At 36.7% G+C, this 72,089-nt stretch overlaps 1 protein-coding gene and 1 pseudogene across 1 annotated transcript; one reads left to right on the forward strand and one right to left on the reverse strand.

Moving 5' to 3' along the window:
* Positions 1-8,796: 8,796 nt before the first annotated feature.
* LOC107810711 (cytochrome P450 CYP82D47-like) lies at positions 8,797-12,884 on the forward strand. Its single transcript, NM_001325862.1, is given in 2 exon segments — positions 8,797-9,791; positions 12,202-12,884. Coding segments are annotated over 2 exon segments (1,566 nt in total). The 5' UTR covers positions 8,797-8,852; the 3' UTR covers positions 12,829-12,884.
* Positions 12,885-15,583: 2,699 nt separating this feature from the next.
* Positions 15,584-25,936, reverse strand: LOC107810707 (beta-galactosidase 15-like; annotated as a pseudogene).
* Between the last annotated feature and the right edge of the window lie 46,153 nt (positions 25,937-72,089).

The raw sequence follows: 72,089 nt of genomic DNA on the forward strand, positions 1-72,089 counted from the left end.
AATCGTGGCCCAAGCAAATTATCCAATTCATTATCCCATATTCTGTACATTACTTAAACAAAACTAATGACACCACAATCTCATGAACAAAATTAGTAAACAAGCCAAATTACAGTGATTCAATAGACCCTTTATCCGGCTAAATCAACTCAAAATAAAATTTTGCAACTCTAAAATTAACATCATGGTCCAATAAACATATGAACAAGGAAACAATCAGATTCAAATGATCCAAATATCAATAGAATGAACTACTACTTCATGCTACCCAATAATCACACCAATAGACAAAAAGGTAAATGGACAATTATAATCAGTGAAGAAAGGGATATAACGGACCTTTGTTATAAATTAACAGAGATGAAATTACAAGAGCGCTAAATAATTCGACGAGTGTTGATTGGAGCTTTCACCGGTCACGAAACCTCGAACAATAAATCGCGACTTGCAACCCCGATCGACCTTGCAAGACCGGTGATTTAGTGGCTTGTTTTTGCTGGGTTTAAAGCTATTATTTTGGGAGGTGATTTTGCTGGATTTTTCGAAAGAAAAACGAAGAAAGAATGACACAAGTAGAAAATTCCTTATCCTAGAAGAAGAAAATAAATTTCTCTCAATTCCTTCCTCCCTATTTGTTTTCTCTCTCCCTCTCCTTTTTTCCCTCACATTTCTCATCTATTTATAGAAATATTTTCGGAATTTTCAGATTTTTTGTCATTATTTAATTTTATTTTTTATTTTTAATTTTAATTAAAAATAATTTTCACTTCCCATTTTTCTTATTTTGTTTTAAAAAATAATTCCCCACTTTTCTTCACTTTTATTTTTTAATTTTTTACTTTTTTTTTACTTTTATTATATTTAAATTCCCACTTTTATACTTTTCTTTTTTTATTTTCCACTTATTTTACTTTTTTTTTTTTAATTTCCACTTAATTTTATTTTAATTTTTTAAAATTTTCAGCTACCCTTACTTTTATATTTTAATTCCAACTTTCTTTTACTTTTTATTTTTTAAATTTTCACATTCTTTTACTTTTTTTTTTTTTTTAATTTTCCACTTTCTTTTACTTTTTTTATTAAACTTTTACTTTTTTTATTGAATAATTTCTACCTACTTTTACATTTACTTTTTAATTTTATATTTCTACTTTTACTAAAAAAAATAATTCCATCCGATTTTTTTTTAAATTGTTTTTAATTATTTTAGGGTTTTTAATTCATTTTATTTAAAAATAAAGATAAAGATAAAAATAAAAATAATACTAATAGTAATAATTGAACTTTTAATTATTATTAATTTTTACCCTATATAGTCAAAAATTAGGTGCTCACAAATAATACCCAATGGTCTCTTCATAGTACGATTTGCCATGTCATATAAAAGGGGTCCTAAACCTATTTTGGAGGGTAGAGGACGTTTGTGAGAGAAAAACATAAGCACAGAGCCGTCGTGGAGGCCAAAATTCATCAAATTCCATCTTTCTTCCGCCAAACTTAGTAATTTTTATGTTTCTTTGTATGATTTGTTATTTTGCTACCATGTCTATGTGGAGCTAGATTTCATGTTCTAGGGTTGTGGTTCTTTCATGACTATTGTTATTCGGATATTGATTTTGCTTTCTTGATTTAACATATTGGTCTATTTATTTAATCCTGCACTAAATTATTTAATTATTTGATCACCAATTGAATACTATCTATGAATCTAGAGTTGAACTCGAAAGTGGAAATTTTAGATTGCACATAGGATTTAGTAGAGCAAGTTCATGACCCTGGGCATCGAGGAACGGATCCGCGATTAAGATAGACATATACATAATTGCCTTGTTTGATTGATGTATAGGAATTATAAATGAGTTCTTGTTAGTTCTAATTCCATAGACATATAAGCATTAGGTTAGCTTGAATAGGTGAGCAAGAACTCGACAGATTCTTACGAGCAATATTAACTCTGTCAACCAATGAACTAGATGAATTAGTTAGTCAATTCAATTGAAGAATATAATAGGATTGTTAAATATCCCATAACCCTAGATCGTTTTCATCGCATTGATAACATAAAAATCTGGTATTCTTTTGTTTAAAGTTCACTATTTATTTTAATTAGTTAGAATCAAATGCTTCGGGTTCAATTCTTGTTTAGATAATTGGGATAGTTTATTTTAGTTAATAGTTGATAACAAGTCCTCGTGGGTTCAACACTCTATTTTATCACTTTATTACTTGACGACCGCGTATACTTCCGTGTGTGTTTGGCTGCAACAAGGTTTTGGCGCCATTGTCGGGGACTTAGAATTAGCTTATTTTCTAGATTAGACTTTTACTTTCATCTTTACAAGTTTTTTTTTCCTTTTTATAAATATTTTTATTTTTATAACAATTTGATCTTTCTCTTAGTGTGTTTCTAGTTCTCTCAACATGACATCTAGGGATGAAATATCCGGAGGTAAGGTTATTGATGAAGACGTTTGGTTGACGAAAGACTTTTATGGCCCGTCTTTTTACCCAATAATTTAATGATGAGTTGTATGAAGTTGAAAAAAAAATCTTCTAGACCAAATTGAGGAGCTAAAACAAGAATACCAGTCATTAGACCATATTTTTCTTGATGATGCCAATATTGAGAAGTGTGCTCTAGAGTCATATGAGAGAGTAAATTACATTACTTTTGGAGAATTGAGTGTGTGTGTATACGGGGATGTAAATAGTAGTACAATTCATTAGTTAAGGCGCATTAGACCTCATTCCAATCATTTTTCCACATTGTGTTTAGATAGTAAGATAGTAATCGAGCCATCTGAGCCTATGGGGGAATCAAAGAGTAAGGATGTGAGTGCCTATATTCTTGAATTTGTCATGCCAAAAAAGTAAAAATTACATTCCTCATCTAAAGGCCGAGAAGTGCAGAGTGAAAAATTTATTACTTGGCCTGGTTATCTTTTTAGCCCCACCACTGGAGCATAGCAGACTGGATGCCATATTAGGGATACAATTTATAAGTTTAAGGTGGAGGAAAAATGGATTTACATCGTGCCGCGACGTTAAATTAGGCGCTTGTTGGGAGGCAACCCAGCTTTACTGCTTTCTTTTATTTTTGTTGATTTTGTTTTTATTATATTATTTTTGTAGTATTTATTTTTATTTTGTAGGATTATGAGCATAGGAACAAAAGCCACTGGAAGTATGCAAAAGCGAGCCAGATGGTTGGACCTAGTGTGAGATACCCGCACAAAGGACCACCCTTGAGAGAAGTCTGAGTACCCCGTGAGCTGCTAGTGCTTCGGCCTTTGGCCTTTCAGGGAGTTTTTTATCCACCCTCGTTATTTTTTGTTTTATTTGTGCATTGGGGATACAACACTCTTTTAAGTGTGGGGTGGAAGAATTCCTTTAGATCATTAGAAGTATTATATTAGTATGTTAATTTCTTTTCTTTTTTTCAGTTTTGTATTTTTATTTTTTAGTGTAGTGTAGTATTTTAAGTAATTAATTAAAAAACAAAATTGAAAAATATTGGACTTTTCCTGACGATGAATCTCCTAGACAATTTTCTTGAGGGATTAAAGTCTAGCAAAAAAAATTAAAAAATAAAAAAAATATAAAAGTATGTCTTTTTGTTTTTTAGGTAGTAATATTTTTCCGTGGTTTTTCTTTGTGCCTCGGTTCTTTTCAATGGGATATAGTTTGAACCGGGTAGTAGTTTTTTAATTTTTAGAGAAGATTAGAATTTAGGAAATAAATGGAGGAAGAAATATGAGATTCCTAGGAGCTCTTGACTTGTTTGATAGTAGCATATTTAGACTTTGGCATGTGTAGTACCTTTCCTATATTTTTAAATTGATCATGATGCCTTTATAAATTGGATAGCATGTTTTGTGGCGCATATGTCTCGTTTACTTTACTTATGTTCACTTTGTGCTTAATGCTTAATATCCTGTGGCTTTGTGAATATTTGCATTAGCTGAGAGTCGGAATGAGACCGTCCTTAGTGAGTCATGTGCCATGTATATATGATGAGGTTTTTGTATAGTCTATGTATTGTACTTGTATCTAGAACTTGCCCGATATGTGAGTTGAAGAATGCTCGGTTTGAAAAATAATTTTAGGTTTTCTTTGATATTTTTGAGCTCAAATACTTATCACAAATAAAATTTATCCCCAATTAATCCTTTTAGCCTAAATACTTTTATTTGGCACCCATGTTATAAGTCTATACCTTTTTTAGTCTTAATTAACATTGTTTTGATCCTTTTACCTCTTAAAGCACTTTAAATGTGAAATAAGCGCTAGAAGAAGTAAGAAGGGACTAAGTGTCGGGTGGCTTTTGAGTGGAACCAATGAAAGGAAGAAATGTGCATTTATTTTGTAAAAGAATACGCCACTAGTAGAAAGTACAAAAGAGAAAAAAAATTAGTTGAAAAAAAGAGAGAAAAAGTAAAAAAAAATACAGTTGAATAAATTTCTTATTTTTGCTAGTGGAGTGTAAATGACGATAACGCTTACAGAAAAAGAAAATATTTTTGGGAGGTGATCTTGTTTGTGAAATTGAAGTTGGGATTGAAGAATTTGCGCTTAAAGTAATTTTGTGATGTGTTAAAGTGGTTAGGAGGGTGAGTTACTATTACTAAAATATATCCTACATGTCCCTTAGCCCACATTACAACAATAAAAAGTTTTAATTGATTTTAGATCGAGTGATCCTACATTAGTAGAAATTCACATTAAGGGCAAGCCTATGGTACCAATTGCATGCCTGTGACTTCTTTGTGAGAGTGAGCGATTTCTTTGATACATGTGAGTGTTTAAATTTTATTTGATCATGAGATTCAAATGTATGGATTCAACTTACTCTCTAGTTCTTGTTGTGAGGGCACATGGTTTTACGAGGAATAGATAATATTATTAGACTTCTCTGCGATGTGGGTGTTCGAGCCATGAGTGCATTGTGATATTGAGTCGATTTTTGATGCTAGGGTTGTTATGGGCATGTCGCTATGAATGTTTCTTTTGAAGAATGGCAAAAACAAAAGGGAAAATATTTGTGATTCCATATACTCTAGCTTAATTGTTGCTATCAACCATATTCATAGGTGTAGTGTGTTTAGTTGCTATATGTTCCCTCATGATGTGGTATCTTGAGTTGTTCTTAAGGTAGAAAAGTCTAGGTTGCTCGAGGACGAGCAAGAGTTTAAGTGTGGGGTATTGATGTTAGGTCAAAAATATGTATTTTTGTATATGAATTGCCTTACATCTTACTCTATCATTGTTGGTTCTAATGTGTAATTGCAATGAATTAAACTAAATTTTAGTATTGTTATGTGTAGGAGCCAATCCGAAGTGATGAGATGGAAAAAAATAAACTAAGTCAGTGCAGAAAATATATTTACTGAAGTAGTGAGAGCTCATTGTGAATTGCTTACGGAATATATCTAACTCGACCAAAATGGTATGACTATATAGTGGGCCTAATGATTGTATCATTATGATGCAATGATGGAGACATGCAAATATGTAAAGGAACAAGAAATTATGTGGAAGGTTACTGGAACTAGCGGCAGTCCGGCGCCTAGTGCTGGCCTGGATCCTGCACTGCAGAATTTTTCCTATTTCATCCGGGACTTGATTTTTTCGGCCTTACACACTCCCAACTCATATAAAAGGGGTCCTAAATCTGTATTGGAGAGCAGAGGGCGTTTTTGAGAGAAAACATAAGCACAGAGCCGTCGTGGAGATCGGAATTCATCAAATTCCATCTTTCTTAAGCCAAACTTAGTAATTTTTATGTTTCTTTGTATGATTTGTTATTTTGCTACCATGTCTATATGAAGCTAGACTTCACGTTCTAGGATTGTGGTTCTTTCATGACTATTGTTGTTCGGATATTGATTTTGCTTTCTTAATTTAACATATTTGTTTACTTATTCAATCTTGCACTTAATTATTTAATTGCCTGATCACCAATTGAATACTATCTACAAATCTAGAGTTGAACTCAAAAGTGAGAATTTTAGATTGCACATAGGATAGAGTAGAGCAAGTTCTTGACCCTGGGCACCGGGGAACGAATTTGCGGTTAGGATAGACATATACCTAATTGCCTTGCTTGGTTGATGTACAGGAATTATAAATGCATTCTTGTTAGTTCTAATTCCAGAGACATATAGGCATTAGATTAGCTTGAATAGGCGAGTAAGAACTCGACAGTTAACCATGTCAACTAATGAACTAGATGAATTAGTTAGTCAATTCAATTGAAGAATACAATAGGATTGTTAGATATCACGTAACCCTAGATTGTTTTCATCGCATTGACAACATAAAAATATGCTATTCTTTGTTCAAAGTTTATTATTTATTTTTCTTTATTTTAATTAGTTAGAATCAAATGCTTCGGGTTCAATTCTTGTTTAGATAATTGGGATTGTTTAATTTAGTTAATAGTTGATAACAAGTCCTCGTGGGTTCGACACTCTATCTTATCACTTTATTACTTGACGACCGCGCATACTTGCGTGTGCGTTTGGCCGCAACAGTAAGCCCCACAAATTTTTACTTTCTTAAGTTTATGAATTAATAATATAGTATTATTACACAACAAAATATAAAAGATACATTAAAATTTTAAGAAAACAGAAAAGAATTAAAGAAACTCATATAAAATAATTTATCTAGCATATTTTATAAGTATAAATAATGTAATACTATTAAAGTTACTATAAAATATAAATCAACTACAACATCTTAACTTTAAAATAATTAAAAATCATATTTTTTAAAAAATATTATCAAATTGCATATTTACCTCCTTAAAAGTAAATACTCAATAAATTTTATCAACACTACAATTTAAAATATTACTCCTTCATGAGTAAATATAAAATAATTTTAGATAGCAGAATGATAAATGTATGAGAATTTTGAGAGACATAGAACTAAGACATGAAGATCTATCAAGTAAAAATATAAATTTTGGTTATATATTTTCTTGAGAAATATTCAAATGATATTCATGCTCACGATATTCTCAATTAGTAAATATGCAATACTATGGTTCGTTATTTGAGTTACTCACAATTTTCATATTCCAATAAATAAAAAAAAATTTAATCATTTATCTGTTAAAGAATTTTAAGAGTCAACGATAGTAATTAGTAAATTCAACCATGTTGTGCGAGTGACGAGTGTTAAGTATTAAGCGTGTTTAGGACACACATTCGAATGCTTGGGAGCATAAGCCTCAAAGAACTAAGCCCCCACGCATGAACTCTTCGAGGCCTTTAGATAACGCTCTCGAACCACCCAGGAAAACCCTTTTAAAACACTGATGCTAGTACAAGTAAAACACTTATTAATAAAGGATAATTGAGTCCAAATTGAGTGATTGATTGTGTAATGATTGACTCATATCAATCATTGTACAAAACCTCAACCCACTATCACTATAGATGTGGCATGACCCATTGAAGTGGTGTAGTATGTGACGCGTACGACGTCGGCTGATCATATTGTTGATAGCATTCACTCGTAGATTACTTGCTTCCTAGCCAACGGAAATATATTATTCTGACGTGTAAGAACTAAATTGCGCGAAAATTGTAGAACCTTTACAACCTAGCAGAAATTGTAGAACTCTTGGATTAGTACAATAATGTTTTGTTTTGATATAAAATTTTACATGAATTAATATAATCTCCACATAATTAGTACTACAGCTAGTATTTAGCTTTCGATGTTAATTTTGCATAAGTTATGCGGATTTTAGTATTGAAAACCAAACACTTCATTATTAATTTCAGACTCAAAGACCCTTAATTAGACAATTCTATTTACCACATAACAATCTGTGTATTATTATTCTCATTGTATCATTATATTATTATTAACCTACATATTTATTTGAACGCTCTGCCATTGGAGAAAGGTAATGGGATCGGAGGGCCAAAACCTTGTGTATATTTCATAAAATATGCTTATAAGATTCCTGAAGAGTTTAGGGGCAAGATTAAATATCAAATTTCAGTGGCGTCTGGGTTTAGCTTTTCCTGACACTAAGATTATATACTGGTGCATTTTATTAATATTCTCTCCTCATAATTCTAGTTACCCCATCATTTTCAATTTATTTTCGTCACTACATCTGAAGGTCTAATTAAGTTTGCTAGCTTGTTGTCGTATGCAAGATATATATTTGGTTGTTAGCACTTGGCAGGACTATAAAAATAAAGGGAGAAGTAAATATGTGGACGACAAAATGCAAAGATAATGAAAAAGAGATTCCCCCTTACAATGCACTCACGTGATCATATGCTGCAAACATATCCCTTTTGTTCTACAAGTTATGTTGCTTCAATAATTTACTTGCAGCATAAAATTAGTGATACTCGGTGTATTAAATTTAGATGACATATTTTTTTTATTAGTCCATTTTAGAAAAAATAATATATTTCTATAAATAAAAATAATTCAACTTTAAACTTTTTATTTTATCTTTAATAAAAAACTTTTATAATCACATAAAGCTAATAATTCAACTTTAAACTCTTTATTTCAAAATTTAATGAGCTGCTTTTATAACCACATAAATATCATGATCCCATAAAATTTTTACCCCTTAAACTTTAAATTTTTTTTTATATTTTTTATAAAGTTCGTACCGAGTCAAACTAACTTTTCTAAATTGAAACGGATGGAACACAATGTTTCTACACTCAACAAGTGGATACTTCATAAAGTAAAAATCAAATCATCTCCCATAAGTACCTTGGACTTTGTTCTGCACAAACAGAGAAGGCCTCTAACATTTTGCAATATAGTTTTCCTAGTCAGTTCTAGCCTCCTTTTCCTTAGAAATAATGGATTATCATATTTCTTTCCATTTTCAAGCTCTTTTAGGGCTTTTAGCCTTTGTGTTCTTGTCTATTATCTTATGGAGAAGAACACTCACTTCAAGAAAATTAGCCCCTGAAATCCCAGGGGCATGGCCTATTATAGGCCATCTTCGTCAGCTGAGTGGTACTGATAAGAATATCCCATTTCCCCGAATATTGGGCGCTTTGGCAGATAAATATGGACCTGTCTTCACACTGAGAATAGGGATGTACCCCTATTTGATTGTCAACAATTGGGAAGCAGCTAAGGATTGTCTCACAACGCATGATAAGGACTTCGCTGCCCGACCAACTTCTATGGCTGGTGAAAGCATCGGGTACAAGTATGCGAGGTTTACTTATGCTAATTTTGGTCCTTATTATAACCAAGTGCGCAAACTAGCCCTACAACATGTACTCTCGAGTACTAAACTCGAGAAAATGAAACACATACGTGTTTCTGAATTGGAAACTAGCATCAAAGAATTATATTCTTTGACGCTGGGCAAAAACAACATGCAAAAAGTGAATATAAGTAAATGGTTTGAACAATTGACTTTAAACATAATCGTGAAGACAATTTGTGGCAAGAGATATAGCAACATAGAGGAGGATGAAGAGGCACAACGTTTCAGAAAGGCATTTAAGGGCATCATGTTTGTTGTAGGGCAAATTGTTTTATATGACGCAATTCCATTCCCATTGTTCAAATACTTTGATTTCCAAGGTCATATACAATTGATGAACAAAATTTATAAAGACTTAGATTCTATTCTTCAAGGATGGTTGGATGATCATATGATGAACAAGGATGTAAACAATAAGGATCAAGATGCCATAGATGCCATGCTTAAGGTAACACAACTTAATGAATTCAAAGCCTATGGTTTTTCTCAGGCCACTGTGATCAAGTCGACAGTCTTGGTAAGTTTATGTCGCCAATGCTGTTTAATTTTATACTTTCTCCATTTCAATTTATATGCACATATTTTACTTGCACAAGATTTAAGAAAAGAAGGAAGAATTTTAAAACTAGTAACTTTAAGCATGTCATAGCATTTATGTGGCTAAAACTTTGAGGAAGGAACTCCCCATCATTTTCTAATCTTTCCATTTTTCCAAGTTCCTACTTGGATTAGAGACACTTGTTACGGTTAAAAATCAATGGATAAGATTTAATTGAATAAAATAAAACTCTAACCATTGTTAAAGTATTTAATTAATTCCTTTATCCATTCTCAAATAATATCTTTTTGCAATCCCATAATTATAGGTACAGATTATCTAAGATTTCTTCTCTTTTTCTCGTAGTAATTTTCTTTCTGTGAGTTAATTTTTTTTACTTCTACAAAAATAGTAATTTTCTTTCCGCGAGTTAATTTTTTTCACTTTTACAAAATCTTCTTACATTATCATTAAAAATTAAAAAATATTAGAAGTAAGTTCCAATATTTGATAATAATTTAAGAACGGTACAAATGATAGAAGTAAGTTCCAATCTTAGGACCAATTTCAAAGCAACTTTTTTCAACTTAGCCGTGTAAAAGTATCCGCATCAGCGTTCCCAAAGAAGTAAACCGAAAGTATCATGAATTGTTTTTCTTGAGATTTATATAAGGAAAGACTTGAGCAGTTCTTTTAGGACTGGATTTTCATGGTAAAAAACTGAAAGATTTTCTCAACTACCATGATTTTTGGTATTTCCGTGAGAGCAGATGTATTTTGACGCGTAGAGGAAGAAATTATGAAAAGTTCTCGCGCTAAGAGAGACAAAAGATATTATTTGAGAATGGATAAAGAAAGAAATTAAATACGTTTAATCATGGTTAGGATTTATTTTATTCAATTAAATCTCATCCATTAATTTTTAACTATGACAAATGTTCTAATCCAAATAGAAATTTGAAGAAATGGAGAGACTAAAAAATAAATGGGAGTTGAATCCTAACTTTAAAAATTGTGATTTTAAATATCTTACTCGAAATTGCCTCGAGGGGCACTTTCAGTCTCCATTAATAGTTGGTCATTCCCCCTACGTTACAAAAGTCGATCTGCCCTTATTTTTAAATCCAGATAACATAATCATAAAGAAAATAAAAAATCCAAAAGTTCTTATAGAAAAGGGCGAAAGTGTAATATTCATATAGTTTGGGGCCAATTTTGGCTCTTTTCAATTAGCTTATCCTACTCCTTTTTCTTTCTATTTTCTTTTTCTTTTCCTTTCTGTTTCTTCTTTACAGTCTTTCTTTCATCTAAACTCTATCTGTAAGAAGCTCTATTTTGGGGGGTTTTGAGTGTTGAGAATGGTGTAAGGATTAAACGGTTCACATGATGGTTATGTTAATGGAATCAGTAGGGCTTTTAATAGAGAGATACATAGATAGTAAAAATGAAGAAGAATGGTGGTGTCGTGTATTTGTGTATTCTTGAGAAAATTAAAAGTAAAGTTGTGCATGTGAAGAAGATTGATTTGCCTTTGTGTGCTCCGTAAATGTGTTGTGTGTGTTAATGGAGGAGAGCAATCGGTCGGTGGTGGTGTTCTAATCCCTGTGTGAAATGAGAATTGAGTGCTATCAATTCTAGTGGGTTATGTGGGTGTAGGACTGAAAATTAAGGAGGTAGAACAAGATAGTTATGGTGGAGTAATTGTGTGTATTGTTTTCTGAGTGAATAAGTGCCTAGGTCCTCGTGTATCCATTATGACATCTTTCTGAATGAGCGAAAATGTGAGTGAGAATTATTATGAAGAAGAAAACTTCACACTTCACAGGGTCTGAAATTGCCCCTCAACTATACCAAGAGAACACTTTTGCCCTTTTTCCCTAACAATTTTTGGATTTTTCATTCTTTTTCAGATTTCGTTAGCTGGATTTGAAAATAAGGGCAAATACATGACACTTTTGTAACGGCATGAGGCAAAAACAAAAAGGCCCAACTATTAACGAGGGATGAAAGTGCCTCTATAGGCGGATAGTACATGAGCAATTTTGGCTCTTTTCTATATCTTATAACATGTATGGTTATAAAAGATAATTACTAAGGGAAAAATAAAAGTTTTTACATTCAAATTTAGAAAGAGGTCATTCTTTTTATAACAGATTAAAAAAGAAATTTGGCTGTATAAACGGTAAAGGAGTACCTATTTGATGCACATTTAAGAAAATATTCCCAAAGACTACCTGTCGAAATAAGTAGGATTTTTATTATGGTTACGATTTTTGTGTATTCTAAATGCATAAACTGATGACGCATTACCATATTTTCCACCCCATCTTGGGATTCATTGTAATTACATTTGTTTTCGATCTGTAACAAAATTAAATAATGTATGCAGAGTTTGATCTTAGATGGAAATGACACAACCGCTGTTCATTTGATATGGGTAATGTCCTTATTACTGAACAATCCACATGTTATGAAACAAGGCCAAGAAGAGATAGACATGAAAGTGGGTAAAGAGAGGTGGATTGAAGATACTGACATAAAAAATTTAGTGTACCTTCAGGCTATCGTTAAAGAGACATTGCGCTTGTATCCACCTGTTCCTTTTCTTTTACCACACGAAGCAGTGCAAGATTGTAAAGTGACTGGTTACCACATTCCTAAAGGTACTCGTCTATATATCAATGCGTGGAAAGTACATCGCGATCCTGAAATTTGGTCAGAGCCCGAAAAGTTTATGCCCAATAGATTCTTGACTAGCAAAGCAAATATAGATGCTCGCGGTCAAAATTTTGAATTTATACCGTTTGGTTCTGGGAGACGGTCATGTCCAGGGATAGGTTTTGCGACTTTAGTGACACATCTGACTTTTGGTCGCTTGCTTCAAGGTTTTGATTTTAGTAAGCCATCAAACACGCCAATTGACATGACAGAAGGCGTAGGCGTTACTTTGCCTAAGGTTAATCAAGTTGAAGTTCTAATTACCCCTCGTTTACCTTCTAAGCTTTATTTATTTTGAAAGTGCAAATCATCAATCATGGGTTGAGTAATTAGTGATACTTTAATATGTTTCTCATGTAAATGTTATGGGGCCGTATATGGTCACTTGTAGTGGTTGTGCATGAAATGAATAAACTTCATATAAGTGCAAGTCTTATTTTGTTTCTTGTCTTATTATTGAGTTCTAGTCTTTCCATACTACGCATATACCTACTAACCTTTTTGTTTTCTGAAAAACAATTGTTGCCAGGGATAAATATTAGTACTTCTGCTTATGTATAAGGTACAATAAGTATTTATCACGATCGAAAATTGGAGGACTTAGACCTACACTCGACAAGTGTTTTACTTATATGTATAGGATGTGATAAGTACTTGTCACGACAAAAAATTGGTGGACCGCTACCAATACTCGACAAATGTTCAGTGGAGCTGTTCAAGATTTAATATACATGTATAAAAAGTAATTTTTGATTTATATATGCAGTATAATTATTTATATATACAGTATAATTTTTCGATGAATAGTATTCAACTTACCACCTACATTTTATCACTACATTGGCTAAAACAAGCAATCTTGCAACATCTTGAGCATTATAAAACCATTTAGCACAGTTGTTATATGCTCCTTCATTTGCTAATGCATCTCCTAGTCTATTTGCTTCCCTGAAGCAATGGATGATTTGAAAGGTATCAAAGAAGGCGCTCATAATTATATTATGTCATAGGGGTCGTTTTGGAATTGAAAATATTGTTTTATGGCTTTGAGAGTTCAATGAGCGTTTGGACACTAGACAAGTTGAAATAAATTAAAAGATAGAAACATGTATGAATGAGACGAGAGATAATATCAAAATAGTATAACTCTTAATATACAAATATTTTGATAATGACTTTGGAACTAAAATTGACGTTAGCGAAATGAGTCCTTATTAGACTATACAATGTTATGATCATTATAAAGTCGTGTTATGCAAAAATGAACGCATAAAAAAACGCCATAGCACTGGTTTGCACGCTCTAACATCCGGTGGAAGAGAGAAAAAATATTAAAACTGAATACTAGACTCTCTCTGTTTCAATTTAAGTGACGTACTTTTCTTATTAGTCTGTTCCAAAAGAAAATGACACATTTCTATATTTAGAATTAATCTAACTTTAAACTTTTCAGTTTATTCACTTTACCCTTAATGAGAAACTTTTATAGCCACACAAATATCATGGTCCGGAGGCGTATCCAGGATTTTGAAAGGATGAGTGCACTATTAAGAAGAGGTGGATCCAGAATATAAATTTTATGGGTTCAACCTTTAGTTCTTACGATTGCGTACTCATTACTTGGAATTATAAGTTTAATTTTTTTAAAATAGTAATTTTCTTACATCTATATCTATTTTCCATATTGAAAATATTGGGATCAGTTAAACTCATTGACTATATGCTACATCATACACTACTACTAGTTTTAATATTAACATTTTGTTTAATCATATAAGATTTCACAACGACAAAAGAAGAATAGGAATTTCAATGTGTGAAAATTTTGAAGAATAAACCAAACAAAAAAGAAATAAAAAGAAAAAGTACGTAACTAATACGCAAAAAAAATACCAGACACGCCCATCTCCCGCGGGCGTTTAGTTCTAGAGAAAAAAGAGAGGAAAAAATAACAAGATTGACATAAGATTTGAACTCACAACCTCACCTAGAGAGATACACCTAATAACCATCACATTATATAGTAATACTTTGAGCATGGGTGCACACACATATATTTTTAAAAAAATCGAAAAAATAAAACATTACTATACATGATTTAGGAAGGGGAGCATGAGTTCACGTGCCCCATGGAATCCCCTAGATACGCCACTGTCATGGTCCTACAAAGCTTTTTCCCTTAAGCGTTTAGGACCATATATTTCAAAAGTTTTTTTTTTCCTTAAACTTTGTGTCAAGTCAAACTATATCATCTTCATTGAAACGGAGGGAGTAACATTGAGCGGTAGGGGTGTATATAGGTTGGGTTGGTTCGGATTTTCTAATTACCAAACCAAACCAATTGTATCAGGTTATTAAATCTAAATACCAAGCCAAACCAATAAAAGTCAGTTTTTTTTCATAAAGTCTTCATAGCACAAAACGTAAAATTTATGCTCCAAATATTTTTTTAATCCTAGTAAGACAGAACTATATAAGGTATTTTCAATAAAATAACATAAATATGAGATGAGTCATGGTATTGTACTAAATTATTCAACAATAAAGATAATAAAATTGCATAAAATAAATATTATTAATAAGCCATAATGAAAACAAACATAATTTAAAATTACGACTAATAAGTACTATTATTTACATGACTAACCACTAAAATAAAAATAAGTTATACATTTTATCTAAACCATGAAAAAACTAAAAAATAGATATCAACATTATTTTCATTCATAGTACAATTGAATTGAATATTTTATTAGCATTAGCATTAGTATTGATCTTATTTTGGTTTAGGATTTATTTGAGTTACTAACATTTATGGACTATAAAACTTATTGGAGCATCCAAAAATTATAAGCTCAAGCTTGAAATAATACGTTAAAAGATAAAACTATGAAAAAGATTAAGAAATATTTATAAACTACTCTACAATAAATATTTTTATGTAGTAAATACACCAACAAGTTGAAAATCTCAACGAAAACTATTAATTCTCTACTCATAGAATACATCAGATTTATTACTAAATCAACTTTCTAAGGAGAAAAATACCCGATCAAAATCAAAGAATTAACAACTAAATTTATTATGTTGTGAAGGAAAAAAGAAAAAAGATTAAGACTTGCAAAAACTAGCAAATGGCCTCGACCACGAGCCTCTTGGCAATATTGTCACAATTAGTCGATCCAAGAACACTTTGAGATGCAACCACAGAACAATTTTCCTTGCCAACACATTCCTTTTGGATTATAGAAAGTACATCACTGTTGCTTTCACAGCTTCCCTTCTCAAAAGAACCACAAGTCCCTTGTGTATCACCAAAGTTTGCAAATTTTATAGCAGAAATTGGTCGACCTTGGCATGATATGTTCATCATCTTATCTTCATATGCATTTCCACAAGCACTTCCAACTCTAACTGTTTGGAAATTTATAAGTGATGGGTTGCCTCCGAATTCTTCAAGCAAGACTATCTCGTTGTCACCATCGTTGGACATGAACGAACGTGGAACATGGTACCTACAAAACAATTAATTACTGAGATCAGTAATTTGTTAAAATACATTGATAGTGTTAAAATAAATTATGATGTGAAACTAACCATCTTTGAGTCGGCTGACCACAATTAGAGTTGCATTTTTTATCACTATATGGACCACGGTAATCACAAGGGTCAGTAGAACAGCCATCTCCTTCTGCCAAATAACTTGGCCAATAACGACCTATGCTTTCACCATTTACCCACGCTAGCCCCTTGCCCAAACCTTGTAAGTCCACCACCACTGGATCATTACCTAATGGAGCTTTAAAAGTAGCCTGACACAAAACAAAATGAGTTTAAACTCTATACATTATACACGAATAATTAAGTAACTTATATTATAATTACAAATAAATTTGTTTAATAAAACAACAATTGGTAACGTGCAAATAAATGATGAGATATTTATGTTACCTTGTACCATGTCATCATCCTATTAATAGGAACATCATGGGATTGCCATTGAGATTCAAAGCGTGAATTTCCAGCATACAACTTATTTTCAAGTCCATGCAGATCAACCTTGTACGACCATTTGTGTGCAGACAAATCTTTAACCACACGTTCATCACCATTTCTTCCAACTATTTCCACTGGACCAGGGACTCCAGTTTGAATCAAATCAAAACGAGCTCCATAGTTCTGTTAAATATATTCCAAGAATTATATAATTCAGTTGTCAACAAAAACTAAAGATTCTTTTTAAGTTACCAAATTAGAAAGAAATATACAATTATCTGTTGTTATAGGCCGTCTTCACATGATATAGTGTTAAGAACATAGAAAGTGTACAAAATAAAGTTACCTGAAGACCAATAGTAGCACTAAGCAGTGCAATCTGATTCTTTCCAGGTTTCAATTTAATCTTATTCTCAAAGACATAATTGAAGATTCCATATGTTGCCCATTTCGACCCTACAAAAAAGTTAAATTTGTGTAAACCAAAGCTAAGTAATACTATATAGCAACCGATTATTCAAATTAACAACTAAAAAAACAAAGAAAAAAATATACATTAGGAATTAATACCTAGATATTGGCCATTGACATAGACATGTAAGATGTGGCCAGTGCCATTCACTCTAAGGGTCATATTATCACTCCAGATTGGATCATCTTTGCCAAGGTTAAAACTGTTTAACAAATAAAAGAAAAATAATAATAATAATTTAACATTGTAATTGGAAAAAAAATTGTAGTTCAAAGCAATTAGAGAAAATTAAAAAGAACAATTAATTACCTTGTCATGTACCACATATAGTCACTAACATCATCAGCTACCTTTTGATCAAGCAATTGATTTGCAGAAATATGACCCTTTCCAAGTAGCACAGTTTCATCAAGTTTCTCAGGCCTCCATGACCATTGTAGAGAAGCTGTCTCACTTTCTCCCTCATTTGACTTCTTCACCATTATGGAAGTTTGAGTATTCACCTATAATTATATTATGATATAAAATTAAATTAATATTCAAGATATCAAATTACTACATAATTCATATGAATTTAACTTCTATATATTGATAGCGTAATACAATCTAGCTAGGAGGTAATTATATGTAACTTCCACAAACAGACCAAGGTTTTAATTACCTTTGCTGTGTTGTAAACCTCAGTCTTGCAATCTGGAAGAATACTAACAGACCAAGCTGGAACATTGTATTTAACACCTTCGTAAGTGATGGTGGCATCTGTGGTTGTATTTGCATTGCTAAAGAAGCAGCTTGATTTGCCATCCAAAGCATAAATTGTAACCTAAAAAAAAGAACGTTTAACATAAAATATTTTTTAAAAAAACCAACAACAAAAAAGATAATATTGATAATACACTATAAATGTTTTATCAACTTACCGAACGGAATTTCCCAAATCATTGTTTGAAATATTGCCACTGGTAAGTGTTTTCTCCATCGAATGCAATACATCATGGAGTTCTTTCAAATGCCCGTATTTTGGCTGGTTCAAATTTCCTTAAGTAATAAAAAATCAAATTTAGTTAATTAAAAAATCGAAAATAATATTAAAATTAATAGAGTTAAAAGTACTTTATTACCAAATTCATCAAGTGGTGCATCGTAATCATATGTTGTGGTAATATATGGACCGCCAGCTGTTCTGCCAAAGTTTGTCCCACCATGATACTGAAAAAATATATATGACGAAACTATATTTTAGAAAAAAATGAAAATATACAAAATAAAGCTAAAGGAAATATAGAAAGAGAAATTAATAGAGTATGATCTCGTTATAACTCACCATATAGTAATTTTGGAACGTACCACCAGTTTGAAAGAATCTTGCAACGGCAAATGCAAGGTCCTCTGCTGTTCTATGAGGATCTCTGCCACCCCAATTCTTGAACCTTTTACGAATTTAAGAGTTATGTAAATTAAAAATAATTTTAATTAGAGATAATAAAAAAAAGACATTTGTTTTTATAACTTACCATCCAGTCCAGTTTTCAGTCCACATCTTTGGGCTATTGGGATTGTTAGGAGTAAACTGATCACAGTACCAGCCATTGCACGTATTTATCTGTCACAAAATATAGTTTTATTCCATCAATACACTTAAAAGTAATACTATTAATACATAGAAATATTAACTTGCATGCAATGACAATGTAAAACTTTTAGCACAATCATACCATTAATTGGTAACCTAATAAAAATGATAACTAGAATAGAATATTTTTCACTAGAAATCTTATATATTAAAAAATGTAAGAAGAATAAGAACAATTTACCATGGGTTGAGGAGCATCATTCTGCTGACACATAATCCATGGAACTCCAATATTAAGAGATTGGGCCATATTTGAACACCAATCAATATAAGCTTTACCAGCATCTCCATAAGCTGTCTCTACATTACCATATTCATTCTCAATTTGTGCAAGAATAATAGGACCTCCTTGAGATGCAAATAGCTTCTCTTCTTTTACCATGTTAACTATCAATGATGTGAAGTTTTTCATCTCATCCTAATATACAAAAGAAGAAAATTATACAGTATATCAAACACGGATTTAAAGTTCTTTTGGGCATTCAACCAAACTCATTATTTTCCGTTCAAGTTAAGGATACATATAACAGATAAAAATTGTATAAAGTTAATAAAACTGATTTTAGGTTCTAGATAGATTTTCTTGTGCAAATTTTAGTATGTATGTGTATTACCATAAAAACACTGTTGGCTGTGCGCAACTGAACGCCAGGCATATTGTGCAACCACACTGGAAATCCTCTGCATAATTGAAAGAGACAAATAAAAACATGAAAATACAAATAAAAAGGCCAATGAACTAATTAGAGATGATTGTGAAATAATTATCAGATTATTACCCATAGTTCCATTCAGCACAAACATAAGGTCCAATACGAAGAACAGCATAAAGTCCTTCATCTTGAATTGTTTTCAGAAACCTTATCAGATCTAAATTTCCAGTAAAATTGTATTCGCGACGAAGTGGCTCGTGGGCATTCCAGAATACATAGGTTTCAATTGCATCAAGTCCACCTTCCTTGGCTTTCTTTATCAGATCAGGCCACATCTACAAAAACATCAACCAAAACAAAGCAAATTTTTTAAAGATTTATACACTGATCATAAAAGAGTAGTAAAGAATATATAGTACTCGTAAGAAACTAGAGTTTAATTTACTTGAGCAGTGCTTCTAGGGTAATGAATGGAACCGGATAAAAGAACTTTTCTTTCACCATTAATGGTGATGGCTCTTCCGTCATGAGAAACTTGATAAGCATCACAAGTGCTAATAACTAAAACTAAAAAGAAAAATAAAAGACTTTTGAAGGAAACCATTGTTGAAGGTAGAAAAAAGATATAATTAATGCAGATTGTGTATTAAGGAAGGTATATATAGAAATCTGGTACGTAGGATCAGGTTCAATCTTAGTCAATCTCGGTCAGCAAGAGATTTGAATTGATAATGATACCAAAAGTTGTTAGGATAAAGCTAATTAACCATAGAGTTTAATTTTTATACATTACTACGAATTTTTGTACTATTAGGTTACCTAAAAAAATAAATTCTGAAAATCATCCATAAAAAGTGGAACTACAAACCTGAATAAACGGATAATGTAAAATTTCATTACTGTATATAAGTAAGTGTTTAATTTCTATACTGCAAAGGAAAAAGTTAGTAAAATTATCAGCTTATCTAAACGATAAGCACATAATAAGTATGTATATTATTATTATTCTAGAAGGGAGAATTTGTAGTTTGAATCCAAAACAATTTCTGGCGGGACAATTTCTTCGTGTAACATTTGAAAACTTCCTTAATTCAAATTTGCAAAACCTTCATTGTTTTGGAGTCCATATTATTATAGCTCAAAGCATAAATTTTAAAGTACCCTTACAAAGAGATAAATTATTCAAAGCAATTGAGTTACTGATTATAAAAAATCAGTTGTCTTCGCCTTTTCTAATTAAGCTTAACAATATTATAGATAGGGGTGTAGAAGGAAACTCGAAAAATCGAATCAAATCAAAAATCAAACCAACTCACTAGAAAAAATAATTTTTTATTTTATTTGATTTGGTATGAAATTTAAGAAAAGTAAAATCCGCGATATTTGGTGTGCTTTCGTTTTATAGCCAACATATACCTTCTTAGTATTTTGTTTTTGCACAAATATATTATTTTTTTATAAATATTATCTTTATTTCACATTATTTCTTTTTGTTTTACATGGAAGTTAGCTTGGGCTTGAACACCGGATGGTCCAATTGTACAAGTGCTCATTGGATTGATGGCCTTTTACCCCCTTTTCACCGGTTGCAAAATCCGTAATATTCATCATAATACCGAAAACAAGAAAAAGAAAGCCTCGCGTTTCATTACAAGAAATTGAGGATATGACGGCATTTATTTGGTGACATTTGAAATAAATATTGGGAAAAAAAGAATTTCCTATATTTATGAAAAAATATCGTAAACTTAATGATATTTGATACAAAATGTTGTACAATCATCGATATGTGATATAAAATATCGTAAAAATAACGATATTTGATATAAAATATCGTAAAATAACGATATTTAATACAAAATATTAAAAAATAGCTTTTATTATAAATATCATATATGTAACGACACAACCGGTCGTTTTGAGCATTTGCACTTCGCTCAGTAGTTTACGGGCGTGCGTAGCTCCGTATGATATATTTTGATTTGTGTGAATCGTCGGTTTTGGTTTTCAGGTTATTCGGGACTGATTTGGAAGAATGATTCACAACTATGAAGTTTTAAATTTGAAAGAGTTGACCAAGTTTGACTTTTTAGCATTTGACCTCGAATTGGAATTTTGATGGTTCTGTTAGCTCAGTTGGGTGATTTTAGAGTTAAGAGCGCGTCCGGATTGTGATTTGGAGGTCCGTGGTTGAATTTGGCTCGAAATGACCAAAGTTAAAATTTTGAAAAGTTTGATCGGGAGCGGATTTTTTGATATCGGAGTCGGATTCCGATTCCGGAAATTAAAATAGGTACGTAATATAAAATTTGACTTGTGTGCAAAATTTGAGGTCAATCGGATGTGATTTGATATGTTTCGGCATCGGTTGTGGGAGTTGAAGTTTCAGAGTTCATAGATTTTGATTTGAGGTGCGATTCGTCGCTTTGATGTTGTTGGATGTGATTTGAGGCTGTGAGTAAGTCTGTGTTATGTTATGGGACTTGTTGGTATATTTGGTTGAGGTCTCGGGGACCTCGGGTGAGTTTTGGATGGTTAACGGATCAAATTCGGACTTAAGAAAAATGCTGGAACTGCTGCCTCTGGTGTGATCGCATTTGCGAGGGTCTTGGCCGCAGGTGCGGCGGGGTTGGCGCAGATGCGAGACTGGGGCTGGCCTAGGGTTTTTGCAGCTGCGGTGATTTTTGCGCAAAAGCGCGACTGCAGATGTGGTCCTAAGCATCGCAGAAGCAGAGGCTCGCTGAGTAAGTGAGGTCCGCAGAAGCATAATTCCTTCCGCAAAAGCGGATGCGCAGGTGCGAGCCCAGGCACTGCAGGTGCGTGAATGCCTGGGCAGTGTTAAAAATGAGGGTTTTCAAGATTTTTCTCATTTTGGAGCTCGATTTGGACGACTTTGGAGAGGAATATTTTCACACAACTTGGGGTAAGTGTTCTTGACTTTAAAGAGGAAATTGGGGGTGTTGGCCTAAAGTTCATAATATGAATTTTTGAGTTTTGAACATCGATTTAGAGTCGGAATTGAGTGAAATCAGTATGGTTGAACTTGTAATTGGATGGGTTGTCGGATTTTATGAGTTTCGTCGGATTCCGAGAAGTGGTCCCCACGGGCGATTTTTGGAGTGTAATTTCGAATTTTGTGGGAAAATATTGGTATTTTGATATGGAATTAATTTCTATAAATTGTGTTAAAAGACTGAATTAAATTTATTGTGGCTAGATTCGAGCCGTTTAGAAGTTGATACGCGTAGAATGGAATTTTTGGAGTATTGTTTAGCTTGCTCGACATTAGATTCGGCTTGTTCGAGGTAAGTAACTCTTCTAATCTTGGAGTTGAGGGTATGAACCCTGAATATACGTATTATGTGAATTGTTTGGAAGTGACACACATGCTAGGTGACGGCGTGTGGGCGTGCACCATAGAAATTGTGACGTAATTATTTCCGTAGAAATTTGTAGTCAAATATCTTGGCATTTTCTATGCAGTTTTATATGTTGAAAAAATTTAGCTGAGAATCATATTAAAAATCATGTTGAGGCTATGTGCCAGTATTATTGAGACCCTCAAAGGTCATATTACTGTGAATTATTTATTTAAATTAAAATTTCATACTCAGTCATATTCATTTCATTACATATCATATATCAGTCTCTGTTGTTATTTATTGATACATCATATTATCATTTTCGGGCTATTTTCATGACATTGTAAGCCCATGAGAGAGAGACTGGAGAGATTGATGACTGAGTGAGGCCGAGGGCCTGATTGATTCTGATATTGATACTATGGATTATAGCGCTTGGGCTGAAGAAGCCCATCCGGAGTCTGCACACACCCCCAGTGAGCGTGGTTGATATTATATAGAGATGGATCTTCTCCACAGGGCTGGATTGGCCTTCCTCGGTGCTTCGTGACTTAGAGTCAGTGATGTATATGTTCTGGGATGGATCTTCCCTGAGCCGTAGGGCCATATACAATACCGAGTAGTTGAGTATTTGAGAGTGTGAACCTGGAGATGGATCTTCTCCACAGGGATGGATTGCCCTTCCTCGGTACTGGGTGACTTATAGTCAGTGATGTATATATTCCGGAATGGATCTTCCCCTGGGCCGTATGGGCCATATACAATACCGAGTGGTTGAGTATTCGAGAGTGTGAGCACATGAGGCTGCCAGCATGGTGCATCGCATACAGTATTGCATTGACATGCACACATGACATACAAGCATAGAGATGTATTTTTCTCATGTTGTACGGTATCACATCATTCATAATTTCTCACACATGTTGACAGATGGGCATAGTGATGCATTTATTTTACACGGGTTATCTGCAAATAAAATGAAACATCTTATTTATTATTGAAAGAATTTTGGAAAAATTATTATTTTCAAACTTATTCATATTTTTGGAAACTCCAGTAAATGATTTGGGTTTTCATTGATGTACTTGAAAGGGCACAACTATTTTCAAAAATCATGATTTTGTTGAGCATTGATTGTTGAGTTACTTCTGGTATTACTTGTTTCATATTGTTATGAACTATTGTTGGTTATGGAAGTTGGACTCTGACCTTGGTACAAGCTCGTCACTACTTTCAACCTAAGGTTAGGTTTGTTACTTATTGAGTACATGTGGTTAGTTATGCTCATACTACACTTCTGCACCTTGCATGGAGATGTTGGCTGCTGATGTTGCTGTGTTCGTTGGGAGCTGGATCTGAAGATGTATCTGTGTTCTGGTTGTAACTGCATCTTGTTCATGGTAGCCTTAGATTTATAAGAATCTGTTTATGTACATTTCCAACAGATGAGGTATTTATTTCATACCAGCTTTGTATACTCTATTCTTAGAAGCTCATGATTTGTACTACCAGTTCTTGGGAAAATGTATTGGTTTTAGATATTTTCTTTTAATTAATTGCCTTGTTAATTTTATTGGAATTGGATAGTTGGTAATTGGCTTACCTAGCGGGTTGGGTTAAGTGTCATCACGACCAGTTGAATTTTGGGTCGTGACAATATATTTGTCGGTAATTAACAATATGTACATCTAATGTTGAAAATTTCCCTGCATTTATTCGTTGTTAAATCATTCTTGTCTAGAAGGGGGGAAAAACCCATTCTTTATGATAAAAGTACATATTTAAAATCACTACAAAGAATATAAGGAAAATTAGAAGTAAAATGAGTTTAGTGATATTTAGAACTAACAATAGAAAATAAGGAAAAAAAACAACCTCTATACTTAATATACATTTTTTCTGTTTAATATTACATAAAACTAATGACATTAAACGAAAATGACATAATTATTCTGATGGTTGATTGTAATTGTCACAATAAAGTAAAATTTGTGACATATATATATATATATATATATATATATATATATATATATATATATATATATATATATATATATATATATATATATATATATATAAGAGTGCCAAAGAGTGCTGACATGGCATATCTCTTTGGCCAGGATTATTATTTACTTCTTTTATCTCATTTTTTTGGCCTTTTCCTCATTTCCCCCTTATTTTTCCTTATTTTTAGGTTATTTTGCCAATATTCTGAAATAACTGACTGAACCTGAATAGACTCTTTCGGTTATCTTTATCGATACGACGATTTAATACTCAATCATTTAACGGAAACGCAAGAGGTTTTCTTCTACACTGCATCACCATATTTGAGGTTAAATGCAAATCATGTTAACAAGTTTACAAGTAGATATGCAAATTATCATTTTAATTCTGTATGGAATAGTAATGAAGAATCTCTAGCGGCCTCCCGAATTAGCTGATGCTGTAAAAGAAGAAAAAGGAGACGGTAGAAGAATATTAGCAAAGCTAAAAATAATTAAGCATTAACTAAACCACAATATACTTGCAAATAAATGTAGCAACTAGCAAATAACATTTAAACGGAATATACATAACCCGGGAAAGAAAGAAACAAAAAGGTAAGGAGAAAAAAAAAAAGAAAAAAGATTTACCTTATATATACTTATTACACCAAAAGAATCTTTACATTATCAAACAAAAATGTTGTAGAAAATCTGCTGTCTAACTTTTAGGTTATTAATTTCACTTCTTGTGACAGATTTAAATTTACTAATTTTAGTTTAGTTTTACCTCATTTACTATAATGTGCAGGTTACCGCGCGAACCATGCTTGCTCTAGAATATTACAGGTAGTAGGTTGTTTAGTTAAACTTTTTATGGACAGTGACTTGATACGGTAAATATATTTTTATACTGCATAGAACTTAAAATCTAAAAAATGGAGATAAGAAAAGAACTGACAGTTCACAATTGAAGCTTCTTGAAATTGGAAAGTCAAGTTTGACCCCACATTTCTGAGGAAGAGTTTGAGCTGCATCCTCTTTTAGATTTGAGTAACGCTTAGCAGCATTCTTGAGACAGATACATACTGTTCTCTGATCAGTCACTGTTAGAGCCATCCCTTTGAGATTTCTGACACCATTACAGCATGCAGGATAAGGTTGTACATCTTGAGTAAGATAAGTGATGCACGGGGCCAAGGAAGTTTCAACTTCACCACAAGTTATTGTGGCTTGTCCAGGTTGTACCATGAATTTGACCATTGTTAATATGACTATCATCAAGATTGCAACATTTTCCATTTTCTCTACTTTCATGTTGAGAAAGATGTAGAAGTTAGTTTGTGGGTTCTTGGTTGTGATTGGGGGTATTTTATACTCTACAGGATCAAGGGCGGAATTAGTCATGTGTAAGTAGTGGTGGCAATGAATAAAAAAATAGTTATTCATCCATATTATCTACTAAAAAATAGGTTGGATAATCAACTTTTTAAAAATCTATAGATAAAATCCATATTATTCGCTTGAAAAAAGGATAACCAATGAGTTTCACTATTATATTGCAAAGACTCAAACAAAGGATTTCTCAAGTTTGGAAGACTAGGAATTCTCCCAAAAGTGGTCACATATTCAAGAAGTCATTATCCACCGGTTAACCCATTTTTTATCCGTATAAAATATGAATCAGGTCGGATAATAAATCCGTTTTTACATTACTCATTTTTTATCTTCCCATATCTGACTAGACCCCCCTCCCCCTCCCCCCGCCACCCCTATGTGTTTTTGTCCAAATTCTATACTTGTCACTTAAAAAAATTCATTTGAATATATGTAAAAATTATTAATTTAAAATCCGTTAATTAAAAAAGATTAGAATTCAAACTCATAAGTTTCAAATCCTGATTTAGCCTGTTGTTTAGACATTTTTGAACTAACACCATAGATATTAATTATTGTTATAACTTGTTAATATTAGGCTGGTAGGAAAAAGTATGTTATCCAATTGGTAGTTTACAAAGGCTTCAAAGACCTTGTAATGTGGGATACGTTATGAGAAGAATTGGTGTGAAATTTCGGATGGAAGTAACTCCGTTTAAACAATACTTAAAGCCTTTGATAGTACTTGACACTTGGCATGTGTATGTGTAGGATTGCGCCCACCTGTCAATGTATGATAAAAATAATATTATTCTCTTTTCAATTCTATTTTTTGTAAACAATTAACGGACATAGCCTGTCTGAACAAGTATTATTTTCAAAATAAACATGATTATTTAAATAGGTTTTTGTTAAGGTCTATCACGCTCTTGCATGTTGATGGGCAAACCCACTCCTGTTGTAATGGTGTGAGGCGTCAGAATGCAAAGTTGATGGGCAAACCCTCTCCTATTGTAATGGTGTTGGGTGATAGAGGTTGTTACCCATGGCCAACTCGAATTAGCTGAAGTTTGAGACAGCTTTTAGTTGTTAAGTTATAGCAGGATTGAATCCAATCCTTCATTTTCACAATAGACATAATTAATTATTTGCATATACGCAATTCAAACATTTAAACCTCCTGCCCGTAGCCTTATATATGTGCAGTTTTATAGGTTTTCAAGTACTCCCTCCAATTCAATTTATATTAGATAGTTTGAGTCGGCACCAAATTTAAGAGAAAAAAGAAAACTTTTGAAACTTAGGTTTCTAAAAGCTTAAGTGGTAAAAGCTTAATGGGTCAAGACTTATTTAGTTATAAAAGTTTCTCATTAAGGATAAAATGGATAAAATAAAAAGTTTAAAATTATATTATTTTCAAATATAAAAATATGTGCTTTTTGGGGGAGAGATAATAATTCACCAATCGAGTCATAAGTATCTAAAATATTCATACAGTGACGGCTAGAGGGTAATGAAGCAATAGCTTTAGGCCCGGAAATTTCTAGGGCCCCATTTTTTAGATTAATAATAGGTTAATACTAAAGTAATATTTCCAAAATACATTTGAATATTTATGGTAAAAAGGTATAAGATTTTTCTAAAAAAGAATAGAGATTATTATTTAGCCAATGTGACTTATGATGACTAATACTTAATTTGCACTCTCATATTAATATTCTTCTTCTTTTTCTTTTTCAAAATAAAACTTGTGTTTTATATTCTCTTTTTCCCCTCTTACTAAGGTGTCTATTCTCTAAAAAGATAAGGGATGAAAGTTGGTAAAAGTTTACCTACACTGAATGTTTATATCGGGCCAATGAATGTAAGATATATCTCTTGCACACATATTTTTTTTTACAATTAACCATAGTTGAATGATATACATTTTTACTTTGATTTGTTGATTCTTAAGGTTAATTATTTAGTTAGGTACAAACTCCCAGTCGATGAGTTTTTATCGATAGAAGACATGAATAAATTAAAATTGCTTCATTTTCATTTTTTAAAGCATTGCAGCAACAATGAAATTTATCCTATATCAAGTTATTGACTTCTAGAATCAAGTTCTAGTGTTCTAACATACTATTTGTTTTTCATTTAAATTTGAAGTTTATTATTTTTAAGTTTAAGGCCTCTCAAAAGAGTTTGGCTTTAGGTCTCTAATGTTCTTGAGCCGCCTCTGCATTCATACCTAACAATTTTTCACAAAGTGGTGAGCAAACTTATAACTTTGTACAAATCTTTCTATTTTCCGAATCGATCCGATCCATTCGTTTGTAAAGGTATTTACTCAATCGCAGACATTTTTGGAATTTCTTAAAATAGACTAATAAAGAAAATGTGTCATATAAATTGAAACCGATGAAATATTATATTTCTCTCCCCTTTTAATATATAATTTCTCACCAAATTATTTATTCCTAAAATTAAGAAGTTTGAAGGAACTTCTTTGGGAAATGCTGCATGTAGATTTTGGAGGCTTTGTTGTATCTTTATTGCCAATTCCCAACAACAATAGATCATAACGAGGACAATTAATACTTTGAGGGCTCCTTTGGTACAATGGATAAGGGATAATTAATTTCGAAATTAAATTTGAGATAAATTTATATCACATTTGGTTGGGATAAAATTACGGTATAACTAATCTCATGATTAGTTATCTCTATGGGAGAGTGAGATAACAATCTCAATATAATTAATCCCGAAATAATTAATTCTGGCATAACTATCCCAGCCAAACGACCCCCGAAAAGAGTAGGTAAAACTTACTTTAAGGTAAGTATTCTAATCGCCTTAAGCGGTCGTTTGGTAGGAGGTAATAGAAAAAATAATGCAAGCATTAGCTCTATGCATTACTAATACCCTGTTTGGTATATTTTTTTAACATATATATAACTAATACTTGTATTAGTTATACATCATACTTGGTATTATCCTATGTATAAGTAATGCATAGAAAACCATGACATTAGTAATACCAAGGCTATTAATGCATGCATTAGTATGGTTAAAGATAAAATTATCCTTAAAGCCTCTTAAAGCTTGAGAATATGGAGGGCATTTTTGTAAACAACTATTTTTCTTAAAAATTATGCAATGCATTATAATTTTAATACACCACACCAAGCACTAGATAAGAAATAATATCTGCATAACTAATGCTTGCATTACTATCCCATGCATTACTAATCCATGCATTACTAATACACCTTATTCCGCACTATTCTTATACACCCTACCAAACGACCCATTAGGAGCATGGTCCATTACGTTTCCTCCTAGGTTAGGAGGTTAGATCTGTTTAGATTTTTTTTACATACATTGTCATAAGATGATGAGAAATTACATCAGCTTTTCTGGTCTTCTGTTTGAAGTGTTTGTTAGTTTCTTTCTGCACCTTGATAATGATGATGATCTCAAGGGATGTTATGCTGTTTGGATTTTCCCACCTAATGAAAATCATCAGACTTTGCCCGCAAGCTTTTCTGCTGGTGCTCTCCTCATCAAAAGGAAAAAGGCAAGAACAAGAGCTCGCCACATCTTTTTCAGTTTTCGTTATCCTTAATTAGAACAAAGTTAAAGAACAAATCTCGCCCAATGTTAAGGTAGCACCGAGGAATAATGGAGATTGTAATGGAGTAGATACCGAAGGAAAATATTTTAACTATAAATTTATGAATAATCCTTGCAATTTTTTATTTCCTTCACAGATCTCCACACAATCAAATAAGCTACTTGTTTACCCGTAGAACGGTACAGTTGAATTTGTTCCTGATTTCTAGACAAGTCAATTAATTTGATCCAATAAGTAACGAAATAACTGATGAAATATAAAATACTTAGCCTTAGAATGTAGATGAAACGACAAAGCTGATGAGTCCGGAAATTGGGTTCTCGGGCACAAAAATGATAAGATCAAAAGCGATGAGAATAAAATTATATTAAAATATTGTATAGAATGTAGTATAAGTTAGCCAGAAAATTCCTCCCATTACAATGATAATTGAGCTCTCTATTTATAGCTATGTCTAGGGAAAGAAATTCTAGGATCATGCCCTTCTTTAATGCCAATTATGAGGGCCATTGATGAAGACGTAACGCTAGACATAAATGCTAAATTTCTTGTAACGTGCCATCACCCTTAATGCTGCAAAATATTTTGTATTAAACGTTACTGGACGCAAAGCATTTAGTACTCCTTTTATGATCTTTATTCCTTCCAGTGACAAGCGGAATACCTATGTTCGGTGGCCATCTCCATCTTGTGTTCCACGTGTACTTCCTTTAAGCGGTAACTTTAAGCCTTGAAATATATGTAAAGACTCAAAGAAAAGAGTGAAATGTCTCGAGTTCTATACTCAAGTGTTGTTGGGAAATTGAGGTACACTATGATGTGTACCTAAATATTTGTTATGCCATAGGTCTGGCAGAAGGTATCAATCTAATTTTGGAAGAGATCATTAAAAGAATGATGAGAATTTTCCGATACCCAAAGAGAATTGTAGGTTATTTATTATGTTATAGTGAAAATGATATACTCTTTAGAAAGTATATACATGTGAGAGACATTAGGGCAAGTAAAGAAATAACATTACAATACATACCTACACAAAAATAATAGTTGATCTTTTTACAAAAGCAATATCTAGAGACATATTTGAGAAACATGTTCTGGCTCTAGGTTTGCGAAAGATATGTTGGTATTTGTGTATTGCAAAATATTTTTGTAACGACACGACCGGTCATTTTGAATATTTACACTTCGCTCGGTTGTTTGAGGGCATGAGTAGCTCCGTATGATGTACTTTGACTTGTGTGAATCGTTATTTTTGGTTTGCAAGAATTTCGAAATCGAATTGGAAGAAATAATTTCATTGTTGAAGCTTTAAATTGGGAGAGTTGACCAAGTTTGACTTTTTAGCATTTGACCTCGGATTGGAATTCTGATGATTCCATTAGCTTCGTTAGGTGATTTTGGACTTAGGAGCGTATCCGGAATGTGATTTGGAATTAAGCTTGAATTGGTGAAAGTCGGAAATTCAGCGATTTTGGTCGGCAGTGAGAAATTTGATATCGAGTTCGGAATGGAATTCCGGAAATTGGAGTAGGTTCATATATCATTTGTGACATGTGTGCAAAATTTGAGGTCATTCGGACGTGATTTGGTTGGTTTCGGCATCGGTTGTCCAATTTAGAAGTTTAGAAGTTCTTAGGCTTGAATCCGAGGATAATTTGGTGATTTGATGTTGTTTTGAGTGATTCGAAGGATCGACTAAGTTTGTATGTTGATATATGACTTGTTGGTATTTTTGGTTGAGGTCCCAAGGGCCTCGAGTTGATTCCGAGTGGCTAACGGATTTGTTGAAGTTGGAAAATGCAACTGAAGCTGCTGCTACTGATATTTCCGCACCTGCAGAAGGGGGAGTCGCAGGTGCGAGGTCGCTGGTATGCGTGGGGAGCCCGCAGGTGCGGGCAGTGCTAGGCTAGGCAGGATGCATAGGTGCGAGACCTAGGGCGCAGATGCGGAGAGGAGGACTATAGGCAGGCTTCGCAGAAGCGGAAGGAAATGCGCAGGTGCGCTTTCGCAGGCGCGAGATTTTGGGCCGCAGATGCGGAACCTAGGCCCCTAAGTGATTTACGCACCTGTGATAGATTTTCCGCAAGTACGGTGGCGCAGAAGCGAGAAATGGTCCGCAGGTGCAAAGCCTGGGCAAAAACCGTAAATAGAACACTTCGCGAATTTGGTTCATTTTCACCATTTTCAGGTCGGATTTTGGAGCTTTTGAAGTGATGTTTGAAGGGTGATTCAAGGTCTTTCAGTGAGATAAGTTGTTTGGGCTCTAATACTCCTATCTATGATGATTCTCCGTTATTTAATCATGTAATTAGCGAAAATGAGGGGTTAGAGCTTAGTATTTTAGAGAGTTTAATTTAAGGATTTGAGGGACCAAACGATGGCGGATTTTGATGAATTTTGTATGTATGGGATCGTAAGTGAATGGACTTTCTAGTTTTGTAAATTTTGTTGGATTTCAAGACGTTGGCCCGGGGCCGGTTTTGAGCCAATTTCGGGTTTTGGGCTTATTTGATAGTTTTTATTGTGAAATTCATTCCATTGGCATATATTGATGGTATTGTATTGATTGTGAATAGATTCAAAGCATTTGGAGTCCGAGTCGAGAGGCAAGAACATTTCGGGGTAGAGATTTGACCGGTTTGAGGTAAGTAACGATTGTAAATCTAGTCCTGAGGGTATGAAACCCCGAATTTCGCATCATTTTACTATTTTGAGGTGACACACATGCTAGGTGACGGGCATGTGGGCGTGTACCGTTGGGGGATTGTGACTTGGTCCGTCCCGTAGCAACTGTAAAGTTGCATATTTTGTTGAGACTACATGATACTTATGAGTTTTGGAAATGAGTTTCTGTAAATTGGGCGGAATGCTATGTTTGGGCCTTGTGCCAGTGCTGTTTGGACCCTTAGGGGCCTTTTCTTACTATCTTATCGGTGTTTTTGATTAAAAATCTATACTCAGCCATGGTTATACCTGTTTACTGCATAACTCAGTTTTTCTTACTCTATTTTGATGCATATAAATGTTGTTTTGGGCTGAGTACCCTGTTTTTACTGAAATGCCCGAGTGGCTTGAGAGGTTTATGACTGAGTGAGGCCGAGGGCCTGATTTGTGAGGATATTTTTGGGATCAGGCTGCACGCCGCAACATGTTTGATATAGGCCGAGGGCCTGAGTGATTTATGCCATGATTTGGCTTGATATAGCGCTTGGGCTGAAGGAGCCACTCCGGAGTCTATACACGCCCCTAGTGAGCGAAGGTACCTATTGAGTGCGAGTGTCGAGTGCCGAGTGCTGAGTGACTGAGAGGCATGAGTGATTGTGAGGTATGCCCGAGTGGCATGAGTGATTGTGAGGTAAGACAGAGGGGCATGAGTGTCTGTGAGGTCTGCCCGAGGGCTGTATATGAGTGATATTTTGCCCGAGGCGCTGTTTATGATTTCATCATTTTTGCTTACCTTGCATTGAGCCTTGTTTGAAAACTGTTGAAAAATATCTTTAAATGATTTTACTGGAACTGGGTTTAAACGAGATGTTTTGATTCAAACCTTGATATTTTTAAAGCATGCGGTATTTTACTAAGATTTCATGATATGAACTTTATATGCTTTATTGCTCGTCACTGCTGCTCAGGCTTTATTTATTGTTGTTACTTACTGAGTTGGCGTACTCACGTTACTCCATGCACCTTGTGTGCAGATCCAGGTGTAGCTTGACACGATAGTGACTGCTGACTATTCATGTTGCAAATTTTCTCGGGGATAGCAAGGTAGCTGCCTAGCGATCGCAGCCCTTCTCTTCTCCCTCTTATCTTCCTTTAGTTGTATTTAGCTATTTTCCAGGCTGAGTTAGTCTTGATATTGTTAGACAGATTGTAGTAGATGCTCATGACTAGTGACACCTCGATGTCGGGCTTTTCTTTTCCTCACTTTTGTTTTGATTTGAACTTTTTTACGAAGGTTTTTACGCTAAATAGCCTTGAAATTATCATTGAAATGAAAATATTGATTTTTTTGGAATGAATCGGCTTGCCTAGTTCCACGATAGGCGCTATCACGACAGGTTAGGTTTTTGGGTCGTGACAGATTGGTATCAGAGCTCTAGGTTACATAGGTCTCATGAGTCATGAGCACGTTTAGTAGAGTCTTGCGGATCGGTTTGGAGACGTATGTACTTATCTTCGAGAGGCTACAGAACCCTTAGAAAAATTTCACTTTCTTGTATTCTATCATGCGCAATTGATTCACCTTGAGACATAATTCCTTGAATTCCTTCCACACATTCGTATGCACACATGAGCGCTCGGTATCGGTTGTGCATCACCGGCTTATGATTCTATGAACAAGGTTGGGATATGTATTCAGTGTTTGTGGTGGTTGTCCAGTCTGGGACTTGAGGCCATGGTTAGACCGCAGCTTAGGCTCGGTAGCTTCAGTTGTAGCCTATACATTTGGACTCAAATGTCCGATAATGTCCCTACGAGTGAAATTTATGGCTCGATCAGTGGTGGAATGGCTTTATGGTGAGTATGGCGTAATTGTGGGAGGTGTTAAGACGATGTGAATGTGACGAGAAGTGTTTTCTTAAAATGTAAAGGAAGGCCATTGGGTGCTTGATTTTCGTTTTGATGTGACGTATGGTCTCGAGTGTGAATGTTTTGAAGGATCTTTCACGTTGTTAAATTTTAGGGCAAATTAAATTCTCATGTCTGTCAATGAGTTTGGACTCTAGAAGAGTAAGTGGTTGTGTAGTAATGGTGGTTGCGAATGGGTATTTTGAGGTTGATGGCTCGAGAAAAATAATCTTCGAAGAGACTTAGAGTCGGTAACATTCTATTGGTTTTGGTACGACAGAGATGCATTTCGAGTTGATGCAGCAATTGGGCAGCAAAGTATGAGGGAAGACATGACGGGAAGCGTTTCACGGTGGTTGAAGTACTAGAGGGTCAAGTAGGAGAAGTAGAGGTTGAGAAGTTTCTTAAAGGAGATGATTTAACCGAAGTAAGAGTGGCAGATTAGCATATGGATTCACTGGTAGGGTAGTCGTGCGCCTTGAGAAAGTGTAGAATGGTTTGGAATCGTGTTAGTATGTGATTTGGCCTGCAAACTCTATTTGGAGTGATGGTTACTGTACAAAGGAAGATTGAATATGGCAGAAAGGAGTGTGTTTGAAATGAAGAGAGGCATAAAGATCTGAGTATCGTGTCAAGTGCAATATGACTTGAGTTCGAAAGGTATTGTTGAACGTACAATTGATGTCAATAGGCAAAAGTGCAGACTTATACAAATGGTGGGCGAGCATGAACTCGGGAGAATTTACGGATTCCATGGTCGTTGCACTCAGTGCAGTGTCATTAGGATATGTTGGTAAGGAATTCCACAAGTGGGTTATCTCCTGTGTGCAGCTAGCGGTGGCGTGATGTTGATGAAGCTTTTGCGAGGAATATTACTTGCTACCCGGTAGGAGGTCGCATGTGTGATTGTGGCTGGCGATTCAGAATGTTCATGAAAAGCTTAATAAAAGACTTCGACAAGTCTGGAGGGTTAACGGTGCGAGATCTTGGTAATTGAGAAGGAGAAATCCCTTTCGGCTTCTAATTTTATATAATTGCAGCTTAAGGCTAAGTGGGGGAGTCTGTTATCGATGAGTTGATTGCACGGTTATATGTCGTATTAGTTTCGGTTCGGGGTATACCGGTGAATCAGTTATGACTTGCAGAGGTCGAGATCGAAGATGACTCGGGTAAAGGAATTTCTAGACACAAGTTGTATTACACTCTATGTTTCTAGGAGGACCATAAAATAATTGAGTGGTTATTCACGAAGAATGTAGTGTACATGGAGCGGGAATTTGCTCGGTTGCGTAGGAGTGTGGGTTACTCTTTATTTCCCTTGGGTGTTGGTGTGCTAATGGGGCACAGGTCGTTTCGGTCTGTTTGGTCGGTTAATTCGAGATTTGAGTAGAGTGGATGACTCTCAAGAATAGTTCCAATAAATTTAAGATTTATATATATGGCTAGAAAACTGGGAGTTGCATTGAACGGTGTCGAGACTCGTGGCATTTTATATCATTTTGAATTATGCATTTCTGTATCAAGAAGGTGAAGAAAATAGTTTTAGGTTCACATAAAGTCTCATTGGGGTAAGCATTTTGGTTGTGGAACCTTTGGGATACATAAAAAGGGAATTCAGCGGCATATAAGCCTTAGGGCGGTGTGATTCTCTGCTAGAGTTCGTGGGGCAAGTTTTAGTTAAGGATAGTAGTGTTCTAACAAGGAAAAAGTAGCAATTTGAAGGCAATTTGGAAAGGACTTGGATAAATAGGACAACTTGGTAGTAGGTTAGGTTAGCACAGTAATGGGTATGATCGGTTCTTTGGGTACTTATGACGTGGCTAGTATCTACAGGGGTTTTGTGGCAATGCTCTCGGATTTGGCAACCTGTGTGGCTTGGTGGAGTTAGAGGAATTCAGTTCAGATAGCTTGGTTATGTGCAAATTGATTTCAAAGTGTTCATGATGGTTTCTACCATGGTTTGAACCAGATATTTTCTACCGCTGTACGGAACGTGTTGTGTGTTATGATTTCCTCCTAGAAAGAAGCAAGAAGGAGGTTTCTGACTAATAAGGTATGTAATTTTCTAGTGACTCAGAGTTGATAATGGAATTCTTATGCTTGTCACACGATAGCATAATAGATATGGTGTGTTGTGCGGGAATAAGATTTACATGTACAAGATCACAGTTCAGTTTTGAAGGGAAGGACATAAATTCTTAGGCAGCATGGACGGTTTCAGATGACTAGGTAAATGATATTACTATTTGGTATGGCTTGATGAAAGTGTACATTTCAGAAGGGGCACTGTGTTTTGATTTATGGGTAATTCGCTGGTATTGCGGCACTCTCCCGGTTGATCGACTACTAATATTCAAATTTTTGCCAGGTGGCACGGAAGAATTTTTAAAGTATTTCTCGTGGGATGATTGTGTTTGAGATATGTGTTAGGCATTCGGGAGGTGGAGGTGCAATCAAATATGGTGATTCGTGTGTTCTATGGAATTGGAGATTGGGAGTTCTCAGGAGCAGATTGTTTCATGGTTGTGGACTGTGAAGTTGTGGACGGAGCTAGCCAGCTGATAGAATGTGTTATGATCCAGTCATTGTGGACTTTTGAAGGTTATTTATCTATTGGTGGCTGACTAGAGTTGATTTGGGGGCCATTGGTAGGCCCAATTAGGATGTGTATTCTACACCTAGCCGGATTGGTTGGCTCCATACTGCTATTGTTGAAGGATGTGCCATTCGGTTGATGTGAAGCTTATTCGTGTTCTGAAATGATTTGTTAGTTACTCTTCTATGCTACGAGGAGTTGTGATTCGTTGGTTACATGCACATATGGTGCGGTTCTATTGTGACCTTATAGCGGAATTTGAGCAAGAATAGTATTGGATATTTCTTGGTTGATGGCGTATTGGTCATGTTCTTTCGGGTTTTGTGTGGCATGGTGTCGTTTGCTTCTCTGTGGTTATGGTAATGCACTTTGGGTACTTGATGTCGAATTGTGCAATGTTATTGATTTTAGCAGGGTGGCTTGAGGTGTTTCATATGGACCAGTATTTGGTTAGGGTCGCGTATTGCAGCAGAGTTATGTGGAAATATAATCCTTTGTGTAAGATTCGTGTGTTATGGTTCTGCGATGTGTGACGGGTTCTTAGCATTGCGTCGGGGTGGTACCCGTCGAGCTTGCGGAACGGTTCTCCTATTTGTGTCATGTTACGATTCGGTACATTTGGAATGTTGCTATCTGGTGCACGGGTTTTGGCTTTAGATTGTATTGATGTGTCATGTCACTAGAGTGGTCGTGTTGGATGAGACGAGGTCATTGGGCTTAGAACGGATGCTATCAGATTTTATTATGGTATAATTGGGAGGATAATGTCGGAAATCGACTTTGAAATTGGTTGTAGTTCTTGTTAAGGGTGGCAAGTGGGCCAGTCCAGGCCCGGGACCGGCCCGGGAATGTGGGCCAAACGGCCCAGGAACGTTTGGCCCGATTTTAGTGGGCCTGGGCCGGTCTCATGGGCCGGTCCTATGATTTGGGCCCCCCAACTTTGTTTTAACCCCAAACTTTTTATACATTTAATATATATACTATACTATACTATATATACATCTTATATATAGTATATAAGCTGTATATATAGCTTATCGGTATATATAGCTTATCGAATATAGCTTATATATATATATACATCTTATATCGATATACTATATATACATCTTATATACTATATATATTCGATATTAAATATTGAATATTAAAATTTAGGATGTTAAATAAAATTTAGGTCACAATTCTATAATAAAATTTACAAAGCATTGCCTTAGATATTTTTTTTAACATCCTTTTGTCTCTGATATCTATTTAATTTTTTTTAAAAAATAAATATGTTGGGCCCACTTAGCCACTTAGCCCGTTTAGCCCGCGGGTCGGGACCGTTTCGCCCGGGACCAAACGGTCCCGGTCCCGAGCCGGTCCCTACAAAAAGCATGTTTAGCCCGGGACCGTTTGGCCCGTTTAATTTGGGACCGGCCCGGGACCGGGGCCGGGACCGTTTGGACCGGCCCACTTGGCCCGTTTAGGCCCGGGACCGGCCCACTTTCCAGCCCTAGTTCTTGTAGAAGGAATGGGAGCTCCATGACTTGTTGGTCTAATGAATGGTTATGAATTCGGTGTGTTTCTTTCATCATCGGCAGTGTACAAAGGTTTTAGAACGAGGTTTTGTCTGATGTGAGATTTATTACTGGCATTGGGTTGATTTGAGCCGATACTGTGATTAGAGATCATTGCTTCGAGCATTCGAGCTATACGGTATTTGAATTTGAATATTTGAGTTATGATTACGGCTTTTGGTACAACTTGTTCAGACTTATACGGTATGTTGATGTGAACTTCTGATCTTATAGGAAATTTCGAATGTTGGAAATTTAATTCGAAGGCTTGTGGGCTAGGTTGACTAGAGAAATTTCAGTTATACTGTGCTATCGGACCTGTATGGGATAGGGTGACGTGGGATCACACCCCGAGTATGTGCATGAGAAAGTTACACAATGAGTTGATGGCTTTTGGAACAACTCTGGGCACGTTCGAGGACGAACGTATGTTTAAAGTGGGGGAGGATGTAACGACCCGACCGGTCGTTTTGAACATTTGCACTTTGCTCGGTTGTTTGAAGGTATGAGTAGCTCCGTATGATGTACTTTGAGTTGTGTGAATCGTCGTTTTTGGTTTGCAGGTATTTCAGAATAGAATTGGAAGAAAGAATTTCATTATTAAAGCTTTAAATTGGGAGAGTTGACCAAGTTTGACTTTTTAGCATTTGACCTCGGATTGGAATTCTGATGGTTCCATTATATTCGTTAGGTAATTTTGGACTTAGGAGCGTGTCCGAAATCTGATTTGGAGGTCCGTAGTGGATTAAGGCTTGAATTGGCGAAAGTTAGAAATTCGGCGATTTTGGTCGGCAATGGAAAATTTGATATTGGCGTCGGAATAGAATATCGGAAGTTGGAATAGGTTTGTAGTGTCATTTGTGACGTATGTGAAAATTTTGAGGTCATTCGGAAGTGGTTTGGTTGGTTTCGGCATCGGTTGTCGAATTTGGAAGTTTAGAAGTTCTTAGGCTTGAATCCGAGGGTAATTTGGTGATTTGATGTTGTTTTGAGTGATTCGAAGGTTCGACTAAGTTTGTATGTTGATATATGACTTGTTGGTATTTTTGGTTGAGGTCCCGAGGGCCTCGGGGTGATTCTGGGTGGTTAACGGATTTGTCGAAGTTGGAAAATGCAGCTGAAGCTGCTGCTACTGATATTTTCGCACCTACGGAAGGGGGAGTCGCAGGTAAGAGGTTGCTGGTGCGCGTGGGGAGTCCGTACGTGAGGGCAGTGTTGGTCTTGGCAGGATGCGCATGTGCGAGTTGGAGGTCGCATCTGCGTGCTCGCAAGTGCGAGACCTAGGGCGCAGATGTGGAGAGGAGGACTCTGGGCAGGCTTCACAGAAGCGGAAGGAAATGCACAGGTGCACTTTCGCAGGCACGAGATTTTAGGCCGCAAATGCAGAACCTGGGCTCCTAAGTGAGTTCCGCACCTGCGATGGATTTTTCGCAGGTGCGGTGGCGCAGAGGCGAGAAATGGCCCGCATGTGCGAAAAGCCTGGGCAGAAACCATAAATAGAACACTTCGCGAATTTGGTTCATTTCCACCATTTTTAAGTTGGTTTTTGGAGCTTTTGGAGCGCTTTTTGAAGGGTGAGTCAAGGGCTTTCAGTGAGGTAAGTTGTTTGGGCTCTAATACTCCTATCTATGATGACTCCCTGTTTTTTAATCATGTAATTAGCGAAAATGAGAGGTTGGGGCTTAGGATTTTGGAGAGTTTAATTTAAGGACTTGAGGGACCAAACGATGGCGGAGTTTGATAAATTTCATATGTATGGACTCGTAAGTGAATAGGCTTTCTAGTTTTGCAAATTTTGTCGGATTTCGAGACGTGGGCCCGGGGGCAGGGGTTGAGCCAATTTCGGGTTTTGGGCTAATTTGATAGTTTTTCTTGTGGAATTCATTCCATTAGCCTATATTGATGGTATTGTACTGATTGTGAATAGATTTGGGGCATTTGGAGGCCGAGTCGAGAGGCAAGAGCATTTTGGGGTAGAGATTTGACCGGTTTGAGGTAAGTAACGATTGTAAATCTAGTCCTGAGGGTATGAAACCCCGGATTTCGCATCATTTTACTATTTTAAGGTGACGCACATGCTAGTGACGGTCTTATGGGCGTGCACCGTTAGGGGATTATGACTTGGTCCGTCCAGTAGCAACTGTAAAGTTGTATATATTGTTGATACTACATGATACTTATGAGTTTTAGAAATGAGTTTCTGTAAATTGGGCGGAATGCTATGTGTGGGCCTTTGTGCCAGCGCTGTTTGGACCTTTAGGGACCTTTTCCTACTATCCTCTCACTGTTTTCGATTGAAAATCTATACTCAGTCATGGTTATACCTCTTTATTGCATAACTCAGTTTTTATTACTCTATTTTGATGCATATAAATGTTGTTTTGGGCTGAGTACCCTATTTTTACTGAAATGCCCGAGTGGCTTGAGAGGTTTATGACTAATTGAGGCCGAGGGCCTGATTTGTGAGAATATTTTTGGGATCGGACTGCATGCCGCAACATGTTTGATATAGGCCGAGGGCCTGAGTGATTTATGCCATGATTTGGCTTGATATAGTGCTTGGGCTGAAGGAGCCCCTCTGGAGTCTGTACACACCCTCAGTGAGCGCAGGTACCTACTGAGTCCGAGTTCCGAGTGCCGAGTGCTGAGTGACAGGGAGGCATGAGTGATTGTGAGGTATGCCCGAGTGGCATGAGTGATTGTGAGGTATGCTCGAGTGGCATGAGTGATTGTGAGGTAAGCCCGAGAGGCATGAGTGACTGTGAGGTCTGCCCGAGGGGCTGTATATGAGTGATGTTTTGCCCGAGGGGCTTTTTATGATTTCATTATTTTTGCTCACCTTGCATTGAGCCTTGTTTGAAAACTGTTGAAAAATATCTTTAAATGATTTTACTGGAACTGGGTTTAAACGAGATGTTTTGATTCAAACCTTGATATTTTTAAAGCATGTGGTATTTTACTGAGATTTCATGATATGAACTTTATATGCTTTATTTCTCGTCACTGCTGCTCAGTATTTATTTATTGTTGTTACTTACTGAGTTGGCGTACTCACGTTACTCCCTAAACCATGTGTGCAGATCCAGGTGTAGCTGGACACGATAGCGGTGTTGACTTTACCGATTGCAGATTTTCTCCGGGATAGCAAGGTAGCTTCCTGGCGATCGCAGCCCTGCTCTTCTCCCTTTTGTCTTCCTTTAGTTGTATTTAGCTATTTTTCTGGCTGAGTTAGTCTTGATATTGTTAGACAGATTGTAGTAGATGTTCATGACTAGTGACACCCCGATGTCGGGCTTTTCTTTTCCTCACTTTTGTTTTGATTTGAACTCCTTTACGAAGGTTTTTACGCTAAATAGCCTTGAAATTATCCTTGAAATAAATATATCGGTTTGTTTTGGAATAAATCGGCTTGCCTAGTTCCACGATAGGCGCCATCACAACAGGTTAGGTTTTTGGGTCGTGACAATTTTAGTTATTGTCGTATACTCATCAATGTATTATTATTGAGATTGTATTGATATTCGATATGCATGTGATAATATCCGTTTGAAGAATATAAGTGTGTCTTATAAGTTGCGAGATCTGCTCTCTCACACGAGCAATCACCTCTAACGTCGAGGAACATGCTGAGAAAGACATATTAGAACCTTGATTAGTGCAAGGTCATATATATTTTGAATAGAATGGTCGGTCTTGACTAGAGTTCAGACTTAAGGATTTCATAATCCTTAATGACTTGTTTTGTTTGCGAGATATGAGTTTCTCTAAGAAAGTTGAGTTGAGGATTATTGAAGTGAGAAACTCGGGTTAGACATCTGGAGGTGTCTAGATAAAGATCTTGTCACGACCCAAAATCCTAACATATCGTGATGGCGCCTATCGTGGTACTAGGCAAGCCGACATTACAAAATAATCCCAAATCTTTTAACAGAAAATGAATTAAAGTAGTTAAAATAACAAAATTTTCATAAACATGGATAAAACCCAAAACATAACGTGGAAGTTCCCAACTATCAGGGGGTCACATAGTGCATGAGCTTCTATACATCATAAGTCTGGAAGATACTGTGTATGTTAGTCTGAAACAAGATACAACAAACGAAAAAATAGAGAAGAAGATACAAGGTCTGCGAAACGCTGGGCAGCTACCTTGGAATCTCCCAAAATATCAACTGTGCAATGAAATCAACACACTCCGTCTCCGGAAACACCCGAATCTGCACACGAAGTGCAGGGTGTAGTATGAGTAAAACAAACTCAGTAAGTAACAATACTAAATAAAGAACCGAAAGTAGTGACGAGCTTCTCAGCTAAGTCCAATTATAGTAATTTCAAAGATAAGAAAGTAGACATGCTTTCAAGTTCAACTGAAACAGAAGATAATATCTATATCAAGTTCAACTGAAACAGAAGATAATATCTCTCAGAAATTTCCAAAACAGTGATATATGGCAACTGAAGTACAATAATAATGAAATCAATACATCCTCTCAGAGCAACAACCACTCAGTCCTCCCATTCACTCCAACCTCACAATCACTCTACACTCTGCACTCGAACTCAGTAGGTACCTGCGCTCACTGGGGGTGTGTACAGACTCCGGATGGGCTCCTTCAGCCCAAGCACTATAATCCACACGGACAACTCACGTGCTCCATGGACAACTCACGTGCTATAGTATAATATCTGGATCCGCACGGACTACTCACGTGCTATAGTATAATATCTGGATACACACGGGCAACTCACGTGCTATAGTATAATATCTGGATCCTCACGGACAACTCACGTGCTACAGTATCAATATCTCATAATCAAGCCCTTGACCTTACTCAGTCATCAATCTCTCCAGTCTCTCGGGCTCTCAGTAATCATGAATGTTAGTCCCAATAGAAATGATATAATGTATCGACAAGGAACAATAGAGACTGAGATATAATAAACAAGTAAAACTGTGACTGAGTACAAAACAATAATTTAGCGGATAATTCAACATGCACGCGACCTCTATGGGTCCCTAAAGTGCCAACACATAGTCTAAACATGATTTGTGGTTCAATTTCCCTACTACATGGGGAATGTACATATAACGATGGATTATTCAACTAAACGGTTTCATGAAATTTGACTAATTCACAATTTCGACGGTACACGCTCACACGCCTGTCACCTAGCATGTGTGTCACCACAAAACCAATCACGTATCACAGAATCCGGGGTTTCATACCATCAGGACCAAATTTAGAACTGTTACTTACCTAAACCCGAGCAATTCTTTATTCTAATAAGCCTTTCCTCGCGATTCAGCCTTCGAACGCCTCGAATCTTAGACAAACTAATTCGATACAAACAACATGAGGTATAGGAATCAATTACATATGAAAATGCTAAATTTCACAATAAAATCCGAAATTAAGTAGAAAATCAACATTTGGGCACACGTATCATAACCCGACAAAAGTTACAAAATATGAACGCACATTCAACCATGAGTCCAATCATACAAAAATTACAAAATTCCGACTCCGATTCGGCCTTCAAACCCTCAAATCAATTTTTGGAAAGATTTCTATTCTAATCCCCCAAATCACGAAATAGGTGCTGGAAATAGTGTTAGATTCATGAATAACGGACCAAATCAAGTTAAGATTACTTATCCCGGTCCAATTTGTGAAGTTTGCCTCTGAAAATCACCCAAACCGAGCTCCCCAAGTCTATTTTTGTCAAAAATGGCAAAAACTTCCCATTTATAGGGATTTTAATGTTCGGGCGCCACAGGTGGCGTGGGGAGCTGCCTGTGGCACCGTTTCCAGAACTCCAAAAGTACCAGCGGCATGGATAGCTCCCACACTACCCTGGACGATGACTACGATGGGAAATATTCCCGACATGAAAATTGGCATAACTTTCTCATACGATGTACGAATTCGATGATTCTTTTTGCTATGGCTCCAAAATTTCAATACAGATCTAATGCTTTAATCATAACTGAATTTGGAGCTCATTTACTTAATGTGATACCACGTAATCTTAAAGAAATGACGTCGGAACATTCTACATTCGATGTCGAAACTTAGCAAATCATGTCCGATTGACCTCAAATTTTGCACACAAGTCATAAATGGCACAACAGACCTATTCCAATATCTAGAATCGGATTCCGACCCCGATATCAAAAATTCAACTCTCCGGTCAAACTTCTAACTTAAATTTCTATTTTAACCATTTCAAGCATAATTTTAATACGCACTTCCAAATAATTTTCGGACATGCTCCTAAGATCAAAATCACTATACGGAGCTATTGGGATCATCAAAACTCTATTCCGGGATCGTTTACATATAAGTCAATATCCGGTCAACCTTTTCAACTTAGGTTTTTTCATCTTTGAGACTAAGTGTCTTAATTCATTCTGAAACCTCACCAAACCCGCACCAATTACCCCGACAAGTCACATAACAACTGTAAAGCATAAATTGAGCAGTAAATGGGGGAACGGGGCTGTAATACTCAAAATGACTTGTCGGGTCATTACATTCTCCCCATCTTAAACAAACATTCATCCTTGAATGGGTTTAGAATTTTACATGGAGTCTCGAATAAGTGTTGATATTTGCTCTGCATTTCCCGCTCAGTCTCCCAAGTAGTTTCTCCGACTGGCTAACCACTCTACTGCACTTGCACTGAAGTTATGTTCTTTCATTTCATCTTTCGAACCTGCCGGTCCAATATGGCCACCGGCTCCACATCATAAGTCACATTACCATCCAACTGCACTATGTTGAAATAGTAAACATGAGACAGATCGCCGACATACTTCTAGAGCATAGATACATGAAAAACTGGATGAACACCTGATAGACTAGGCGGCAATGCAAGTTCATAAGCCGCCTCTCCAATCTTCTTAAGTATTTCAAAAGGCCCAATATACCGAGGGCTCAAGTTGCCCTTCTTCCCGAACCTCAACACGCCCTTCGTGGGTGAAACCTTGAGCAGAACCTTCTCCCCAACCATGTAAGCAACATCATGGACCTTCCTGTCGGCATAACTCTTATGTCTAGACTGTGTCGTGCGAAGCCGCTCTTGAATCAATTTAACCTTCTCCAAAGCATATTGAACCAAATTAGTACCCAATAGTCTAGCCTCACCCAGCTCAAACCAACCAACCAGAGACCGACATCGTCTCCCATATAAAGCCTCATACGAAGCCATCTGAATGCTCGATTAGTGGCTGTTATTGTAAGCAAACTCCTTGAGTGGAAGAAACTGATCTGAAGAACCCCCAAAATCAATGACACAAGCGCATGACATATCCTCCAATATCTGAATAGTGCGCTCGGACTTGTCCGTCCGTCTAAGGGTGAAATGTTGTACTCAATTGAACCTGTGTGCCTAATTTTCGCTGTATTGCTATCCAAATTTGTGATGTAAACAGTGAGCCCCGATCTGAAATGATGGACACTAGCACACCGTGTAGGCGAACAATCTCGTTGATATAAATCTCAGCCAACCGCTTCGAAGAATAAGTAGTACCGACTGGAATAAAATGAGCGGACTTGGTCAATCAATCTACAATTACCCAAACAACATCGAACTTCCTCAAAGTCCGAAATTTCAAGTCTCTAAAGTAATCCGCCCGGTCTCTGATGCTCGTACTTCACCTATTGACAATTTAAACACCGAGCTACAAACCCAACTATATATTTCTTCATTCGCCTCCACCAATAGTGCTGCCTCAAATCCTTATACATCTTCACGACACTTGAATGAATGGAGTACCGCGAACTGTGATCCTCCTGGAGAATTAACTCACGCAAACCATCTACATTAGGCACACATAGCCTGCCATGCACCTGTAATACACTATCATCCCCAATAGTGACCTCCTTGGCATCACCGTGTTGAATTGTGTCCTTAAGGACAAGCAGATGAGGGTCATCATACTGACGTTCTCTGATACGATCATAAAGAGAAGATTGAGAAACCACACAAGCCAAAACTCGGCTCGGCTCGAAAATATCCAATCTGACAAACTGGTTGGCCAAGGCCTGAACATCCAAGGCTGAAGTCCTCTCTGCTACCGCTAAGTATGCTAAGCTGCCCAAACTCTACGCCTTACGACTCAAGGCATCGGCCACCACATTGGCCTTTCCAGGATGATAGAGAATGGTGATATCATAATCCTTAAGCAACTCCAACCACCTTCGCTGCCGCAAATTAAGATCCTTCTATTTGAACAGATGTTGTAGACTTCGGTGATCGGTATAAACCTCACAATGGACGCTGTACAAATAATGCCGCCAAATCTTCAAGGCATGAACAATAGCTGCTAACTCAAGGTCGTGGACCGGATAATTCTTCTAATGTACCTTTAACTGTCTGTACGCATAGGAAATCACCTTACCATCTTGCATCCGCACTGCGCCAAAACCAATATGCGACGCGTCACAATAAACAGTATAAGACCCTGAACTTGTAGGCACCACCAATACTGGAGATGTAGTCAAAAATGTCTTGAACTTCTGAAAGCTCTCTTCTCACTCATCTGACTTCTGAAAGCTCTCTTCTCACTCATCTGACCACCTGAACAGAGCACCTTTCTAGGTCAATTTAATCAAAGGCGATGCAACTGACGAAAAGCCCTCCACAAAACAACGATAATAACCGGCAAAGCCGAGAAAACTCCGAATCTCAGTAGCTGAATATGTCCTGGGCCAACTCTAAACTGCCTCTATCTTCTTTGGATCCACCTTAATTCCTTTACTGGACACTATGTGTCACAAGAATGCTACTGAATTAAGTCAGAACTCACACTTAGAGAATTTGGCATAAAGTCACTCCTCCCTCAGCCTCTGTAGCACAATACTCAAATGTTGTATATGTTCCTCCTGGCTACGTGAGTACACCAGGATGTCATCAATAAATACTACAACAAACAAATCAAGATACGACTGGAATACACTATTCATCAGGTGCATAAATGTTGTTGGGGGTTGGTCAGCCCAAACGACATCACGAGAAACTCATAATGACCATAACGGGTCCTGAATGCCGTCTTTAGAATATCCAAATCCCGAATTTTCAACTGGTGATACCCGGATCTCAAATCAATTTTTGAGAACACCCTCGCTCCCTGAAGCTGGTCAAATAAATCATCAATAGGCGGCAAAGGATACTTGTTCTTGATTGTAGCTTTGTTCATCTGCCTGTAGTCGATGCACATATGCATAGTACCATCTTTCATTTTCACAAACAGAATCGGTGCACCCCAAGGCAACACACTAGGCCTAATAAACCACTTATCAAGAAGTTCCTGAAGTTTCTCTTTCAATTCTTTCAACTTAGCTGGTGCCATACGGTACGGAGGAATAGAAATAGGTTGTGTGCCTAGCACCAAGTCAATACCGAAATCAATGTCCCTTTCGAGTGGCATACCTAGCAGGTATGCACGAAATACAGCCGAAAAATCTTGCACTACCGGTACTGAATCAATAGTAGGAGTGTTTGCATCAACATCTCTCACAAAGGCCAAATATGACAAACACCCCTTCCCAACCATACGTTGGGCCTTCAAATAAGAAATTACCGTGCTGGGAACATAATCTAGAGAACATCTACATTCGACCTTCGGCAACCCCGGCATCGCCAACATCACAGTTTTTGCGTGAAAGTCCAGAATAGCATGACATGGAGACGACCAATCCATACCCAAGATTACATCAAAATCAATCATTCTAAGAAATAAGAGATCAACTCTAGTCTTCAGTCCCCCAAATGTTACCACACATGACGGATACACACGGTCCACAATAATAGTATTGCCTACTGGCATAGATGCACAAACAGGTGTAACTAAAGACATACGGGGCATATCCAGATAATGAGTAAAGTACAATGATACATACGAATAAGTAGAACCAGGGTCAAATAATATAGAAGCTTCCTTGTGGAACACTGAGACAATACATGTGATCACTGTATCTGAAGTAACAACATCTGGCCTGATAGGCAAAGCATAAAATCGGGCATGACCGCCACCTGATCGGCCTCCCCCTCTTGGGCGACCCCTAGCTAACTGAGCCCCACCCTGAGCTGGCTGGGCGGGTGGTATAACTGCTGGTGCTGGTGCCATCGGCCGAGAACTCTGCTTTGGAGCACCAATTGAACAACCTAGGACAATCTCTCTTGATATGACTGAAATATTCGCACTAGAAACAACCCCTCTTATGATGGAACTGTGGCTCTTATAACCCGAGGAATTACCCGTAGAAGCCTGAGCGGACGAGGAATGTTGAGAACTCTGTGCTGGAAGTGCACTGAATGAAGCCTGGCCTGAGTGAGCACTGTATGAACTGTGGCTAGCTAATGCACCATGATGAACTGGACGACCCGTCTGAGAGGGCCTATAAGGGTGACCCATGCTGTGGTAGGACAGCCCCCGGAAGGTACCCCACCAAACCCGCCTGAACCTCAAGGCCTCTTGGCCTCCCTCTCACCACGCTCCTGGCTACGGACCACCTCTATTTGCCGAGCAATGTCAACCACCTCATAAAAAGTGGCACCAGATACCCTTTCCCTAGTCATAAGCAACCACATTTGATACGTGAGGCCATCAATGAACCTCCTAATACTCTCCCTATCAGTGGGAACCAACCAAACCACATGACGAGCCAACTCAGAAAACCTCATCTCATATTGGGTCACAGACATGCCATCCTACCGAAGCTGCTCAAACTGTCTGCATAGCTCCTCCCTACGAGACTGCGATACAAACTTCTCCAAAAAGAGAACAAAGAACTCTTGCCATGTAAGTGGTACTGCACCGACCGATCTGCGCCTCTCATAAGCCTCCCACCATCTGAAGACAGCCCCAAAAAAACTAAAAAGTAGTAAACGGGTCCCCATTGGTCTCCAAGATACCGGCTGTCCGAAGCATCCGCTGGCACTTATCCAGAAAACCCTGAGCATCCTCTGACTAAACACCGCTAAATGATGAAGGTCGAAACCTCCCAAATCTCTCAAGTCTCCTCTGCTCATCATCTGTCACAACGGGACCTACCAGGGCCTGAGCAGCTGCAACTGGCTGGGCTGATAGTGCTCCCGGTATCTGAAGTTCCTGCACTACCTGCTCTGGAGTACGGGCAATAGAGGTATGAGTACCTCCCCCGGCCTGAGAAGTGGCTAGTGTGGCCTGAGCCAAAACCACTTGAGCAAGGCCAGTGCAAACTGTCAATATCTGGGCCAAGGCCTCCTGAAGGCCTGGAATCATAATGGGCACAACTGGTGCCTGAGTTGGTCCTGATGGCTCAACTATATCTGGAATCTGCTCCTGAGCTGGAGCAACTGGTGGTGCCATGCGTGCTGCTCCAATTGCTATACGAGCTACTCCTCGGCCTCTATCTCGGTCCCAGTCTCTACCACAGCCTAGGGCCTCTCGCGGCCCTAACTGGTGGCACTGGTAGCTGACCGTCTGATCCGGTAGTACGTGTCCTCATCATCTGTGAAAGAATAGAATAACAGAAATTTATTTTTCGGAATCAAAAAATTCGCACTACAGAATACAAGAAAGTGAAATTTTCCTAAGGGTTCGACATCCTCTCGAAGATAAGTACAGACGTCTCTGTACCGATCCACAAAACTCTACCAAACTTGCTCACGACTTGTGAGACCTGTATAACCTAGGCTCTGATACCAACTTGTCACGATCCAAAATCCTAACCTGTCGTGATGGCGCCTATTGTGATACTAGGCAAGCCGATATTACAAAATAATCCCAACTCTTTTAACAGAAAATGAATTAAAGTATTTAAAATAACAAAATTTTCATAAACAGGGATAAAACGCAAAACATAACGCGGAAATTTCCAACTATCGGGGTGTCCCAGAGTGCATGGCTTCTATACATCATAAGTCTGGAAGATACTGTCTATCATAGTCTGAAACTGTGAACAATTAATTTTTTACCACACCCAAATTCTATACTATTTTAGTGTAAATATTTCTTTTAGGTCTAATTTTTATGTTTTAAAGTTTTATCTTACGCTTAATAGATTTTATTCGATTTAATTAAAAAACAATACTAACTTTCTTAAAGTATAGATTTTATTTTTCTATTTACAAAAAAGAAAATCACAAATATATGTGTACATACATATATATATATATATGGGGAATATTTTAATTAGAATTGTAATAAGTAAACTATTATATCTTCTTTGTATAGTTTAAACTATAGTGTAAATATTTGGTTTTCTTATTTATATAGTTTTCTTTAAGTCTAAGAGTAAGAAGGTAAAAAAAAAATAAAAAAATAAAAAAAATAACAAAAACAGAAAATACAATCTGCATCCCAATTCCCAACTTTCCCACTTCACTCACGTCTCACCCCCACTCCCTCACATCTCCATCTGCACACACACACAATATATAAACCACGTTCCCCCACTCCAAATGAAGAAAAAATAAACTACTAATATTATCCCCTATAAAGAGAAAAATGGATACTTAGCAAAAACTAAAAAATCTGATGATAAGAAATTTTAGCAATTAAGAGAAAAGAGGACTATTCTTTTAGAGTAAAAAAAAATCACTTGAAAAAAATTATTTAGTTACGTTATTGTGTTCGAAGCCGGAGTTCGAGATTTCGTTTGTGGTTCCGAGTTCGTGGTTCTAGAAAAATTAGTATTGCTAGCTTTGAAAATCAGTAGATTGTAGCTGTGATTTTGTTGAAATCTCCACAAAAAAGTTCATCTCCGTCTCTTAAATATCTCGCTCATACATAGTTAGATATGATTGTTGATATCTTTTGAATCATTTTTATGGCATAAGAATTTGAGAAGTTTTAGTCTTGTTTGGTTTCTGCACTCTCAATATTATTTAGTATGAGTAAAAGTTTGAAAGAGAATCCTTTAAAAGAGGACGACTTTTATGGTGTTCATAAGTAATTACTAGATTCTTGGATGAGTTTATTTTAATCTTTAATTTTAAATTCCCATAACAATTGAAATTTTTGTTTGATCTAGTGTACATCGTTGGATTGTTTGCGACTTTAGTAAAATAATAACTAAGACAAGTTCTTTTTTTTTTTAAAACTCTTTTTTTTTTTCAGTTTTAAGTAGGATGGGCGCCTAAAGATTTTTTTTACTTTGTTATAGTTTTGTTTATTTTTATTAGAAGTTTCATTTATATTTTTGGTATGAAGTAACGTGATTGACAACTTTTGTTGGAGCATGTCTTAATTTATTATTTGAGTTGCTGAAATTTTGGCTCTTTAATAGTTAAATCAGATTCATGTTCATATAAATATCTATATCAAATTAGGACAAGTTACTCACACAGAACAATATGATAGCTAATTAAGATTATTGTTTTATATTAAGTTCCACTGATAAATATGGTTGGAATTTGCATGTTTATTTTTCGTATAAATATTTCTAGATAATAATAAATCTAATGTGATGTAGGTTTGTTTAAATTGTAACACATCCGTAGAAAGCTTCGTTGATTTGGTTCTATCTTCTAGGTCAATTAGTTATATTTTACTTTAAAACCTTAAGATTCGTTAGAATAGCTAAAAAAATAGATAAATAATTGAAATACTCTAAAACGCTAGAAAACTTTAGATGTACTTGAAATATTAGCCCATGTGTTTATATCCGAACCTTGGATTGATATGTTTAAGTAATAAAAGGGTCATGTGTGCATTCCCGCGTCTCGATGCCTTTCAATTTAAAAATAATTATGTTTTAACCATGTGTACATTCTCGTACTTTGGTTTAACATCCAACTTCAAAGAAGAATACCTTGTGTGCGTACCGCATCCTGGTGAACACAATTAATAAAATATAATAATTAATTAATTAGTAATAGGTAAACCATAACCGGCCATGAGTCAATAAAGCGACCGTGCTAGAACCGCGGGACTCGAGGGTGCCTCACACCTTCCCCTCGGTCAACACAATTTCTTACTCAGTCTGCTACTTTCATAGACCATAAATAAGGAGTCAAACCTTCTCTTTGATAAGGGAGTGAAAAAAGGTGACTTGGAATACCAAAACTCAATTCCAAGTGGCGACTCTAAATAAAAAATAATCTTTTTTCAAAACGTCACTTTAAATCGGAAAAACTCTTCTAACTCAACCTCGTAATAGGGTTGCGGGAAAAAAGAGGTATGACAGCTCTGGCGACTCCGCTGGGGATAATTAATAAGAATTCGAACTTTGTAAATTGATTCTTGTTTGACTTTTATCATGTTTTGGATATTATTATATTTGGGAGCCTAATGTGCTATTTGTCGCTTATTTATCGCTTTTTTGAACTGTGATATAAACTGTATCTTCTCTCACACCCCTCTGAGTCTTCTAATAGGTAGTTATGTTGTGTTTGCCTACCAGCACCAAAATATTTCTATCTTGAGATAAAGTCAGTTAACCTACCAGCTTCTGGTGAAGGATTTAGTCACACATGTTTAGGCGGGAGAGCTGTTAGCTAGCCAATGTTGTTCTACTACTGGTGACGCTTGAAGCTCCTCAACTCGGGTTGTCCGCCCATGTAAGCCAGGTCTAGATACCATCTCTATTAGGATTTGAAAACTTAAAAGAATAAGCCACAATCAATGGATATCCCTCGTAGGTTACGTTTTATTTGCATCATGTGCATTGGACTTAACGAGACTCGACATAGGGGGCGGGCCTGTCTAGGACATGTATCAATTGTTCAGACCAACATGTGTAGTTTTTCTGTGCTATATGTAATATTATTTGGTAGGCTTTACTAAAGTGTTTACCAACTTTAGGATAGATTAATTGAACAGAGGAGAGAGAAAGAGAAAATTTTCTCCAAGTTTTCATAAAATACCCAATTTAAAATAAAATAAAATTTTGAAGTGTTCTGGTGTTTAAAGGCATAATTCTCAAAAAAGTCTTTTTTTATTATTTTATTTTAACCAAACTACGGGGGTCTGATTCTCACTGGATGTGAGATACGTAGGCAAACCTCATCGGTTCTGGCCCCTAATGTTCAAAAACAAAATCCAAACATATTTTCCCTTTCCTTAATTCCTTCTTAGAATTCTTTCCTTAGAAAATTCAAAAAATAAATCATTAAATCCAAAAATATTTTTCTTTTTTTCGAAGGCTTTCATTCGGAAAAAAAAAATATTTGCAAATCAAAATCCAAAAATATATTTTTTCTTTCTTTAGAAGTATTTCTTCCAAAAATTCAAAGAAAAATCAATCAAAATCCAAAAGAACATTTTCTTTCTCCTTTAAGAAGTCTTCTTTTCCAAAATTCCCAAAGAACAAAAAGAGCTAGCTTATGTACTTTGTTCCTGGTATTCCCGAACTACGCAAGATCTGATTCATGCAGCGTCATGATACGTAGGAAATCCCTATCGGATTCGATCATTTCCATCAAATAAACTGAGTGAAAAAAAGAGAGAAGAAAGAAAAATAAATAAAGGAGTGACAAAAATAACAAATAAAAACAAAGAGCGAAAAACAACCAACAAAAAAAAAGAAAGAAAGAGTGAAAAAAATACAAAAAGAGAACTCTTTGTCTAATTTGTAAAAGAAAATAGTGTAAAGTCTCCATGAATGTTGTCAAATGGCGCAAGCAAGCTGTCAGGGTAAAGCCTCCAATTGATGAAGCAGAAATAATTACGGTCTTCCTACAGGCCCAAAAAGCGGACTACTTCCAGAACATGATGTCTGAAATAGGTAATCCGTTCGCCGAGGCTATCAAAATTGGGGAGATGATCGAAAATGGTTTAAAATCGGGCCAAATCTTGAGTCATGATGTCTTTAAGGCCACATCACAGACTGTTTAGAATGGTTCATGGGTTTGATGAACAGAAACAGGAGGGAAGAGGGAGCCATGATTGCTTTGAGCTCGAGAGGGACCCGCAGGTCATTCAACCAATCATATATGCTTCCTAAGGTCGCACAACACTATTATCTCCATCAAGATGCTGCTTATATCGTGGCATGCCTCTCTATGCGGTGATGAACGCGCAACCTTACACGCGGCCACAACATTATACACAAAGTCGAGATCCACCTCCTAGAAAAGCCCATCCCTACCAAGCTCCATATAATCCCCAACCAAATATTCCCAAATACAATCCTCACCTAAGAGAGCCCCTCAAAAGGAATCATTTCACCCCTATTGGTGAATCATATTCAAGTTTGTTTCAAAAGCTAATCGGGCTAGGTCTGCTACAGCCAGTGGCCCCGAACCGGCCAAATTCCGAGTCCCCCTTGCACCAAGCTGATGCTAGATATGAATACCACTATGTAGTAGTGGGACATGATACAGAGGATTGTTGGACCCTCAAAAGGGTAGTTGAAGAGCTTGATCCGGCACTGAACGCCATTGTAGCCATTGTCGCGACAAAAGAGAAACCTAAAATGGTCGCCAAGCCATGAAAAGTTCTCTGTCAGATGGGAAACTCGATAGTCGGTCTTGCTTTCCTCTCTGCATCCGAATTATTTCAGGGTGTAATCCAGATGTTTTATTTTATTGTCTTACTTTCTGATGTAGACCCTTCAATTTTAAATTTTTTTTTTAATTCAAATAAATGAAATTAATATTTCATCATCCATGAATGTCTCTTTTATAAATCTTGTCACCTTTTTTATTCTCTTTTCAATTTTGTTAATGCAGATTTTAATAGCATGACATGCTTGCGGACTTCATGCCCAAATCCTAAAACGATGTCAGACCTTGAAATAATGAATCAAGAAGTAGAATGTGCTGAAAATAAGGCTCGTAAGAAAATAAACAAAGAAAGGACAACAAGCCTGAACCAAGTCCAAATGAAAATTGCCCTTACTTGATTGGTTTATGGCACTGAAGTCATGATATCAGTAGAAGTTGAAATTCCCTCTCTTCGGATCATTGTTGAAACCGAGTTCGAGGATGAAGATTGGGTCAAGACCCGATTGGAGCAATTCACTTTGGTTGATGAAAAGCGATTGGTTGCAATTTTCCACAGGCAGTTGTACCAACAAATAGTGGCCCGTGCCTACAACAAGAAAGTGTGGCTCAAGAAATTTGAAGTAGTGCAACTCGTTCTGAGGCGTATTCTTCTGCATCACGAGGAAGCTAAAGGAAAATTTGCCCCGAATTGGATGGTCCATACATTGTAACAAGAGTGCTTCCAAAGGGAGTATTGTATTTGGGAGACATCAAAAGAAATGTTCCCGATACAACTTTCAATGCAGAAGCGGTGAAAAGGTACTATGTTTGATCCTTTACGCAGCTTTAGTACTCTCTGATTGGGATGAAGAAGGCTTTCATTCTCAGTACCCAAAGACTATTAACCCTTTGCTAACCCTTTGAGTCGGATACTTTTTCCTTTGCCACCCTCTTTGGAACCTTGTATGTAATGAGAAAGAAAAATAAAAATAAAAAAGAAAAGAAAAAATAATAATATAAAAGAAAAAAAGAGAGAAAGAAGAAAAAAGAAAGGAGAAAAAAGAAAAGAAGCAAAAGAAAACAAAACAGAAGAAAAACAAAACAAAAATCAAAACAAGTTCAATTTAATTGAACTACGTCTGACCTGATTCCAAAAGGATACGTGGGCAACCTCACTCTGGGGTTCGGTCACACCAAAACAAAAATTCACATTTCCTCAAAAGTGAAAACTGGGGCAGATGTTACAATGGTTCGGCAATCATTTCGCCCGAAAGGTTCCAAAGTTGTAATTCAATCCAAATTATTTTTACCCAAATCCTTTCAAGTCCTTTCGATCAATTGGCGAGAATGTTTAAGAATTGGAGGATACGATTACTTGGATCGGATGCAACCAAATGAGATAAATAAAATAAGAGAGTCCTATTGGTGAAAACCTTCATGGGTATTGTAGGGCGATGGTGAATAAAGAATATAAAAATGAGAGAGTCTTGTTTGTGAAAACCCTCAAATGGCACTATAATGCGATGGCGAGTAGAGAAATGAGAGAGGTTAGCTAGTGAAAACCCGTAAAGGGCACTATTGATCGAAAAGAGGATCCACGCACCCATGACATCAGCACAGTCTTGAGCAAGGTTTCTCGGTTTCAAGTCAAAAGTTGTGATGAGTTTCTTAGAGTCAGACGATTTACACAGATCAGGCATCTAGTCCAAAAGGCATGTCATGTTCATTGAAGTCCGCATGTACTCCCAGATAAGTCCGTCTTTCTGTTCCCCAAAAGGTACACCTCTTGTTTTAAACTCATTCTCTATTCCATTGTTTGTTTGTTGTTTCTTTGAAACCCTTTCGGTCTAACTTTTTTCTAAAAATAAGACAAAGAAAAGATGGTAAGACCGATTTACAGGGTTCTCATTTGAAGCGAGCTGATATATTCAAAAGGCACCCAGCCTCGGCAAGGGCATCCAGTCGACCCTGACTGACCATGATTGGTCGATGCTTTGAAATGGAAAACTTTGAAAGAAGCCAAAAGCGAAATGCCCACAAAGGCAAAATAAAGTTCAAAAAGGTTAAGTCATACGCGGCCAGCCGTCATGGCAAAGTCTGGAAAAGCCAAAGGTTCTCCAGGGTCAGAAATACAGTTGGTATTCAGGAAATAATCAGTTGCAGCTGAAATCATTAAAGAAGATGAACGAAGATCAAGAGATTGAAATAATCAAGGCCAAAAACCGACCTCCATTGTAAAACTAACAAATCTTTCTTTGCTCAAAACAGGAACACAACAATTTTAAGAAACAGTCGTGGTGAAAAGATGAACACCACCAAGTGAAGTTCTAAAATCCTTGATTTTCTTCCAATATACATGTAAACATGTTATTTTTAGTTTCATTATAGGGAATCAATACCCTATCTTCAGTACAGGGTACTACATCCCCTGGTTGCATTACTTTCTGCCTACATAGGGTACGACATTCCCTAATAGAATCTTAGAGAGACAAGAGCATCCTCTTAATTGCCAACATAGGGTACTACACCCATGGTAGCATTCCTTATTTCAAATATAGGGTACAAAATTCCTTAGTAGAATTCTAGAGTGCCACGAGCCTCATCTTATTACCAACATAGGGTACTACATCCCCTGGATGCATTACTTTCTGCCAACATAGGGTACGACATTCCCTAGTAGCATCTCAAAGCGTCACGAGCCTCATTTTATTGCCAACATAGGGTACGACATTCCATAGTAGCATCCCATAGTGCCACGAGCCTCATCTTATTACCAACACAGGGTACTACATCCCCTGGATGTATTACTTTCTGCCAACATAGGGTACGACATTCCCTAGTAGCATCTCAAAGCGTCACGAGCCTCATTTTATTGCCAACATAGGGTACGATATTCCATAGTAGCATCCCATAGTGCCACGAGCCTCATCTTATTGCCAACATAGGGTACGACATTCCATAGTAACATCTCAGAGAGCCACGAGCCTCATTTTATTGCCAACATAGGATACGACATTCACTAGTAGCATCCCAGAGTGCCACGAGCCTCATCTTATTGCCAACATAGGGTACTACATCCCCTGGATACATTATTTTCTGCCAACAAAGGGTATGACATTCCCTAGTTGCATCTCAAAGTGCCACGAGCGTCATCTTATTGCCAACACAAGGTACTACATCCACTGGCTGCATTACCTTTTACCAACATAGGGTACGACATTCCCTAGTAGCATCCTAGAGTGCCACCAGCCCCATCTTATTGTCAACACAAGGTACTACTGTCACGACCCGAAGTTCCCACCTTTGGACCGTGATGGTGCCTAACATTTCACTTGCTAGGCACACCAAAGTTAGAATAATATTATCCATTTTAAAACAATTTTTATATTTATTTATAACAAATAAACAAATGTGGAAGTAAAGTCTGAAATGTGTGAATAATCCATAAAAATAACGGTGTCTAAATACCATACCTGGATTGGTGTCACAAGTGCACGAGCTTCTAGAATAATACAAATAAAGGTCTGAATAAAATAAAGTTGTTTGGAAACAAACACACAGCTAAAGTAAAGTAGAGGGGGACTTCAGAACTGCGGACGCAGTGTAGTTGTACCTCAAGTCTCCTCTGAGTAGCTGAAATCCGAGCAAGTCTATGGTACGCCGCTGGGACCAACTCCGCAATTTGCACAAGAAGTGCAGAGTGTAGTATCAGTACAACCGACCCCATGTACTGGTAAGTGCGGAGCCTAACCTCGACGAAGTAGTGACGAGGCTAAGGCGGGTCACTTACTTAAACTTGTACACAATATTAGTAACAACAATAAATAATAAAAATAAATCAGGTAACTCATTTATAATAATTGGAGCCAACTCAACAGTCACAATCCATTATTATTTCAACCAATTTCCGTTATAGTGTGCAAACCGCTCCCACAATACATTCATTTTCAATACTCTCATATATTTATTTTAATCAAGTATATATAGACTTTTAAATAAGTCTGTTACGTCGTGCAATCCGATACCCCAATATTGCCTTTTAAATAATTCTATTGCGGCATGCAATTCGATCCCCTAATATTGACTTTTTAATAAGTCTGTTGCGGCGTGCAATCTGATCCCCCAATATTGACTTTTTAATACGTATGTTGCGCCGTGCAACCCGATCCCCCAATATGTTCATTTCAATCAATTCTGTTGTGCCGTGCAACCCGCTCCTCCAATATATTCATTATTCCCCAATATTAATTTTTTTATAAGTCTGTTGCGGCGTGCAACCTGATCCCCCTGCCAATCACCCTGCAATCTTGCATTAATACTGCACCAAGCCCAATTTGAGATGCATCAGAATATACTGTATACGATCCTGAACCTGTGGGTAATACCAACACCGGCGCCATAGTCAAAGCAGTCTTGAGCTTCTGAAAGCTCAACTCACACTCGTTTGACCATCTGAATGGGACACCTTTCTGGGTCAGTCTGGTCAGTGGGCATGCTATAGATGAAAACTCTTCCACGAACCGACGATAATAACCTGCCAAACCCAAGAAACTCCGGATCACTATAACTGAAGTAGGTCTAGGCCAATTCTGAACAGCCTCAATCTTTTTAGGATCCACTTTTATGCCTTCTGCCGATACAACATGCCCCTAAAAGGTAACTAAGTCTAACCAAAACACACATTTTGAAAATTTGGCATAAAATTGATTATTCTTCAAAGTATGAAGCACACTCCAAAGATGCTGCTTATGCTCTTCTCGACTGCTGGATTAAATCAAGATATCATCAATGAATACAACCATAAAAGAATCAAAATAAGGCTTGAACACCCGATTCATCAAATCCATAAATGTTGTTGGGACATTTGTCAACCCAAATGACATCACTTGGAATTCGGAATGCCCATACCGAGTTCGAAAAGCTGTTTTAGGGACATCAGATGCCCTAATCTTCAACTGATGGTAACCAGACCTCAAATCGGTCTTCGAAAATACTTTGGCACCCTGAAGCTGATCAAATAAGTCATCAATTCTTGGCAGCGGATATTTGTTTTTTATAGTGGCCTTGTTCAACTGCCGATAATCTATACACATCCGCATAGAGCCATCTTTCTTTTTTACAAATAGTACTGGTGCACCCTAGGGCGAGATACTGGGTCTAATGAATCCCTGATCAAGCAAGTCTTGTAAATGCTCTTTCAATTCTTTCAACTCCGTCGGGGCCATACGGTATGGTGGAATAAAAATGGGATTAGTGCCGGGAGCCAAATCAATACAGAAGTCAATATCTCTGTCGGGTGGCAACCCCGGCAGATCTGCAAGAAATACTTCTGGAAATTCACGAACAACTAGTACTGAGTCCATAGAAGGAACATCCGCACTGGGATCGTGAATATAAGCCAAATAGGCTAGATACCCTTTCTCTACCATACGCCGAGCTTTCATATAAGAAATAACCTTGTTGGCAGAATGACCAGGAGTTCCTTTCCACTCTAACCGAGGTAACCCCAGCATGGCTAGGGTCACTGTCTTGGCATGAAAATACAATGTAGCATGATAAGGGGTCAACCAATCCATACCCAAGATGACATCAAAATCTACCATATCAAGAAGTAGAAGATCCACACTAGTCTCAAGATTACCAATAGTAACCACACACGAATGATATACATGATCTACTACAACAGAGTCTCCCATCAATGTAGATACACACACAGAAGCACTCGGAGAATCACAAGGCACAACCAAATATGAAGCAAAATAGGAGGACACATAGGAATAAGTAGGTCCTGGATCAAATAGAACTAAAGCATCTCTATGGCAAACTGGAATAATACCTTTGATCAAAGCATTAGATGACTTGGCCTGAGGCCTAGCTGGAAAAGCATAAAATCAGGGCTAATCCCCACCCTCTAACTGGCTGGCTTCCACCTCTAACGGTCTGACCTCCACCTCTAATGTCCTGACCTCCACCTCTAATGGCCTGACCTCCACGTCTAACTGCCTGACCCCTACCTTTAGCTGGCTGAGCAGGCGGTGAAGCAACCAGTGCCGGTATGATGGCACGAGAATCTTGCCGAGATCTGTTACTCACCAATCTAGGGCAATACCTCCTGATGTGACCAATGTTCCCACACTCATAACACCCATCCTGATGGCGTGGCTGCTGAAGCTGAAGCTGACCCAAATGGGCCGAATAACTGCTGTAGTAACTCTGGAGTGGTGGTGCACTGATAGGAGCTGAATGTGCACTAAATGTTGGCTGCCCATAGTTAGGCATAATGGGACCATGACTCCCTGAAGCACCGGGAGATACATGAAGTGCTGAATGGAACGGTCTGGGAGGATGAACCCTAGCAAAAATACCCCTGCCTCCAGATGAGGCACCACTGAAACCACCGAACGGACGAGAACCATATCGATCCTCCTCACGACATTAGCAGCCGCCTGAAAAGAAATTTCACTTTCGGTCTCCTTGGCCATCTGAATCCTGATAGGGTGAGCGAGTCCCTCAATAAACCTCCTCACTCTCTCTCCCTCAGTAGGTAGTAAAAGGAGAGTATGGCGAGCCAAATCCATAAAACGAGACTCATACTAAGTCTAAGTAACAGTCATACTGCCCTGCTGTAAACGCTCAAATTGCTTGCGAAATTCCTATCTCAGTGTGATAGGAATGAACTTCTCCAGGAATAGCTGATAAAACTGCTCCCAGGTAAGTGCAGGCAATCCAACTGGTCTAGTCAATGTATAATCTCTCCACCACCTCTTGGCGGAACCCGTCATCTCAAAATACAGCGAAATCAACCCCATTGGTCTCAACTATGCCCATGCTCCGCAGCACCTCGTGGCAGCATTCAAGATAATCATGTGGGTCATCAGAAGGTGTACACTGAAGTGAACTTTGAAGAGCTTAGTATTCTTATACAGTCTCAATAAGGCCTCAAAAGACATAGCAGGCCTATCACCGGTCTGTGCCTCAACAACTGGTTGCACTACTCCAACTGGCGGGGCTGCTGGACCTTGAGTCTAGTGATCCATTTGCTCTGGAGCGGGAGTAGTGGGAGTTTGTGCTCCTCCCCCAGCCTGTGAAATGGCTTGTGCCATTGGAAATGTACCATTCTGGGCCACGCCCTCCATAAGACTCACCAAACAGACTAGAGCATCCTGAAGAACTGGAGTAGCTATGAATCCTTCCGGGACCTGAACTGGTTCAACTGGTCCATCCTGAACTGGAACCTCCTCCTAAAGATCTACCTGGGGTTCTACAACAGGTGCAACTATTCGAGCTCTGGACTGAGCTCTACCTCGTCCTCTGCCTCAGCCTCTAGCACGACCTCGACCCCGGCCTCTACGTCGGCCTCTAGCACGATCTTGACCTCGACCTCTACCCCTGGCCATAGTTTCCACCGGGGACTCTGGTCCCTATCCATCGGTAGAGGTATTACGTATTCTCACCATCTGCGAGAGAATAAGAGTAGAATGGTTCAAGCATCGATGATAGAATAAATTCGCACGACAGAGTAAGAAAGAAGTGATTTTTTTCCTAAACTTCATAGCCTCTGAGAGATAAGTGCAGGCGTCTCCGTACCAATCCTTCAGACTCTACTAAGCTTGCTCGTGACTCGTGAGACCTATGTGACCTAGTTCTCTGATACCAACTGTCACGATCTGAAATTCCCACCTTTGGATCGTGATGGCGCCTAACATTTCACTTGCTAGGAAAGCCAACGTTAGAATAATATTATCCATTTAAAAATAATTTTTAAATTTTTTAATAACAAAGAAACAAATGCGGAAGTAAAGTCTAAAATGTAGTGAATAATCCATCAAAATAGTTGTGTCTAAATACCATCCCAAGATTGGTGTCACAAGTGCACGAGCTTCTAGAATAATACAAATAAAAGTCTAAATAAAATAAAGTTGTCTGAAAACAAACACACAACTAAAGTAAAGTAGACGGGGACTTCAGAACTGCGGGCGCCGTGTAGTTGTACCTCAAGTCACCTCTGAGTAGCTGAAATCCGAGCAAGCCTATGGTATGCCGCTGAGACCAACTCCGAAATCTGCATAAGAAGTGCAGAGTGTAGTATCAGTACAATCGATCTCATATACTGGTAAGTGTTGAGCCTAACCTCAACGAAGTAGTGACGAGGCTAAAGCGGGTCACTTACTTTAACCTCTACGCAATATTAGTAATAACTACAAAGAATAGAAATAAATCAGGTAATTCATTTATAATAATTGGAGCCAACTCAGCAGTCATAATCCATTATTATTTCAACCAATTTCCATTATAGCGTGCAAACATCTCCCACAATATATTCATTTTCAATACTCTCATATATTTATTTTAATCAAGTATATATAGACTTTTAAATAAGTCTGTTGCGGCATGAAATCCGATCCCCCAATATTGACTTTGAAATAAGTCTATTGCGGCGTGCAATCTGATCCCCCAATATTGAATTTTTAATAAGTCTGTTGCGGCGTGCAATCCGATCCCCCAATATTGAGTTTTTAATAAGTCTGTTGCGGCGTCCAACCCACTCCTCCAATATATACATTTACCAATTCAACTCTGTTGCGACATGCAAACCGATCCTCCGATATATTTATTTCAAGCAATTCTGTTACGGCGTGCAATCCGCTCCTCCAATATATACATTTACCAATTCAATTCTGTTGCGGCATGCAACCCTCTCCTCCAATATATTCATTTACCAATTCTTATAGAAGAAATTTTCCCAATAAATGCAATAATTAATATAACATTATAAGACAACAAGCATAAAATAATTATGATTTAATTACGAAACAAACAATGACAAATAGCAATTTATTATGGAAATCAGGGAGAAAATAGCCATTTTAATATTTCGTATGCTAAATGCCAAGTAGCAATTAATGCACATAAATCAAATAAGCATTTATCAATTATTGCAGGAATTCAAGAGCTAATATTTTACAAAGAATAGGAGAGAAACAATTTTTATAACAATTAATTCATTATTTTAAACGGTTTATGATTTTTCAAGTAATTATGCAAGCAATTAATTTGACGACGTATAGACACTCGTCACCTCGCCTATACGTCGTTCACATGCATTTCACATAACATATAGTTTAAGGGTTCTATTCCCTCAAGTCAAAGTTAACCACGACACTTACCTCGCTTTGTAAATTCCAATCAATAACCACAACTTTTCCTTTTAAATTTGTCTCCAAAAGCTTCAAATCTATTCACAAACAATTCAATATACTCAATACGAATCATAGGAATTAATTCCATATGGATTTACTAATTTTTCGGATAAAAATTTGAAATTCATTTAAATATTCGACAGTGGACCCACATCTCAAATCCTGGAAAAACTTATAAAATCCAAACACCCGTTCCGATACGAGTTCAACCATACAAAATTTCTCCAATTCCGATGTCAAATGGACCTTCAAATCTTAAATTTTTGTTTTTGGAAGATTTTATAAAAATCTGATTTTTCTCCCAACATTTCACGGATTCATGGTATAAATGAGAATGAAATCATGAAATATAATCAATATAGGATAAGGAACACTTACACCGATGTTTTCCCGTAAAAATCTCCCAAGAATCGCCTTACCGAGCTCAAAAATGGAAAAGAGTTGAAAATGGAATTTTTACCCTTCACGAACGCGGTTAGTGCCTCGCATTCACGATTACTCTTCGCGAATGCGAGGGCTACCTCGCGAACACGATGCTTGCCTGGCTTGGCCTTCGCGAACGCGAAGGCAATTTCTTCTCCAGTCATTTTCTATTCACGAAAGCGAGGCTTCGATCGCGAACGCGAAGCTTTGCATTTCAACCCTTCGCGAATGCGAGGTTTCGATCGCGAACGCGAAGCATAATTCTGTCTGTCTCCAGTTTCTTCTTCGCGAACGCGAGACCCCTCTCGCGAATGCGAAGAAGGATACCAGAAGCAGATTTCTGCAGTTTTTTCCAAGTCCAAAAATGATCCGTTAACCACCCAAATCCAACCTGAGCCCTCGGGTATCCAAATCAACCATGCACACAAGTCCTAAAATATCATACAAACTTGCTCGCGCGATCAAATCACCAAAATAACACCTAGAACTACGAATCGGACACCAAATCAAAGAAAGTTTTCAAGAAACCTTTAAAATTTGTATTTTTACAACCGGACGTCTGTATCACGTCAAATCAACTTCAATTCACACCAAATTCAGCAAACAAGTCATAAATATTATAATGGACCTATACCGGGCTCCGAAACCAAAATATAAACCCAGTGTCAATAAATCCAATATCTGAAATTTCTTAAAAATCATTAAGCTTTCAAGTTTTTAAATTTTCATCAAAATTCCATATCTCGGGCTAGGGACCTCGGAATTCGATTCCGGACATACGCCCAAGTCCCAAATTACGATACAGACCTACTAAAACTGTCAAAATACTGATCCGAGTCCATTTGCTCAAAATTTTGACCGAAGTCAATTCAGTTGAGTTTTAAAGCTCTATTTCACATTTTAATCCATTTCTTTCACACAAAAACTTTTCCAGAAATTATACGGACTGCGCGCGTAAGTCGATGAATGATAATTAGTGCTTTTAAAGGTCTTAGAATACATAAGTACTTATTAAATTTAAAGATGACATTTTAGGTCATCACAACTACATTCCCTGGTTGCCTTCCTTCTTGTTAACATAGGGTACGACATCCCTTATTATTATTAAAAAAAAAGAAGCAAAGCCCATTTCTTTTTTAGTTCTTTATTTTTCAATAGCAAAGATAGTTTATTGTATTTTCAATAACTCACAAAAACTTTCTAGTGCAAACTGGGGCAGAAATATTTTGTTCGTTTTGTTTATTTGTAATGCCTTGTAGGTTTATTTTCAAACTACAGATTAGATGTGCAAAAATAAGATTCCAACTATCGCTAGAAAAAGTGGAACATTTGATATCAATACCAGCCGAACCAGTTTTGACATAATGCATGCAGAGACATAGGATCTCAAGATCCATCTTCTCATCATCTGATAAAAAAAATAGGCATGTGAGAATATTTTCTAGTCTGTTACATCGAGAGCATCAAGTTTTAGTCTAAAGTCAATGGGGGAAGCAAGTCAAGAATCAAGACAAGACTACATATGGCATTTAGATAAAAATTTTGTAACTCTTAGATTTCAAGAGTATGTAATTTTCTTTTCATCTTGATATAATAGTAGGAACCGCGGATCGGAACCTCGACGGAACTTCGCTTGACTCTCCATTTAAGCATACTCCATCACTCTTTTTGAACTACACGTGACCTGATTCCCTTATAACCCGAGATATGTAGGCTTCTTAAAACCAAGGCTCGGTCACATCTTTTTCTTTTATCTTCTTTTCCTTTTTAAATAATAGTGAGGTAAAAAATCAGTCACCTTCTTCATTTTCTTTGCCTGAAAACTCTTTATGTTTTCAAGCAAAGAGGGGCATGCTGTGAACAACTAATTTTTTACCACACTCAAATTCTATACTATTTTAGTGTAAATATTTTTTTTAGGTCTAATTTTTATGTTTTAAAGTTTTATCTTACGCTTAATAGATTTTATTCGATTTAATTAAAACAAATACTCACTTTCTTAAAGTATAGATTTTATTTTTCTATTTACAAAAAAGAAAATCACAAATATATGTGTACATACATATATATATATACATACATATATATATATATATATATATATATATATATATATATATATATATATATATATATATATATATGTATGTATGTATGTATGTATGTATGTATGTATGTATGTATGTATGTATATTTTTAAAAAACTAACGAAAACAGAAAATACAATCTGCATCCCAATTCCCAACTTCCCCACTTCACTCACGTCTCGCCCCCACTCCCTCACATCTCCATCTGCGCACACACACAATATATAAACCACGTTCCCCCACTCCAAATGAAAAAATAAACTACTAATATTATTCCCTATAAAGAGAAAAACGGATACTTAGCAAAAAAAAAAAAAATCTGATGGTAAGAAATTTCAGCAACTAAGAGAAAAAAGGACTGTTCTTTTAGAGTAAAAAAAATTCACTTGGAAAAACTGTTTAGTTACGTTATTGAGTTCGAAGCCGGAGTCCGAGATTTCGTTTGCGGTTCCGAGTTTGTGGTTCTTGAAAAGTTAGTATTGCTAGCTTTGGAAATCAGTAGATTATAGCTGTGATTTTGTTGAAATCTCCAGAAAAAGGTTTATCTCTGTCTCTTTAATATCTCGCTCATACATAGTTAGATATGATTGTTGATATCTTTTGAATCATTTTTATGGCATAAGAATTTGAGAAGTTTTAGTCTTGTTTGGTTTCTGCACTCTCAATATTGTTTAGTATGAGTAAAAGTTTGAAAGAGAATCCTTTAAAAGAGGACGACTTTTATGGTGTTCATAAATAATTACTACATTCTTGGATGAGTTTATTTTAATCTTTAATTTTAGATTTCCATGACAATCGAAATTTTTGTTTGATCTAGTGTACATCGCTGGATTGTTTGCGACTTTAGTAAAATAATAACTAAGACAAGTTCTTTTTTTTTTTTAACTCTTTCTTTCAGTTTTAAGTAGGATGGGCGCCTAAAGATTTCTTTTACTTTGTTATAGTTTTGTTTATTTTTCTTAGAAGTTTCAATTATATTTTTGGTATGAAGCAACGCGATTGACAACTTTTGTTGGAGCATGTCTTAATTTATTGTTTGAGTTGCTGAAATTTTGGTTCTTTAATAGTTAAATCAAATTCACGTTCATATAGATGTCTATATCAAATTAGGACAAGTTACTGACACATAACAATATGATAGCTAATTAAGATTATTATTTTATATTAAGTTCCACTGATAAATATGGCTGGAATTTGCATGTTTTGTTTTTGTATAAATATTTCTAGATAATAATAGATCTAATGTGATGTAGGTTTGTTTAAATTGTAATGGATCAGTAGAAAGCTTCGTTGATTTGGTTCTATCTTCTAGGCCAATGGTCATCTCTTAGTTATATTTTACTTTAAAACCTTAAGATTCGTTAGAATAGCTAAAAAAATAGATAAATAATTAAAATACTCTAAAACGCTAGAAAACTTTAGATGTACTTTAAATATTAGCCCATGTGTTTATATCTGAACCTTGGATTGATATGCTTAAGTAATAAAAAGGTATGTGCGCATTCCCGCGTCTCGATGCTTTTCAATTTAAAAATAATTATGTTTTAACTATGTGTACATTCTCGTACCTTGGTTTAACATCCAACTTCAAAGAAGAATACTTTATGTGTGTACCGCATCTTGGTGAACACAATTAATAAAATACAATAATTAATTAATTGGTAATAGGTAAACCATAACTAATACAAAATAAGAATAGCCAAAAATTGATTTAAGCCGGACATGAGTCAATAAAGCGACCGTGCTAGAACCACGAGACTCGAGGGGTGCCTCACACCTTCCCCTCGGTCAATATAATTTTTTACTCGGTCTTCTGTTTTCATCGACCATAAATGAGGACTCAAACCTTCCGTTTGATAAGGGAGTGAAATCAAAGGTGACTTGGAACACCAAAACTCAATTTCAAGTGGCGACCTTAAATAATAATTAATCCCTTTTCAAAACGTCACTTTAAATCGGAAAAACTCTTCTAACACAACCTCGTAATAGGGTTGCGGGAAAAAATAGGTGTGACAAAAACAAAATACAACATACGGAAAGATAGAAAAAGAGAGACAAGGTCTGCGAAACGACGGGCAGCTACCTTAGAATCTCCAAAAGATCAACTGTGCAATGAAATCAACACCCTCCGTGTCCGGAAATACTTGAATCTGCGCACGAAGTGCAGGGTGTAGTATGAGTAAAACAAACTCAGTAAGTAACAATACTAAATAAAGAACCGAAAGTAGTGACGAGCTTCTCAGCTAAGTCCAATTATAGTAATTTCAAAGATAAGAAAGTAGACATGCTTTCAAGTTCAACTGAAACAGAAGATAATATCTCTCAGAAATTTCTAAAACAGTGATATATGACAACTGAAGTACAACAATAATGAAATCAATGCATTCTCTCAGAGCAACAACCACTCAGTCCTCCCACTCACTCCAGCCTCACGATCACTCTACACTCGGCACTTGGCACTTGGCCCTTGGCACTTGGCACTCGCACTCAGTAGGTACCTGCGCTCACTGGGGGGGGGTGTACAAACTCCGGAGGGGCTTCTTCAACCCAAGCGCTATAATCCGCACGTACAACTCATGTGCTGCTCGGACAACTCACATGCTATAGTATAATATCTGAATCCGCACGGACAACTCACATGCTATAGTATAATATCTGGATCAGTACGGATAACTCACGTGTTACACGGACAACTAACATGCTACAGTATCAATATCTCACAATCTAGCCCTCAACCTTACTCAGTCATCAATCTTTCAAGTCTCTCGGGCTCTCAGTAATCATGAATGTCAGCCCCAACAGAAATGATATAATGTATCGACAAGGTACAATAGAGACTGAGATATAATAAACAAATAAAATTGTGACCGAGTACAAAACAACAATTTTTGCGAATTTATGGTTCCCTACAATGCCAACACATAGTCTAAACATGATTTGTGGTTCAATTTTCCCATTACATGGGAAATGTACAGATAACAACGGATTATTCAACTACAATGTTCCATGGCATTTGACCAAGTCACAATTCCTATAGTGCACGCCCACACACTCGTCACCTAGCATGTGTGTCACCTCAAAACCAATCACGTATCACAGAATCCAGGGTTTCATACCCTCAGGACCAAATTTAGAATTGATACTTACCTTAATCCGAGCAATTTTTTATTCCAATAATCCTTTTCCTCGCGATTCGGCCTCCGAATGACTCAAATCTTAGTCAAAATAATTCGATACAAACAACATGAGGTACAAGAATCAATTCCATATGAAAATGCTAAATTTCACAATAAAATCCAAAATTAACTCAAAAATCAACAGTGGGGCCCATGTCTCATAACCCGATAAAAGTTATAAAATATGAACGCTCATTCAACCACGAGTCCAACCATACAAAAATTACTAAATTCCGACTCTGATTCGGCCTTCAAACCCTCAAATCAATTTTTGGAAAGATTTCTATTATAATCTCCCAAATCATGAAATAGGTGCTGGAAATAGTTTTAGATTCATGAATAACGGACCAAATCAAGTTAAGATTACTTATCCCAGTCCAATTTGTGTAGTTTGCCTCTGAAAATTGCCCAAACCGAGCTCCCCAACTCTATTTTTGTCAAAAATGGAAAAATCTTTCAGTTTATAGGGATTTTAATGTTCGGAGCCGTTTCCAGAACTCCAGAAGTACCAGCGCCAAGGATAGTGCCCCACGCTACCCTGGACGCTGACTTCGATGGGAAATATTCCCGATACAGAAATGGGCATAACTCTCTCATACGATGTCAGAATTCAACGATTCTTTTTGCTATGGCTCCAAAATTTCAATACGGATCTAATGCTTCAATCAAAAAGGAATTTGGAGCTCATTTTATTAATGTGATACCACTTAATCTTGAAGAAACGATGTCAGAACATTCTACATTCGATGTCGAAACTTAGCAAATCAAGTCTGATTGACCTCAGATCTTACACACAAATCATAAATAACATAACAGACCTATTCTAATATCCAGAATCAGATTCCGACACCAATATCAAAAAGTTTACTCCCCGGTCAAACATCCAACTTAAATTTCTATTTTAGCCATTTCAAGCCTAATTTAACTACGGACTTCCAAATAATTTTTCGGACACGCTCCTAAGTCCAAAATCACCATATGGAGCTATTAGGTTAATCAAAACTCTATTCTGGGGTCATTTACACATAAGTCAATATCCGGTCAACCTTTTCAACTTAAGTTTTTTCATCTTTGAGCCTAAGTATCTCAATTCATTCTGAAACCTCATCGGACCCGAACCAATTACCCCGGCAAGTCAAATAACAAATGTAAAGCATAAATTTAGCAGTAAATGGGGGAACAGGGCTGTAATACTCAAAATGATTGGCCGGGTCATTACGGATCTGTACGGTATTTAGTGAGTAAAAGAATGAGGCACGCGTGCCAATATAAGGTGAGAACACCGTAACGTGTGTTCCATACCACATGTGCTATCAACCAATGAGATAATAGAAGAATGGATCCATGCTTCTTGATTGTGTGAGATCCCGAAAAATTATACTAACTTTTATTGGAATACCCTTTGACCTTTTACTGTTTCTTGAAGTGCCAATCAGTGATGCTACTTTAGCATGTTACTAATAGCCATGGGTGATTTGGCAATGCAGTGCATGTCTAGGAAAGCAGTTGATTTGGAATGGATAGATTCGGGTAGAAAGGGAAGACAACTAAAATAAGTAATTTAATGTTTATCTACGGATCGACCATTACATTAATAGTGAGGGTATCAAGTGTAATTGTGGGTATAATGTTATACATGAACTCGAGTTCACCTCTTTTGAGGATGAGGGATATGATAAATAGCTACTGGAGTTGCAGATGATGTCTGAGGTATTGCGAGTACTACGATCCTCACGTTAGTAGTGAATCCTTTCCATATATGATTGGATTTCTACATGGAGCTTTTGTACGACCTTAATGGGTTTAAAATATTATAGTTTTAGATGCTCGCAGGTCGCACAAATTACTTGTCTATATGAATTACGTGTGTTATTGCCATGATACTAGGGCTGGGCATATATCGGGTATAACCGATAGCCCGAACTCGATAAAATGCTATTAGGTTAACGATATCGGGTTATTGAGTAAATAGTTCGATAACCGTTTAATGTTATTTGACTCTTGGGTTATCGGTTCAGGTCTCGGTTTGCCCAATTTTATTAATGGTTTAACCGATAGCCCAATAAGCTTTAACAAAATTATAATTTTACCCACTAAGTACATTACGCCACCTTATGGCCCGATTCTCTAGTTCTCTCAATTCTCTCGGCAGTTACTGTAAGGCCCCGTAAAATTTCACCTAGAACTTAAGGCTTCATGGTGCCACGGTAGGCTAATGTGTTTGAGGATTGTAAAAATTTTTCGCGGCGCGTTGTGGAGTTGAAAGAAATTTTTTCAGAAAATGGCATTTACGCGGTACACTATTTGAGTGATAAGTGGGAATTTTGACTGCTTATTAGCACCTTATAGATTTTGTTTTAGTCCGAAAGTATTGAATTGCATTTCTGAAACTAATGAAATTGTGCAAGCTGCAGGAATGCTGGA

This window comes from Nicotiana tabacum, chromosome 23 (assembly GCF_000715075.1).
Source record: "Nicotiana tabacum cultivar K326 chromosome 23, ASM71507v2, whole genome shotgun sequence".
Taxonomy (NCBI): domain Eukaryota; kingdom Viridiplantae; phylum Streptophyta; class Magnoliopsida; order Solanales; family Solanaceae; genus Nicotiana; species Nicotiana tabacum.